Source organism: Nannobrachium achirus (assembly GCF_963921795.1).
Source record: "Nannobrachium achirus genome assembly, chromosome: 21".
In the NCBI taxonomy this organism is placed as follows: domain Eukaryota; kingdom Metazoa; phylum Chordata; class Actinopteri; order Myctophiformes; family Myctophidae; genus Nannobrachium; species Nannobrachium achirus.
Genome location: NC_137828.1, coordinates 42,948,217 through 43,020,305, shown reverse-complemented (window position 1 = coordinate 43,020,305; position 72,089 = coordinate 42,948,217). Strand labels below are relative to the sequence as shown.

Below are 72,089 nucleotides of genomic sequence, written 5' to 3'. Positions count from 1 at the left end.
TCCCGTCTACTGTTGACTGACTGATAGATAAATAACTAGAAAATATTGTTCCTTCGAAACAATTGTGGGCTCGCTTCAAGCCGGAAAACAATGGCTATAAAAGTACAAAATGTCAAGATCGCAGGCACTGCTCTCTTTGACGTTACTGACGTCAAAGATTGGTCCATTTTGTTCCAAAAATGTGTTGTGCAAAAGTTGACCCACTGGTGGCGCTATAACAGGCCAATGTGAGAAGGGTGGTATCTGTTCCTTGACCTATTGGGAATGTGCTTGCAAGATTTCACGCACATTGCAGGCTGTGTTCATGATTTGAGGTGTTTTTAGCCTTGGCCACTTTATCGCTGCTTGCAGCTATATTTATAACTAGAAAAATATTGTTCCTTCGAAACAATTGTGGGCTCGCTTCAAGCCAGAAAACAATGGCTATAAAAGCACAAAATGTCAAGATCGCAGGCAGTGCTCTCTTTGACGTTACTGACGTCAAAGATTGGTCCATTTTGTTCCAAAAATGTGTTGTGCAAAAGTTGACCCGCTGGTGGCGCTATAACAGGCCAATGTGAGAAGGTTGGTATCTGTTCCTTGACCTATTGGGAATGTGCTTGCAAGATTTCACGCACATCCCAGGCTGTGTTCATGATTTGAGGTGTTTTTGGCTTTGGACACTTTATCGCTGCTTGCAGCTATATTTATTATTATTATTTTATAATTTTTTTGTGTGCACTTCATAGGCATGTTAGATAAAGGTCCTTAGATTGCGTGTAGAATGTTTCATGCAAATTGCAAAAAAAATCCTAGAATAAAAACGGGTTTAAGCGTTTTACAAACTGCTCAAAATTATATAGCGCCCCCCTTTGGCCATTTGGGGTAAGATTGGTTTCAGTGATATTTGAACTAACCCTCTACACTATTTTGTCATGAAAATGTGACTTTGCTTGTATGTTTTAGAGGCAGAAGAATAATTTGCATAAAAATGCAATATTGTTTGAATTATTTAAAAAAGCATGTTTCAATGTTAAAGAAATCCGATCTGACAGATCTTTAGATATCGGTCCAAAGTTCACGTAAAAAAAGTTTTGTGCACGTGACGCGAAAATTCCAGAATAAAAGCGGGTTTACGCGTTTTACAAACTGCTCAAAGTGGCGGAAAATCGAAGGGCGGAGCTTACTTAACAACGACACAGATGTCTTCCGCTTGAGTCAAAGCACGCGTGTAACAAGTTGCATGTCTTCAAACGAAACGAGTCATGACTTATGCCCGTTTGAAGTTTGAATTTTCAAACGCTTCGTATAGCGCCCCCCTTTGGCCGATTGGAATAAAATTGGTTTCAGTGATACTTTGACTAACCCTCCACATCTTTGCCAAATGCCATGAACGTGTAACTTTGCATGTATGATTTAGAGGCAGAAGAATAATTTGCATAAAACCGCAATATTGATAGAATTATTAAAAAATTATATTTCACTTTAAAAGAAATCCGCCGAGATTAGTTTGACCGTATTGGTCCAAAGTTCATGTGAAAAAAGTTTTGTGCACTTGACGCGAAAATCCCAGGAGGAGATAGATTTTTACTGTTTTTCATATAATTCCGAATTGTGGGAGACCTAAAGGTCAGAGGTCAAAAGTTAGAGGGTAAAAGTTGTTAGGCATGAGGAGACGCATACGTGTATACAGGTTTCATGGCTGTACCTAAAACACAGCATGAGCTATACCTGTTCAAAGTTCGCACTTTCGAAGGCTTCCTACAGCGCCACCATTTGGCCGATTGCTATAAAAAATAATAGCACACTTCGCCACTGTAAACTGAACACATTGATGTTTTTATTTTCATTTTCTCACTAAGTATGTAGGAGTAGAAAGGAACCGAAGTTTTTTGATACTTGCACTGACTGCCTAGTATGCCTAGTATAGAAATAATGACAATATCTAAAGTGTGCTCGCCTTATAGGCGAGCCCACAACTAGAAAAATATTGTTCCTTCGAAACAATTGTGGGCTCGCTTCAAGCCAGAAAACAATGGCTATAAAAGCACAAAATGTCAAGATCGCAGGCAGTGCTCTCTTTGACGTTACTGACGTCAAAGATAGGTCCATTTTGTTCCAAAAATGTGTTGTGCAAAAGTTGACCCGCTGGTGGCGCTATAACAGGCCAATGTGAGAAGGTTGGTATCTGTTCCTTGACCTATTGGGAATGTGCTTGCAAGATTGTGTAGTGTTCATGATTTGAGGTGTTTTTGGCTTTGGACACTTTATCGCTGCTTGCAGCTATATTTATTATTATTATTTTATAATTTTTTTGTGTGCACTTCATAGGCATGTTAGATAAAGGTCCTTAGATTGCGTGTAGAATGTTTCATGCAAATTGCAAAAAAAATCCTAGAATAAAAACGGGTTTAAGCGTTTTACAAACTGCTCAAAATTATATAGCGCCCCCCTTTGGCCATTTGGGGTAAGATTGGTTTCAGTGATATTTGAACTAACCCTCTACACTATTTTGTCATGAAAATGTGACTTTGCATGTATGTTTTAGAGGCAGAAGAATAATTTGCATAAAAATGCAATATTGTTTGAATTATTTAAAAAAGCATGTTTCAATGTTAAAGAAATCCGATCTGACAGATCTTTAGATATCGGTCCAAAGTTCACGTAAAAAAAGTTTTGTGCGCGTGACGCGAAATTCCAGAATAAAAGCGGGTTTATGCGTTTTACAAACTGCTCAAAATGGCGGAAAATTGAAGGGCGGAGCTTACTTAACAACGACACAGATGTCTTCCGCTTGAGTCAAAGCACGCGTGTAACAAGTTGCATGTCTTCAAACGAAACGAGTCATGACTTATGCCCGTTTGAAGTTTGAATTTTCAGACGCTTCGTATAGCGCCCCCCTTTGGCCGATTGGAATAAAATTGGTTTCAGTGATACTTTGACTAACCCTCCACATCTTTGCCAAATGCCATGAACGTGTAACTTTGCATGTATGATTTAGAGGCCGAAGAATAATTTGCATAAAACCGCAATATTGATTAAATTATTAAAAAATTATATTTCACTTTAAAAAAAATCTGGTTGATCAATCTGACCGTATTGGTCCAAAGTTCATGTGAAAAAAGTTTTGTGCACTTGACGCGAAAATCCCAGGAGGAGATAGATTTTTACTGTTTTTCATATAATTCCGAATTGTGGGAGACCTAAAGGTCAGAGGTCAAAAGTTAGAGGGTAAAAGTTGTTCGGCATGAGGAGACGCATAAGTGTATACAGGTTTCATGGCTGTATGTATAACACAGCATGAGCTATACCTGTTCAAAGATCGCACTTTCGAAGGCTTCCTACAGCGCCACCATTTGGCCGATTGCTATAAAAAATAATAGCACACTTCGCCACTGTAAACTGAACACATTGATGTTTTTATTTTCATTTTCTCACTAAGTATGTAGGAGTAGAAAGGAACCGAAGTTTTGAGGAGAACTTGATATAGTATAGCATAGTATAGAAATAATGACAACATCTAAAGTGTGCTCGCCTTACAGGCGAGCCCACAATGACAATATCTAAAGTGTGCTCGCCTTATAGGCGAGCCCACAACTAGAAAAATATTGTTCCTTCGAAACAATTGTGGGCTCGCTTCAAGCCAGAAAACAATGGCTATAAAAGTACAAAACGTCAAGATCGCATGCAGTGCTCTCTTTGACGTTACTGACGTCAAAGATTGGTCCATTTTGTTCCAAAAATGTGTTGTGCAAAAGTTGACCCGCTGGTGGCGCTATAACAGGCCAATGTAAGAAGGGTGGTATCTGTTCCTTGACCTATTGGGAATGTGCTTGCAAGATTTCATGCACATCCCAGGCTGTGTTCATGATTTGAGGTGTTTTTGGCTTTGGCCACTTTATCGCTGCTTGCAGCTATATTTATTCATTTATTTATTTATTTTTTGTGTGTGCACTTCATAGGCATATTAGATAAAGGTCCTTAGATTGTGTGTAGAATGTTTCATGCAAATTGCTAAAAAAAATCCTAACGGGTTTAAGCGTTTCACAAACTGCTCAAAATGATATAGCGCCCCCCTTTGGTCAATTGGAGTAAGATTGGTTTTAGTGATATTTGGACTAACACTCTACATCTTTGCCAAATGCCATGAACATGTTACTTTGCATGTATGATTTAGAGGCAGAAGAATAATTTGCATAAAACTGCAATATTCATTGAATTATTAAAAAAAAGCATGTTTCAATTTTTTTTTTTATCCGATCTGACAGATCTTTAGATATTGGTCCAAAGTTCATGTAAAAAAATGTTTTGTGCACGTGACACGAAAATTCCAGAATAAAAGCGTGTTTAAGCGTTTTACAAACTGCTCCAAATGGCGGAAAATCTAAGGGCGGAGCTTACTTAACAAAGACACAGATGTCTTCCGCTCGAGTCAAAGCACGCGTGTAAGCAAGTTGCATGTCTTCAAACGAAACGAGTCGAGTCTTATGCCTGTTTGAAGTTTGAATTTTCAAACGCTTTGTATAGCGCCCCCCTTTGGCCGATTGGAATAAAATTGGTTTCAGTGATACTTTGACTAACCCTCCACATCTTTGCCAAATGCCATGAACGTCTAACTTTGCATGCATGATTTAGAGGCAGAAGAATAATTTGCATAAAACCGCAATATTTATTGAATTATTAAAAAATAATGTTTCACTTTAAAAGGAATCCGACCAGACAGTTTGACCGTATTGGTCCAAAGTTCCTGTGAAAAAAGTTTTGTGCGCGTCACGCAAAAAACCCAGGAGGAGATAGATTTTGACTGTTTTTCATATAATTCCAAATTTTGGGGGATCTAAAGGTCAGAGGTCAAAAGTCAGAGCGTAAAAGTTGTTCGGCATGAGGAGACACATACGTGTATACAGGTTTCATGGCTGTACTTATAACAGAGCATGAGCTCTACCTGTTCAAAGTTCGCACTTTTGAAGGCTTCCTACAGCGCCCCCCTTTGGCCGATTGGAATAAAATTGGTTTCAGTGATACTTTGACTAACCCTCTACATCTTTGCCAAATGCCATGAACGTGTAACTTTGCATGTATGATTTAGAGGCCGAAGAATAATTTGCATAAAACCGCACTATTGATTGAATTATTAAAAAAATATATTTCACTTTAAAAGAAATCCGACCAGACAGTTTGACCGTATTGGTCCAAAGTTCATGTGAAAAAAGTTTTGTGCACTTGACGCGAAAATCCCAGGAGGAGATAGATTTTTACTGTTTTTCATATAATTCCGAATTGTGGGAGACCTAAAGGTCAGAGGTCAAAAGTTAGAGGGTAAAAGTTGTTCGGCATGAGGAGACGCATAAGTGTATACAGGTTTCATGGCTGTATGTATAACACAGCATGAGCTATACCTGTTCAAAGATCGCACTTTCGAAGGCTTCCTACAGCGCCACCATTTGGCCGATTGCTATAAAAAATAATAGCACACTTCGCCACTGTAAACTGAACACATTGATGTTTTTATTTTCATTTTCTCACTAAGTATGTAGGAGTAGAAAGGAACCGAAGTTTTGAGGAGAACTTGATATAGTATGCCTGCCTGATAGATAAATAATGACAATATCTAAAGTGTGCTCGCCTTATAGGCGAGCCCACAATAATCTAAAAAGGAGTGCAAAAGGCAAAAAGAGCAACAGGAAAAGAAAAGAGCATCCTCAGATGTACATGTGCAAAAAGTTTGGCATATTCTATACGCCAACAGCATATTTTTCCAGTAGTTGCTACTGTACTGTACTTAAAGCTATACTGTGTAAGTTGCTCAACTTGTGGTCAGTAGCTCTATAGCAAACCTCGGTCGCGTCCGCGTCTTTCGGCCGTTTTTCGGTTCTCACACCCCCGCGTCTGCCTCCACCTCGCCGAGATCTATCTTTTGAGGGGTCCCTGGTTCCTGTGCGTTCAGCCATTCCGGAGATACACTCCTTCACCCATGCCTCCCTGTGCAACCGAGTATACAGACACACGGGAGACTACAAATATGGCCGCCCTAGCGACCCCACTCCAAGATGCGCTGTGATTGGCCGGCAGTGTATAACCCTCGCTGTGATTGGCCGGTAGTATGATGACGTCATTTTGCCGCGAAATTCTCCCCCCCTCACGGCTCATAGAAAACATATAAAGAGAAAGCTTTTGAAGCTGAAAATAACGGAGTGGGGGTTCTAAAACTTTAGCGATTTAACAGGACCATTTTAAGATTTGTTTTATAAAAAAAGTTACATGTTATAACTTTAACTTTTGTAAACATCTTCACAGAGTGTTCTATGTGCAACAGATTAATATATTCAACTTCACAGTATGCATTTATGTACAGTAGGTGCAATTCAACTTCACAAGGAGGGAATGTAAGGGGTATGTATATACAGTAGGTGCAATTCAACTTCACAAGTAGGGAACGTAAGGGGTTGGGGGCTGGGGGTGCTAGCGATTCCTTTTTCCCTGGATCTTTCTCGTTTTTGACAGTTCGTTCATGTGCCTGACTGTTCGTGGAAAGAAGCTCTTTTGCAGTCTGTTGCTGGTAGCTTTGAGGCAGCATCTTGAACAGACTGTGGTTGGGATGGTGAGAATCTTTCATGATTCCACAGGCTTTGTTAGGCTCCTGGGGTGGTTCCTCCAATCAACCTGAGAGGATAAAAGCCTGGCTTTCCACTCCAGCCCTTGGCAGTTTGTTCAGTTGCCGACCGGTAAAAGTCACTGTGCCTCTGCTCTTCAGTTTGTTTTTGACTGCGTTTTTGCGTATACTAATACCCCCTGTCTCTCTCACTCAGATCGCTCCCACTACTACACGCCTGCTGCCGGCCCGCCAGACCAGCTTTCTACAGCCAAACGCCCTAACTTGAATGACTAATTTTGATTATTGAACTACCTTGATTTTTGAACTATGTTGAATTAAAAAACACATTCAACTTGTCATTCTCTGGTTCTGAGTTCTGCTTTTGGGTCTAAGACAGACTTACCCTTACAGTAACAGCATACATTTTTGAGCGGTGGTAAACCGCTCCTATAAGTGGCTGTGCGTGTGTCTGTAGCCACTTTTCCTCAGCGTTTTGCCATAGCAATGTGTTTTCCTCAGCGTTTTGCCATAGCAATATGTGCGTAGCCATATTACATCATATTACATCATATTACAAAATCCTAGACCTATTTGTAGCCACCTTTCCTCAGTGTTTTGCCATAGCAATGTGTTTTCCTCAGCGTTTTGCCATAGCAATATGTGTGTGTGCGTAGCCATATTACATCATATTACATCACCAATTATCTGTAGCCACTTTTCCTCAGCGTTTTGCCATAGCAATGTGTTTTCCTCAGCGTTTTGCCATAGCAATATGTGTGTGTGTGTAGCCATATTACATCACCAATTACATCCTAGACCTATCTGTAGCCACTTTTCCTCAGCGTTTTGCCATAGCAATGTGTTTTCCTCAGCGTTTTGCCATAGCGATGTGCGTGTGTGTGTGTGTAGCCTGTATTACATCACCAATTACCGATTGAAGACGTTATGTAAGCACGACCACCGCTCACTTCACATTGGGTGTGATTTTTTATAATTTGGTTGAAGGTTTTGGATGAAGGTTTAAAGTGCTCATGTGGTAGCCTCGCATAGCCAGACAACAATATCACACTGTGTGGATATAGTCTGGTTCTTCTCAGCCATTCAAAAAAGTATTCCGGGGGCAGTTACAAAAACTATTCAAATGGACTCTATTCGTAATCGTTAGACCTAGAGTAGCCCAAAACACCCATGAAACAAAGTGGAACGCTACAATATAAACACAGGAACGTAACAGCAAAGGCGATACACCCTCCCCTACAACCAATCAGAGTATAGTGCAAAGGTGATACACCCACCCTACATTTGCATACTGGGCCCTGGTTGGTTCCCTAGCTAGGTGCTGAGAAAAATCACACCCGTGTGAAGTGAGCGGTGGTTGTGGAGGCTGCGCAACAGCATTACTGGGTGGGTGCAGCGGGGGTTGCAGTACTTATGGGTCAAATAAATGCATTTCAAGATTGCTCAACAGAGGCACTTGAAGGTAGGTCAGCCAGATGTTGGAAGTAAATGGTGCTGGTATAGCAGTGGGGCCAAAAGCAAGGTGAGTGTGATACAGAGACAGTAAGGTTATGGCAAACAATTGTTCTTTCATTAATATTTCAACTCAAAAGAGACTTCGGAACACAAAATAAATGCAATGATATTTATTACAAAAGGTTTACAAGTGAATAGAGTTAAACATGAAGGAATGAATGTGATTAATGCTTTGGCCCGCGCCCCATTGGAGGATGGGATCAGAAGCCTTGGATCAGACCCTGCCAGATGGAAGGCAGAGAGCTTTGGAGGCTGGCTCCTGAGCGACTTTGGTCTTGTTTTCCTTTAGAGTCTCTAGTTGCGGGTTGCTTTTATTTGGGCTTGTTTCTGAAGTGTAGTTGCTCATTTGGCCTTGCTTTCAACATTCTTTTAGAAAATAGCTAATGTAATAGAGCTCAAGTGGTGAAGTTTGGCCTTGTTTTCATAGACCTGGTCGCTTCTTTCACGCACAGAATCTGGCCCAAAAGAAAACACAGCGTGTGTGTGTGTGTGTGTCCCCTCCCTGTATGGGGCTCTACTCCCTGTGTGTGTGTGTGTGTGTGTGTGTGTGTGTGTGTGTGTGTGTGTGTGTGTGTGTGTGTGTGTGTGTGTGTGTGTGTGTGTGTGACCCCCCCCCCTCCCCGTGTGTGTGTGTGTGTGTGTGTGTGTGTGTGTGTGTGTGTGTGTGTGTGTTGCAGTTGATTTTCAGGCTAGACGCAACAGCACCCTCTTTGGTCAACCAGTGCTACTCCAGGCTACAGACCCACAGACATACATACATACATACATACATACATACATACATACATACACTGATACACACATGGCCGTGCGTGCGTGCGTGCGTGCGTGTGTGCGTGTTTGTTGCAATTGATGCTCAGGCTAGAATCAACATCAGGCTACAGACACATACACGGATACATACACCTCAGGCTACAGACACACACACACGGCCATTCTAAGGAGCGGCGTCACCACCGCTCAAAAATGACATAGCTGAGCAAGGCTAGACCCTATCTGCAGCCTTGTGTTAGCAATGGCAGATAGTCTACACTAGCTGCGCTAGGCTACTCATGTGGCCTACAGTCGCTTCTTTAGGGGACTTGTTTTCATAGACCTGCTTATTTTCTCTTGCAAAATCTGGCAACACTGTCTCTGTGGTCAATGAATCCAATATTGAACCAATTCAATCTTTGCACCAGTATTAAAGAGTTGGTGCCATCGTTTTGTACTTTTTTATTTTGTGTCTATGGAGTTAACATTACTCTAATAGACACCACAGTGGTTTATTAGAATTTTTGGTTGCTGAAAGCCTCTGAATCAAAAGGCCCAATCGAAAAACACAGATTTAATGACATCATAAAATCATCCCCTCCCCTTTTACGATTCACCCAACACTGTGGGTGTGGCTAACTTCAGCTGGGTCACCAAATAAAAACATAATTTTAACACTTTCTGTACACATTTTTTTAATCTTCCTCCTAGTATAATCATAATACCTGATCATCATGTTTTAGGGAGGAGGGGGAAATCATGGCACCCCATCTTTAACTTTCCTTCTCTATAGTCAGTCAAAGCAACTTCCAGCAGATTCTTCCGCTTCCTGCAACTTGATGAGGATCGGAGAGATTCAGGTAAAAATCAATGTCTTGGGGTGGCTGTTCCAAATAGAATCCCGGCTCCTCCTGTCAACATGTCGAAGTGTCCTTGGGCAAGACATTGAACCCCTAGTTGCTCCCGGTGAGCAGGTTGGTGCCTTGCATGGTGTCCACCGCCATCAGTGTATGAATGTGTGTGAATGGGTGAATGTAATGCACATTGTAAAGCGCCTTGGATAAAGGCAAATTATGTACATATTCTACATAACACTGTGACTGTGCTTCTTTGGAAAGAACCCACTGGATGAAAAACAAGACTGCATCTTTGGTAAGGAAGGCTTCTTCAAGACTGTATAGGCAAAGGTCTAAACCCTGTTTCCCAGAATGTTGTGACCACTCAACACAACCACATCTGTTACATATGGCATTATGTCCTTAACTAATAAATCACCAATTGTGTCGCACTGTTGTCATGCCTGCCATGTACATCCACTTGTACATACAGTATTGCAGCTGTTTGGAATTCGCACTTACTATCAAAACCTCCACCGGCTGTCTGTCCGTCCGTCCGTACGTCCGTCCGTCCGTCGGTCCGTCAGTCTGTCCGTCCGTCAGTCACACGTCACACTTTTGCCCTGCTCATATCTCCGCAACCGTTGCCCCGATCCATGCCAAATTTTGCACACACACTCCTTGCCTGCCAAACCACAACCTTCACCCATCAATTCTCACATGGCCCTCTTCTAGCGCCACCATGAGGCCGATTCTTGCAAAACACATTTTTGGACACTGCTCCTACAATTTTTGCCCTAAAATCACACAAATCGGTACACAGTATGTCTACACTCATCTCATCAACATGGATCTGTCCCATATAGCGCCACCTTCAGGCCGATTTTCTAAACCACATTTTTGGACACTACTCCTACTGATTTGGCCCCAAAATCACGCAAATCGCTACACAGTATAGCGCCACCATCAGGCCTACTTTTTCAAACACATTTTTGGACACTGCTCCTACAAATGTTGCCCTAAAATCACGCAAATCGGTACACACTTGCTCTACACTCATGTCATCAACATGGATCTGTCCCATTTAGCGCCACCTTCAGGCCGATTTTTTAAAACACATTTTTGGACACTGCTCCTACACATTTTGGCCTAAAATCACGCTGCGACCTGACGGTCGTTTACCTCCCGATTAGGGAGTCTTACTGGTTTTATAGTGTTCTACCTAAAAATGTATCTGCACACATTCACACCATCACGCATACACGCACACACACACACACACACACACACACACACACACACACACACACACACACACACACACACACACACACACACACACACACACACACACAGTATTGAAGATCATATCAGTTGACATTTTTGCCAGGTGATCCAAAATGACCGGATCACACTCAGTCTCTTCAGAGTGACAGAACAAAGTACCATCAATTGTGAGACCATTAAGTGCTACAGTATTCATTTCACATCATTAATTATTAGGGAAGTAAAGGAAAAGCTCTTGTTCAGGTCTATAGGTTTCCCAAGGTCATCTTCTATGCACATTATGTCAAGAAAAATAATGAGATATGAATCTGTATGTTTAAAGTAAAAGACACAGGGACTTGTTTAAACCCTGGATTTGGTTAAGATTTTGTTTAGAAGAACACGTAGTCCAATGTTACACTATTTAAGTAGCATAGGCCCTATCTAAGATCACCAGCAGCAGTTACTGTAGATTACTATCGCTGAACTGCATGCACAAACTAGATGTAGTGCCATGTTGAACTAAACTTGTATTTTACACAAAATGTTGCATGCTTCAAACATTTTCGCCACCCACCGTGTCATTGTTTTGACAAGTGAACACTGTGGGATGTGTTGTATCACTACCAGGGAGATGCCCTTGGCCAGATTGCTATCACAGTATACAGTGTATCATGAAATGAGATCTCATCACCACAGAAAATCAAAGTGCAACAAGAGACACTCCTGATATCAGCCAGGTTCCGTAGCTCAGTGGTTCCCAAACTTTTTAGCCGTGACCCAAAAGAGAGCTTAGACGTATGCCCGGGAATCAAACTAGTGAAAACAGCAGATATACAAGCTCAAAACACAGCGGGGGGGGGGGGGCTTGAGGGGGTTCCAAGGGGTCCCCAGCAAAACGTGTTTTTTTTTTTTTTGGGGGGGGGGGGGGGTATATATCAAGTTGGGGGTCATTGGCACAAAAAAAACGTGTTTGAGAACAACTACCCTGTAGCTCATCTCTTCCTTCCAGATCTCCCTTCAAAGTCCTCTACCTCCCTCTGTGGAGAACGAGCACAGTTTCCATTATGCCACTGGTCTCACATTAACGAGATGGAAACAGGCTGGCACCCACCTGCAATTATCCCTGCTCAACCAGCCGTGGGCTGCTGTAGGTTCTGAGTAACAGCTGGCTCTATTCGCTCTCTCTCTCTCTCTCTTTCTCTCTCTCTCTCTCTCTCTCTCCCTCAATCTCCTCTCCTCTCCCCCTCTCTCTACCACTTCACACACCAAGCACGTGTTTAAACTCTCCCCTACCTCTTGCAGCCCTCCCTCATTCCTCCTGCTCACCTGCCAACTGTCTTGATTAATAAGAGAAGCCCACCACTGAGAGACGAGAGACAAAAATAGAGAAAGCGGAAATGCTGTGTGTGTGTGTGTGTGTGTGTGCGCACATGCGTCTGTGCTTGTGTAAGGGGGGGGTGTAAAAGGAAGGGATCAATGAGAGAGAGGGAGATAAAACAGAAATAGTACAAGCGATGCAGCTGAAGACGGCCTGCATTTATTTTTAAATACCAAGATACTGATCAGTCACGCATTCCTATAAGAATGGAGAAAACATAATACTACATCATAGTGTCAGAGGGGGCTAATCATAAAATATTGCAACTGTTCAGAGTGAGCCCGGCTCCTCGTTTATCTTGGTTTTATTCCTCGGCCTCATTCCCTCTATCTGTTTGCCACAGGCCCAGCAACACTGGCATGAGCAATGGATCACTTATAAACCATAGATTCTCCTCTTCCATCCTGCTTGGTCCCTCTCACCATCACACACCCCAGTACAGACCAATATCCCACAGTGTTGATTGAACTCCGAGAGTGACCTGTAGGAGTTGAGTCAACACATAGAGCATTTTACTGTGTACACACAAAGGTCACCAGCACTTTCGCCTAAGGGTCGATCCATACCGTTATAAGGAGCCTAACTAATTTAAGACGAAATCTGCACAACCTGGCTCCCCCCTACCTCTCCGACCTCCTCGAACCATATGTCCCAACACGCTCCCTCAGGTCCAGTGAGGATGGCCTCCTTAAGGTCCCCAAGGCAAAGAAAAAAACCTGTGGTGACAAGGCCTTCTCTGTGGCCGGCCCCACCCTCTGGAATGAACTCCCCAAGCCCATCAGAGATGCCCCCTCCCTCCCTGCCTTCAAAACTGCTTTGAAAACCCACCTGTTCCAAATCGCCTTCCCCAGTTGATATTTTTTTAACTCTTGTTTTATTGTTGTATGTTTTATCTCTTTTGTATTCTTTTCTTAATTATTTTTCCTAATAAAGTTGTTGCTCTTAGTTTTCCCTCCCCCTAGCCCCCGTAGGCCCAAATGTAAAGCGTCTTTTGAGTACTCAGAAAAGCGCTATATGTCCCAGATATTATTATTATTATTATATAGAAACATACGTTTTTCAAAAAACAGTTTAGGCTATGCGTGCGTGCGTGTCTCCGTATGTGTGAAGATGAGGAACTAGCAATATGTATGTATGCCAGAGTAAATGCATGCGTGCACGTGTGTATGTCTAACATTTTTAATCGCTCAAGACATATTCTTCTCAACAGCAGCAAAAAAACTAAGAGTTTTGACATACATACAGTACATAGGCCTACACAGACAGACAGAGTTAGACAGACAGACAGACCTTTATCCTTAGGCCTATAGGAGATTCAGGTGTCATGGCAGCACGCCACTAAGTGTGAAACAAGGATACAGCATGCAGACCAAGGAGTATTATATAGAGAGTTACAGCCTCGGTACCCAGTGCTCAGGGGCGTCACAAGGGGGAGAAAAGTGGGACTGAGTTACTAGGGCCTTCATGGCAAAGATGGCAAACATGACAGCAGATTTGAGGGTACAGTAATTATGATCAAAATAAGAACATTATAATTTTGTGTAAAACAGAAAATCTCAAATTTGCTATCGACAAGGCCAAGTCTTTACCACAGACACAATTTTGTCGGTGTACAGACCGACATATTGATGCCACCAGCTGGGTACTACTGTACCCAAACAAACACGCATACCAAATGCTCGAATAAAATGCAGTGATATGCATTCAAATTTATATTTTCATGAATAAAAGAAAAACAACTCAAGTGATGAAGAGTATTATTTTTTGTCACTCAAACCCAACTTGCATAGGCCTATAATCATCTGCTTCGGAAGACGCAGATGATGCAGATGAGGGGGCAGCATGCCAGTGTTTTGTCTAACCCGACACAAGTCTCCATCTACTTTAACTGCAGTCATAAGCAATCCTGGAGATCTATGAAACTTATCCTTTTCCTACGCAAACCCCCCAACCTCCTCCAGCTGCTGAGGCAGCACCTGGATTTAAATGACTCTGCCGGTATAGAACCGCAGGATTCATTTCTGGTCAGTACGATGGAGAAGGTAATGGAAAAACAGCCCTCATAACCCCCCTCCCCCCCCAGCATTATGTGTGAACGTGGCAGGATGATGTGATTTGACAAGGCAAGGCAGTTTCATTTGTAATAGCAGCACATTTCAACAACACAGCAATTCAATGTGCTTCACACAGAACATCAAGCAAAGGAAACACAATTATACAATTATAATTATACAATTTTACAATTATACAATTAAAGGTATTTAGTTGTGTTTTAAAAGAGTGGCAGCAGACCTGTAGTTTCCTGGGATTTTGTTCCAGATTATGTGGTGCAACTAAATGCTGCTTCCCTGGGTTTATTTTGGGTTGTAGGAACAGAAAGCAGACCTTTCCCAGGTGAACCGAGAGGCTGAGATGTCTGGGTGATATTGCTCAGGATCGGATGTATTTGGCCCTAAACCATTCAAAGCTTTATAGACATAGTGATTTGAAACACAGTGTTGTTTTGAAATCAATTATTTGACACACAGTGTAAGGATTTAAGAACTGGAACGATATGCTCCACTTTCTTAGTAATAGTATGTTTAGGGACACCTGTAAAGACACCGTTACAGTAGTCAAGTATACTCGGTCAGGATGAATGCGTGGACAGGCAGAATGAAGGGCAGAGCATTCATAGGCATTCAGGTAAAATGCTGTTAACTGGATAGTTACCGCTATCTGTTTTTAGTTTAGCATTGTGCACCTAATAAACATGGATTATTTACAGTACATACAGTTTCTTATTCACTGGCAGTGGTGTAAAGCAGTGGTTCCCAAACAGTGGGGCGGGACTAGGATACATTTTAATAGCGATTCGTTACATATCACGATGCATGGTTGACGATACGATACATGGACGATATTGGTTCATTCATGGTGATACGATACGATTTGATTCAATCTTTTAAAATCGATATAGTAACTATTTAGCAAAGAAATTAAATCTGTGTGAAAGGTGTGGATAGTGCATGTTTTTAAGGTAAACACAGTGATTATTCTCATGGAAAAGTGGCATTATATTTTGTATTACATGGTTCTATTGTGAAAATAGCAGATCTAGCGCGAGGCGTTGTGAGCATGTAGATCGGCTATTTTCACAACGTCTGAAAAAAACTTTTTTTCCCCAGTTTTTTACACAGGTTTCTATGGTTTCTTGGGCTGGATATGGCAGCCTGGAACGGTTGTTCAAATGCAGCTAAACTTGCCTCTGCCATACCCAATTGACGCCCCTGATTATCTGCCAAATACATGGTCATAGTATATTGACAAACCTGCACCTTGACATGAACCCAGAGATTACACACATTTATCGATAGACCAGTGTAGCTATATGGAAAGGAAAAGTATTATATACCCCTCCTTTTCATTTTTTCTTCTTAAAAATGCTAAATATAAGTAGGTAGTATCGATACAATCGATTCTTTGCACTGCCGATTCGATATGCAATAATTGCCCCGATCTACAAATCGGGAGACAAGGACATGGCGAGCAATTATAGGCCTATTGCTATCCTTCCTGTGGTCTCTAAAATATTGGAGAAAACTGTTGCTGCGCAACTGACTAAGCATTTGGAGTCTAACAATCTGCTGCATCCGCAGCAGTTTGGATTTAGACCCAAATACTCCACAGAAATAGCCAATTGCTATTTAATTGACAGGATCAAGAGTCTACTGGTGAAGGGACATGTTGTGGGGACAGTGTTCCTGAACCTGGAGAAGGCCTTCGATACTGTCAACCACAGAGTGTTACTGACAAAACTGAAGCACTTCCACATGTCAGCAGGTGCCCTACAGTGGTTGGAGTCATACTTAGGGGGGAGACAACAGTGTGTGAGGGTAAATGGGGAGAAATCGTCACTGCTTCCCAATAGTATGGGAGTGCCTCAGGGATCGGCACTGGGGCCACTGTTGTTTACAATGTACATAAATGATCTTCCCAAAACCTGCCCAGGTGTTAGCTGTCAGATGTATGCAGATGATACAGTTATATACGTGTCTGCCAAAAAAGCCAGCATAGCAGCTGCACAATTGACAAAGGAATTAGAAAACATCTCTAAACGGCTTGAGTCATCAGAATTAACCTTAAACGTAAAGAAAACAGTGTCAATGTGTATCTCAATACGTAACAGGCCTGTTACAGATCCCTTTGAGGTAATAATCAAAAACGAAACAATCTCTGAAATGAGACAAAAATTTAAAATTTGAAAAACAGGTAAAGCACATGCAAGAAGGTCAAACCAAATTTAAACTGTTTCCGTCACATAAGAAGGGATTTATCATGTCAAACTGCACAGCTGTATATGCATGCTATGATTTTCTCACATCTGTCATACTGCATCACATCATGGTCACAAGCTTCCCAAACTGCATTAAAACCACTAACATCAATATACAAACAAGCTATAAAAATCATGGATCAGAAACCAATGAGATATCACCATTGTGGCATTATAAGAAGACACAACCTTTTTACGTTTGAACATTTTGTGAGTTTTTGTACAACCAAAGTGGTTTTTAAATGTCTACATAATCATGTCTCACCTCTGTTCTCTGGACTGATACAGAGACGTCCAAGCTCTGGCAGAGCAAGACAAGCTTCAACAAATGGTGACTGTATTGTTCCCACCTGCAGTAACTCATTTGGTGTTGAATCTGTAGTCTCGGATATTTTGAGGAAATCACGGTGTCCTTCCTTGTAGAGGGAAACGTGAGCTAAATTCTATAAGCAAAGCCACTCCCTTCTCTTGTCAGTGTAATGAACCTGACGGTTTGACTTTTGCAGATTCATTTATTCGGCTTGAATAGAAGTGGGCAATTACATTCAATAAATCATCGCCTGCAGCTCCTTGCTCAGCGAATGAATAGAAAGAAGAGTACCTAATGTTCTCCTTAGGAGGGTCAGGAGAAATGACTTTGCTTGCTCATTTAGGACACACACACACACACACACACACACACACACACACACACACACACACACACACACACACACACACACACACACACACACACACACACACACACACACACACACACACCTTTTGCTCACAAAAACGAATAACCCACTGTTATACACCTGTAAACTTCTGATTCTCACACGCACGCAATGCACACGCACACACACACACACACACACACACACACACACACACACACACACACACACACACACACACACACACTCTGCCATAGGACAGATGCCACCTAGCAGGAAAGGTTAGCAACCACGCAACTTCAAAGGCTTTTGTGAAGAAATAGAAGCTGTAGCTAATGAGTCAGTAGACACTGATATGAGAGGCCAGCCTGCCTTGGTGTCTCTCCAGAATAGCCCAGCAATTACTGGAGTGTGAACACTGAGGTCAATTCATTAGTACTGGTTTTAATGTCATGAGGAGAGATCCTCCATGTCGCTTTATCAGGCCCGGCCTTAGCTATTCTCTGCTATTCAGTAAAAACAAGGATTAGAGTCAATATGTAGAGACTGAGAGAAAAGTTTTTTCTTTCTTTTGTTTTTTAGTAAACATTACAAATTCTGACATTAATGCCTTCTAAATCAGTAGTTCTCACACTTTCAAGAATGTACATCTGCACAGATGCTTTCCGTTTTTAAATGGGGTAAAAAAAACTCGGTAGAAGATCAATGCATTCCTGGAAACAGATCTCACACTCTCCCAGAGTGTTCCATTAGTCTATGGTCATTTTTTAAAAGATGTCTCGGACTCAACATGTGGATATTAAAACAAATATCTGAGTTCTTACTTACATTTCATGCTATGACGATGCCATCCCCATTGGTCAAGAGGTAGACATCCCCATCTAGTGGACAAACTGACATAAGTATTGCAATTTGAGGGAGACTTGGAGGATGAAACATAACACCGGGAATAAAGTGTATTATTATGCTATACTTGTCATAGTTGTATGTATGAAAGTACAACAGTGAATAACATCAAAGAAAATATTATTAGTTGAGCTGCAATGTCATTGCAAAGCTATTGTATTTGTTTCACCAGCCCTGATAACAAACGTAGTCAAATTCGAGCGACAAATGGAGATACAGATTAACCCACATTAGTTGTGGGTAAATGAGTAAAGAATATTCAACATTCAAATTAGGGATGGGCCGATATGAGAATTGCGTTAACAATATTATCACTAGTAAGACGCCTCAGGGCGACGCGCTCTTGGCCATCTGGCCAGTGATTTATATCGGACCAGTTACCCATAATGGTAGTCTCTCGATTACAGACTTCTGCATTATAAGAGCGACCAAACTTTTCCTTGACGATGGCTAGCCAGATTGCCCATATGGAGATATGCTTGCTGTGAGAGCCCAAACATGCTTACTCAGTTATTCGTTATGTGAAAGTATATGACGTCTATGACATCTGACCTCATCCCTTTTCCAGTCCAGACGGACAGAGTCAGCATGTGCCATTTCACATACTAAACTGCAACCTTTGGTCACAATGATAATCACAATATCCTTAAAACTTTAAATGCCACTTTTGTTTAACCACTTGAAGCCCCAGCATCCCTATTCTGGGGGGAACGTTTGCCCAAAAGAGACGATCTACAAGCTCTTTATAGATCTGATCTTTCTGGTGAATAGATTTGTGTAGAGTGAAATACAGGTCAGTTTTATCAAGTAAAGAGGGTTTAAGTGGTACTGAATTTGCAGCTCAACAAAAGCTATACCTACGATTATTGTTTTTTTTATCACGATAAATAATATAGATTATCGTCCCATCCCTAATTCAAATAGCTTAAATTATAAACAATTTAAATTACATGGACCTTGACCAAAGAGAAACAAAGGCTACATAACTTTCAAGAAACAGTCTTGTATCATAGTCTCCACCTCTTCAACCAATGCATTGTAATCCGCTCGACAAACTGTGTGCGCCTGCCTGCCTCTTCTCTCCTCCAGGCATTTCAGCATGTGAGCGTGCATTTCTGGCCCGGATGACGCCAAAGACCCCAACCGCCTTAGCTGTTCCACCGGATCCTCCGGAACATTCTGAACCTGCAGCGCTCCGAGGACGGCCGGAGCAAATTTACCGTAGTGAGCCGTGGAGCAAATGATTACGGGGCAAGACCCGTCCTGTAACCTGTCGGCGACTACTTTAGCCACGGCCGTATGGCTGTCCATGACGTAGCCGGTCTGTGCGTGAACGCTCTGGACGGCAGCCAGGCAGTCCTCTTCAGAACACCATCCGGCCAGCACCTCCTCTTCCTCCTGCATCTTCCTGAGGAGAGGTTCCGGAGCCCTGAAGTCATAGGTATGTCACAATTATTACATAATCACCTAATGGCAATGGCAAAGAATTCTAAAATTGTGCAGTGCGACGCGTTTTGAGCTTGTAGATCTGCAACTTCCACAATTAATGTTTATTTTTAAGTATAAAGTAATTAAATAATTAATTAAATAAATACAAAATTGTCAGATCTGCCCTGCAAAAAATTGCTTATGAAGCCAAACAGAAACACAATTAAATCATCATTCGCAATTTCAATAACATAATCGTGACGGCCCTACCTGAAGTACTGCTCTCTGTCCAGCTGGGTAAACAGCTCCCTAACGAGATGGCCGTCTCCGTCCGACATGTGATAGATGAACCGCTCGAGGTTGGAGGACTTTAAGATGTCAATGGCCGGGGAGTGGGAGAGGACGAGGGGTCTCCCTCTGAGGTCATACTCGCCTGTGGTGATGAAGTCCGTGACAATGCGGTTTTGGTTGGACGCGCAAATGACCTTTCTGATCGGAACGCCCATTTGTTTGGCGTACAGGGCTGACATGGCGTTGCCAAAGTTCCCGGTGGGAATGCAAACGTCAATGGGGTCTCCGAACTTGATGACGCCGTCTCTGAACAGATCTAGGTATGCTGAAGCGTGGTACACCACCTAAAAAAGCAAGCAGTTATAAAAATAAGAGAATGATTAATTAATGTTATGCTCCAATACTATAATTATACAAAACAATGCTTAGCTATTTCTGGTGGTACAACATATTTAAGATTATACTCTAGTCTATAATAATTTGGTGATTCTTTTTTTCTCAACACAACATTTCTTTGCCAAAACTAGCTGATCTACAAGCTTAGAACACATCGCATTGCAATCCGTTGTGAGCTCTTAGATCGGCTATTCTGGGCTAATGTTCCCGCAAGAATATGGATGCTTGTGTTAAAGTGGTTAAGGTATCAAGCTTTTGCATAAAAAAATAACACTGTAACCTGTGGTAACAGCCGTGCCCAGTTGATGGAGTTTGCGGTGCTGAGGACGGTGCCGTACTCCACCGCCAGGTGCCCCGAACATCCTCTTGATGGATCTCTGGCAGAAGTCAAAGTCAGACAGCACGCTGACAGCCTTGGCGTTGCCCTCCTTGTACCCAGTCATCTGGAGCTTCTGAATCTCACTAACCCCTTCCTCTGGGAAGAACACCAGCACACCGGTCCTCTGTCTATCACTGTCACTAAGAGCGCTGAAGCCATTAAGCACCGCGCTCCCGGTGTCTCCGGACGTAGCGACCAGAATGAGGTAGTTGCACATCTGCGGAAGGCAATAGGCAAACAGCTGGGGCATCAGCTGCAGAGCCAGGTCCTTGAACGAGGCGGTGGGGCCGTGGAACAGCTCTTGGACGTACTGGTTGTGAATGAGGTGCTTCACGGGTGCAACGGCCCCGCTAGCGAAGTTCGGCCCGTACGCCTTGAAGACCATCGGTCTGAGGTCGATCGCGGGGACGTCTATTGGATGAATGCACTTTTCGAGGATAGCTATGGCTCGTTCTGGGTAGGACAGGTCGGCTAGTCTCAGCCATTCACGAGCATCAATCTTTGGGAAGCCGTTTGTGGGTACGTACAGGCCGCCATCTGGGGCTAGACCTTCCAGCACCACATCACTGAAGTAAGTTTTATTACTGGTCAATCCTTTGAAATCACTCCTGGTTGAAATGTAGGTTTCTGCTTCAGGATCTTGATATCTCCGCACAGCCTTTAGCACCTTCTCGGCGATGTCCTCGACCGTGTCGCCCGTCCCACACAAAACTCTCACATCAAGCCATTTCTCATAAAACTGCTTCCTGTAGCGCAAGATCTTCCTCATGGACACCCCCGCCTCCTGGCCCACTATCCTGTTGATCTTCATGGCGGAAAGTCTCCGTACGATGTCCTCCGTGTCCACGTCGAGGTAAACGACAAGTCCAGTCTGTTTGACGTGGTGCATGGCAGGGGCGTGAAGCGGATTGGAGCCGGTCAGAGAGACCACGCTCCCGGAGGCGGAGAAGTTACACAGGATCTTGCCTTCCTCCTCCAGAAAGCGTTCACCGCCTACCGCCGCCAGCTTGGCGGCCACCGGCATCTCCCACGTCTCCTCCAGCACGTTGTCATCGATGTCGATGACCGGTAGTCCAAGTCTTTGGCCCACTACTCTCCCCACTGACGTCTTCCCCGCTCCGGGCGGACCCATGAGCAGAATGTTTCGGTCTCCCAGCGAAGATGGAGTCTTGGTGGACAGCCATGACTTTGAGGCAGAAAAGGGACGTGGGTACTGGTAGCATCTGACAGCTTTTATTGCAAGCAGACATGCACTCAGCATTCCCATTCCCAATCCAACGATTTGTCTGCAGAATGTCAGGAATAGTCTGTAATGGGAGGGGGAAAAGTAGGTACAAGGTTATCTATTAAAGGCTGTGAGAATTACTCATCACTTCATGTCAATGGAAGCCAACATTGGATAAGTTCAAGTTGTTCACTCAGGCTTTTGGCAAATAGTTTATTTTTGTTAATGTAAAGCGTTGTTGCATTTTTGAAAGGCACTATATAATTCAAGTTATTATTATTATAAATATTATTATTACAAGTTAATATGAATTAACATAGATTTTTAAATAACAGATACAGGCCAAGTGGGCACCCAAACTGACTTGTGGGCACCTCAACATTAAATGAACATTACGTTTAACATTAGTTAACTGAGCTAAATGTAGTTGGTTTAATTATTCCCCAAAATGACTATCACAGGTTTTGTAGCAATATATACAAATCTAACATATAATAAATATTTAAAGGATGGTGCCCAGTGTTCTCAGGGGCCCACTGTCCCTACACCAGTTACAGTAGCCTGCACTTTATTTGTTGCCTCCAGGGGTCAACTCATCAATGCCCAAAAGACAAATGTGCCCATAAAGAGACTTGGTCTTGCCTTGTCCGGGGCAACTTTTAGATTGTTTATAAGTAACAGTTTGCAAATAATACATAATATTACAATGTTCTTTTTGATCATAAGACCCAAATCAAAATCGCCCAATTACTGAATGTCAGTCTCCAGGTTCTCTTCAGATGAATATGTAAGACACTGGTTTATTATGACTGACACTGTGGCACATTAGGAGTCCACGAGGTCAGTGGTTATTTTTATTTTCTTGTCAAATAGAACTTTACAAAAACGTCCACGGTCCACCACATTGACCACAGGGGCGATGACCCCATTGCCTCAAATAGTTTTTAAACTATAGTACAAATACAGTACGTCCGTGTCTGCCTAGCTGTCCGTGTTCAATAATATTTCACTCACATTAAATCGCTACCATCGATTTGAACTTAAAATCCGACTTCTTCTTTCATATTTAAGCCTCTTGGCTGAATAAACGCAGTGTTTACTTTTTAGAAATCTACGGTGCGCGTGGAGGGACAAAATTTATCTCAACAGTAAAAGCGCATTACTATAGTGACTCGTGTGGAAAAGCCTGGTGAAAGGGTGCCATGTCTTCTTATTATAAGCGAATTGGGGCTTATGTTTCTGTAAAGCCGCTTGTAAATATTTATTACAACAATTACTTTTTCCTCTTTTTCTTCTGTACAGCACTTTGTAAACTTTGGTTGTAAAATGTGCTTTAAATAAAGTGGATTGGATTGAAGTGGATTACCAATCTTATTGGTATTTTTTAGGACTTGTTTAAGTGTAGCTGCCTATTTGTTTATATTATAAACCAGTGGTTCTTAGGCGCACCACAGACATTTGCGTGAAACATCTTCTCCGTATCGTCTGAGAATGGCCACTGGGAGCGCCGTACTAATGCATTGTCAATGGAAGGTTGTTTGGTGTTTTGTCGTTGCCGTGTCTCTTGGCCAAAAGACAGGCTGTGGTTGAGCAAGAGACACGGCAACGACAAAACACCAAACAACCTTCCATTGACAATGCATTAGTACGGCGCTCCCAGTGGCCATTCTCGATGGTACGGAGAAGATGTTTCACGCATATGTGTGAGTCCAGCCTTAAACACTTTCATGGCAATCTTGGTAGGTCTAAATGTCTTGGTAAAATGTTTAAAAAAGATTCGAAATTTAGGCTACAGTTTTTTCTCTCAAGATTTGTTAGAAAATCTAGGCCTACAAGCTCACAATGCTTGTAAAGTGCTATTTTCAAATAGCCATAGCCTAGAAGTAGGCTTTAGAATGTCCTCCTAAAATTTGTGAAGGAGCCGTGATTTATGTGTGTGTGTGTGTGTGTGTGTGTGTGTGTGTGTGTGTGTGTGTGTGTGTGTGTGCGTGCGTGCGCGCGTGCGTGCGTGCGTGTGCGTGTGAGTGTGTGCTGTGTGTTTTTTAATGCAGGGTCCATGAAATGTTGTTTTCATAGACCTGGTTGCTTATTTCTCTCGAAGAATCTGGCAACACTGCTGGTGTGGTGCTGCTGGTGAGGGTATCAGAAACGATGAAACAGATACAGTGAGAGACACGTGTCAAAACAAAAGATCTAACAATGATTGAGCTGCCTTTAAGCGCTATAATATGCTGAAATAAAATAAATACAAATCTATGGTTAGGCTAATTCAATATCAGGGTGGCGTGATTATGGATCCAACTGGGAAAGATGGATGGAAACGGCATAGAGCGCTCGTTTTCACAGTTATTGTCCACGACATTGCAAGCGGCGCGAAGGCCAGGGCCTCGCGCGGCCGGCGGAGCGCCGCGCGAGTTACGAAGCCGTGGTGAATGCAATCGTTATATTTATGCCCAGGCCGTAAGGCCTGGGCAAGCGCACGATAAACGCCATGATAATTGTGTTTTGGTGCACCTCGCGCGGTCCAAGTGACTACAACGGAGCGCTCCCTACGTCCGGTTCAGCCAATCACAAGCTTCAAAAATGAGTCCGGGGCGTGGTTATCCATCTTTCCCAGTTGGATCCATAATCACGCACAGCGCGACGTGAGGCAAGCACAAACCCTGAATGAGTGGTTGCTTAGCAACTGTATCCAGAGGAACCTGATGTTGTCAAACAAGCCACTCCAACTTTAGCATAGGACGTTCAGAGTATAACTTGCTAGCTTGCTGCTGCCATTTGAGTGTCTTTCTTTTAAACCACATACAGTATCATTCATTGGCCTCCTATTATAACTTAAAGTCAGGAGGATGGAGACCACAGAGGTTATGTACAACCTTTTTCCAAAAGAAGCAGTTAAAACCGAGAAACCTCCAAGGTAGGCTACACTGTCAATGCTGGACTTATGCTACACTGCAATTTAGCTAACAGCAGTGGATGACAATACTCATGTTGTAGCCTACTCAAGTAAAAGTATCAATACCTATGTAGGCCTATAATAGTCTGGTTGGTAGGCCTATTCAAAAATGACTTGAGTGAAAGTCCAATATTGGCATAAATGTACTCAAAGTACCTAAAGTAAAAGCTCTACTCGTTGTGTAGAATGTCCTATTTCACAAGTTCAAGCATGTGTTGCATTGCTATGCATTCATTGGGAGCTTGTAGATTGGCTATTTTAGCCAATCTACAGACATGAAGTGGTTCATGTTGCATATGTTTTGAAATAATAATATTTTTATTATTGCAATATTTTGTTTTGAGATGTAGTGGAATAGAAGTAGAAGTAAATTAAGTAAAAGAAAATTGGAAATACTGAAGAAAGTTAATCACATGATGATATGTCATTTACAGTAATCAATTATTTTGTATTTTGAATGCAGTTGATGTTGTACAACTGTTGTATACTCTTGCTGTACTATTTACATTATGATTTTACCATCTTGTTGCTGCACTTTAACAATTTTAATTTGTATTTATTAATTTATATCAAACAAAAAAAAATCAAGGACCCCAATAACTCTGAGAGTGTACAATTTCCATTTGTACACTTTCAGAGTTATAGACCTCTTTGTCTGCAGGTATATGTCAAAGTTCAGGACCACAGTTGTGCAGGAGAAAAGGTCGCAACTGGATGCCATGAGGACCATGGGTCCGGCCAAAGTGGACGTGCCATCCCCGGAGAAATACCTGATTAAACACTCCAAGGAGCCCCAGCTACCTGAAAGTGAGTACAAGGTTATTACATTTTAGCATTATTCTTGTTGTGAGTTTGTGACTTTTTTTTGCTATTTTATATTATTATTATTATTAGGCCTATTATATTTTTACAAAGACTTACAAAAAGATTTAAAACGATCTATGGTTTTAGTACATTTTAGTTCATTTTATAAATACACAAAACTGTTTCAGTTAATTATCATCTTTAAGCCTGTAGTTCATTTTGTTTCTTGGTACAGGCAGACATTGTTCTGTAGTGAATATGGCTGGTATCGGATAATATCAACATTCTGTTTGTGTATTTCATTTAGATGTTCAAAAGTATTCCAGAGCGACTGATGGCACCCTAAGGAAGCCTGACATTCCCAAGAGGACAGATAACCCAGTCATGGGCATTCATACAAACAAGAACTTTGTGAAGACAAATGTTCTTGAGAACACAGCAGCCGTGGCGAGGAGGCCGCAGCCTATCTATGCAGACACCAAGAGGGGAGACAAACAGCTCCTCGAGAAGTCAGGACTTGTCCCTAAATACATCAAGAAAAAGGTATGGTTATCTGGGGCTCTTAATAAACAATGTTATTATTATGACTATTATAATTAATCAACTGTAGATAAATCCTTATATAACTTTCACTTCTACCCCGGGATTTGAACCGGTTTTCAGCACAAGTGCTGACATTTCATTTTACCATTGACTAATGGAGCTGGCCGCCTTGCTCAATCTATGTTGATCTAATGTCTCAATAAAAGAGCAGTGAGAAAAAATACAACCCTCCCAATTATTTAAGTTATATTGTACTAGTAAGACGCCTCAGGGCGACAAGTGAAAGGGGCGAGGTCGCGCCACAATGGTGTGGACATCAGGGCTGTGGACATCAGGGATGTGGACACATCATGGATCTCCAGATATGGGCATAAAAGGGATTTGTTCCCCTGGCATCACAGGGATCTCCATATCTCCATATATGGGCATAAAGGGATTTGTTCCCCCTGGCATCACAGGGATCTCTCTAACAGGGCATCATTAATATTGATGACATCAGGGAACTCCATATATGGGCATAAAAGTGATTCTGTTAGTGTGACATCACAGTGAAGCCAGAGCGTGATGTCAGAGTGGCAAACCCATAGACATGTAAAAATGTCTACACGTCTACACGGACACGGGCAAGCTGTGATGTTTCTCATAGTAAACTGCGACATTCGGTCGCAATTAACGTACCCTACCATACAGATTGTATAAGTTATTGTTGTATTAACATACTGGACCATACAGATTGGACAAAATTACATTTGTTTAACAAAAGTTAAAATAGTTACATATGTGTATACTTAATTTACTTACTGTATATAATGAATTACCGTATATATCATCTCCCCTGCCACTGCAGTGAATGTATTGTCTTATTGTTGCTTCTATGGAGGACTATGGAGAGACCCCTGAGTACCTGCAGCAGCGCAAGGAAGAGACCAAGCGAGCTCAGGAGGAGTATGATGACTATGTTAAAGAACGGATGAAGCAGGGGGCCATGAAACAGCTGTCTGATGAGGAGCGGCAGATCCTTCTCCAGGTATACTCAGCCCACATATACTGTAAAATCACAATAAAGCAATGCATTGGATTACTTACGATTTAATATCATCACTGTTGGTTGTTGTTTGCTCCTTTTGTGACTTTTAATAAATAGTTTTTAAATGAACATTTGTAACTAAAATCTTTGCTTCTGAGGGTCGCTGAAACAAAAGATCTTTGAGATGGGGGGGTCGGCAGCCAAATACATATCATTTTTGGGGTCTTTCACATGAAAACGTTTGAGCACCGTCCACTGTTACAGTATATAGCAATTTCTTTTTTCTTCTTATTATTATTATTACCCTTATTATTACCCATTATTATTTTTTATTTATTTATTTATTTTCAGAAAACTGTTTAGAATTTAGAAGACATTTGTAGAATCGGCCCCAGGTCTTAATGGGTAATTGTTTCTATTTTGCTTCCCAGGGCCTGAAGAAGAACTGGGAAGAACTGCACCATCAGTACCAGGGGCTCTCGGTCGTCATAGATACCACGCCCAAAAAGCACCGCAAGGAGCGCCTGGAGTCTGCAATGAAGCAACTGGAGAATGATATTAATCTCATCGAGAGATACAAGACCATCTACATAGCCAACAACTAAAAGACATGTTACAATGTTAAAGCAAACATTGTAAAAAATAGCTGCTCTACAAGCTCACAACAGCTAGGCACAACGTGAGGATTCAAGTGGTTTATGTAAAAATATTAAAATAACAAAAATAAAGTCCTTATCACACAAAGATTTGGCGGCCCCCATATAGTATCTCTCCCCCTGTTGAAGACCCATGACATAAAGAGAGAAAATATTCTTCATTAGATTCTAAATACTAGACAGCGAGAGTAACAAGTGACCTAACTTCCCGTCTCCTATCACATTGGATGAAATCAAAATAAATAAAAAATGTATATGTCTGTGATGAGTTTACCATAATCTTGCCATCACAAGCTTACCATCTATGCATGGCAACACTATACCTAATTTTCAGTGATGCTTTAAAGTTACTTCCTATGACATGAAAAAATCACATGCATTCAATTATACACAATTCAACGGCTGAACTGTGCCTTGCGTTAAACCATTCTTCAGAGAGCTAGGAGGATAACAACCGTTTCCTTTCACTCAAATGACTTAAGCGTGATCACTGCTGCCCATGTGGCCCACAATGTCTTGGACATCTCCCTGCTCCTGGTGTCGCTTTTCCTGAAAAGGAGTAAGTTGAATAAACTATGACATTGAAAACATTTTATGTTTCCAATCCATGGTTTGTTTCTTGGATGTTTGGATGCTTATTTGGGTGCGTTGAGGGGTTAAGAAATAATCTGTTTCTAGGTTTGGAGAGAAATGGAGAAAATGGAAATAAATGCATTCCAATACTTTTGTTTTAGTTAAATGCTTTTAAAGACACTAATATATGTTACCACGGTCTGTTTCTATGGTAGACTAGTTTGTTGTTGCTGTTTGTTTAGAGGCGGTTAGCTGATCATATTGGTCTGTTAAGAGTTAAAGCCATGATCTTTGTACAAAGAAAGGTGTGTTGATGATGAGCAATTCATGTGAGAGTAAAAAGTGTGACAACGTCTATCACTATTCCATCCTGTGCAATAAAGGTCAATCTCGGCTGGCTCACTTCTCACTCAGATCAGATCATTCTGAGTTGCTAAAGCACAGGGATGGAAAACCAAGGCATTAAACGAGGAATTGTGGTACGTTGAATATTTATGCCTATGTCACCACATCATTTCTACTTTCTGGCTGATGCTTTGGATAATGCCAGTGAACATTGCAATTCAACATCATCTGCCTGCAAACATATGCTTAAAGCGGCACTATGTAACTTTTCTTCTATGAATAAAATGTAATTTTGGTTTGATTCAGAGAGTCAGACCATAATGACATGTCTGAGGATCTGGGAGGCCTGAATTTGTTTTATAGGCAGAGCTAAACCACTGGGAAACAAATCATCAATTCTGTATTGAATAATATATTGTGTTGTTTTTCTTTTTTTGTACCAGTGACAGTGAGAACTCTGGCTGCAGAAATGAGCTGGCATGTCCAGAGGCATTAACCATCCTCACTGATTTATTACATATAACTATTTAAATATCATCTTCATAATCACTAGACAGTAGACACAGAGAAATAACTGATTTCCATGTCTAGTATAAATGATTTGGAAGGAGTTGCAGGAGGATTATATACACAGCTGTCTAGTGTAACAAGATCTCAGCTAGAACAGTTGTGGGTTCAGGTCCATTATGCTCAAGGGCAGTGTGGACGGCCTACCTAAGAGGAGGGGACAATGCTTCTTCACTTGATTTCCAGTACAGAGAATTCAATTTTCATAGTGTGCCCAGACATTCTGACAACCTCCAGTTCATAAGCTCAGTTATCTAACCGCCGCCTAAACACAATGACCCTCTTTCAAGGTATGTCGGGTGGAAACCTCATATATGTCCAAAACTGGTACTTTTCAGGATTCAAGGATTCAGGATAAGTAGCGATAAGTAGTGATCTACAAGCTCAAAACATGTTTCAAGCTAGTGGATCTGCTACTTTTGATGCTTGTGTGATGCCGTTAATTTATGAAAAAACACAAAAAGCTAGAATACAGAGATAGGAGGTTTCTTTCTCTTTTTCCTTCAAGACAGGCTGTCAACAATATATACGTATATACCGTATGTTTTATATTTGATTTGGCCTGTAATTCCTATTGCATGCACCTGTACAATTACCAATTACATAACTCCACCATGTGGTCTGTCCCAGATCAAAGATGACTGGCCAGGTTACAGCCTGGACCTGTTCACGTACCCACAACACTACCATGAAGACATCGAGAGTGTCTACATTCCACATGGGGTTATCATGGACAGGTATACACCAGCAGAGAGGAACTTAGCAATTCTGCCTATGGTGTCAACTATTTTCTTAAGTTGATGTACAGTAGATGTCACTTATCAAACAAACCTATACAGGGGTAGGCAACTTTAGGCACGGGTGCCAACATTGGCACAGGGGAGGGTGATCACTGGCACACTGGCAGAAGTGTGAGAGAGAGGATTTTTATTTTAAAATAAAATATTGTTTTAAACGTGGTCAATTAAATAAAGTCACCTAATTTGCAGCAACTTACATTCCTGCACATAATTCTACGGTCATTAAAATTCTGAACTTTGATATGGGGAGGGAGATAGTTGGACTATTGCTAAGTCTAATGATCATTATAAAAATGTCCTAACAATCAAAATATGTCAGAATTTTTTAATGGGGTGTCATTAAAATGTATGTTGACAATGGCATGGCACACTCACTATCTAGAAAATAAAAAATGGCACTTCATTTAAAAAAGGTTGCTGACCCCTGCTATACACACACCATTCCTATTCTGATTCTCAGATTCAATATTGTTTTCTCTGCAGAATCGAGCGCCTGGCCCACCACATCATGGAGGACATTGAGGACCAGAACCTGGTGGCACTGTGTGTGCTGAAGGGAGGCTACAAGTTCTGCTCTGACCTGGTGGAGTTCATCACAGTGTCTGGACGAAACTCCAACAAGTACCTGGAGACCAGGGTGGAGTTTATCCGTCTGAAGAGCTACCTGGTAGGTGAACTGGAGTGAGAAGTGCAGTAACACATACAGTACGTATATTTGAAGAGTATCATGGCAAAATGTATTACCACAATGATGTTCCTGCTGTTCTACATACTACCAATCAGGTGAGGAAATCACAGATTGAGGCTTTAACCTTTGCTTTTATATGAAATATCAGAGCATAGGGTTTTATGGAACATGCTTCTGATATTGCTATTTGACCACTTCATGTAAAATAATAAACACAAATAGCCTATTTACAAGCTCTCAATACACATACATTGTGTGTGGGCTCTGAGTTGTGAAAGCTAGTGAGTTGAGCTTGACCAGGGAAAAAAAAAAAACACGACAAGTATCTTACCCAATAGCTGCCGATGACATCATACTAGACTAGAGTATTTATAAGCCTGCCTGCTTCCCTCTCCTCAGAGCAAAATGCTTGTGGTTCAATGAGATTTTGATGCTAAGTTCTACCAATTTAGCAGCGGGGAAGCGGAGTTCGAGTCTCTGCTGGGCCACTTACCCTATTTTTTTTTTTTGTATGATTTTATTTGTATTGTTTCTTCCACTATGAGATTCCTTTCATATTTTGATGCTGGATTGTCGAAAGTTTTATGTGCAATACTTATCTTGTCCTTTACTAGAGTGAGATTACATCTCTAATAGAGAATGTATTAACCCTGATGTGTGGTGTTACTCTGCACACTTCTTATAATATACTGTACATTATAATACATCTACATGTATCAGAGTATATAGCTGCTTGCCAGTGCTTGGTATAGCAACTGAATTAAATAGTACAGCGTGCTCAAGTAGTAGGCAGAAGCGACAGAGCTGTGCTCGTTCCTCGTCTGTCCAGACTCCAGTGAGCTGAACAAGTCAACCAGGAAACAAGTTGCTCCAAAAGCTCCTCCTACCCGAGCTGTAGGTGACATCATAACTAATAGAGTCTTTATAAGCCTCTCTGTCTTCCCTTTTCTCTGCATAGCCATGTAGCTCAATGAGATTTCAGTACTGTTCACCCACCGGTGAACTGAGTTTGAATCTCAGAGGGCACAAAATACCCCTTTTTGGGGGAGGTCTTCGCCGTGTCACATTGTTTTATATTACAATTATAATATTAGATTTAGATAACCCTCCAGATTTAAATGTGTTCCAGTTTTTGTCAAATATCCTGATTGAAGTGTGTTTCTATGTTTCAGTTTTCTGCTTTGTTGTTGTGATTCAGGAAATACCCATCATTTATCATTTGTAACTTGTAAGTTGTCATACATTCACTATTGACTATTGATTATTTAATCATATGATAATGCACTTCTCATCTGGTTCACTAAAATTACCCTCTTGTTTTCTTTCTGCTATACACTTTAATCTTGTCTCTTTTTAATGTATCATAGAAGGTCTCTGCTAGTATTAAGTGCCCAGACTAAGTTATTAAAAGACAATCATAGAATTGCAGAAAGATTTGAAAAGAAAACATAAATTGTCCAAGTGAGAAAAAAAAGTGCGTGTATGTTTGTGTGAAAAGCCCCCACCTGTTGCACAGAACCACACAGCAATGTAGTAACTATGTGGTAAAGTATCAGAGCTTTGCCAGTTTCTTGTCTCTCTGTTGAGTTGAGTTTAACATGGCTCCTCCTCCTGAGCTGCAGATTTCATCATACCTACTAGGGTTTATCCACCTGTTTCCGCGGGAGTTTACTGGAGATTATTTGGACCACACTTCCGGTTTAACAGCAGACATACTGTACAAGCTCACGTCGCGTCGCAGATGCAGCCCGTTGTGAGCTTGTAAATCACACTCGGACTCGGCTGCGGCGTCTACGCAATGCACGTTGGAAACCCGTGGATAAGCGCTTCTGCCTTCCTCTCCATTCAGCATTTAGCTTGTGGCTCAATGAGATCTCGATACTAAGTTCAACCCACCGGGGAGCGGAGTTCGAGTCTCTGCTTGCCACATTCTCCTCTTGGTTTTTTGTGATGTTTTCTTCTCTGAGATATCTTTTGAATTTTGATGGCAAAGGTTTGAATATTTCACGTGGAATGCTTACACTGTCTTTAAAGTATAGATTTCCTGAACTTTCAGTATATTGGTGGAAACTAAAGTAAAATAAAATAAAATAAAATAAAATAATATTTTAGGTTAGTTATGAGTCATACTTGAGTTGTGCCTAGATGAAAGTGAGTATTCTGCCAAATGACAAACCAAAAATTGTGCATAAAAACCTTTGAAGAAATAAACGAGGGTAATGAAGTGACCCTATGAGATTCGATCCCACATCAACTCAAAGTTGAGTGCAGTGTCTTCATCTCACTGAGCCATCGTCAGTGTGCAGATGAAGACCACACATCTGGGTTAATAAACTCCCATTCTGAATCTTCTCTGATGTTGTGTCTCTGTCTCTCCCAGAATGACCAGTCGACAGAGGACTTACACATCATAGGGAGCCGAGATCTATCCTTCCTGCGTGGGAAGGTATATAATTATGTACTGTATATGAGTAGGAGCCAAGCTAACATGTTACTGGTATTGAGTATGTTATGATTGGAGGTGTTTAGGATTCAGCTAGACCTTTCACGAGAATGAGAATCAGTTGAGCTCTTCAGCTATAGACATGGACAAATTGTGTACATGTACATGCATGCACACACACGCATGTTTGTACACACATGAACCCACGGTCCCACACCATACAAATATACTGTGAATAATAATTCATTCTCTGGTTTGCCTCAAAACAAGGCAGATGGACTGGGTATCAATAGTGATAACATACAGTGGACTTCACTCCACACACTTCATCTAAACACAGCTTCTATATGCAAACAGGGGCAAATCCGAAACATGTAACATGATGTGAATTACAGTTAGGCTCTACTGTATGCAACCAATCTAAGGTTAAAATTAGGATATAATTCTGACAAGTTCTTATTTTATTTTTTTTACCAAACTGGATGAATTGTCTGCATATTGTGCTTAAGAGGACTGAAGATGTGGAATACACTAATGCAATAGTTACAGCAGTTAACAAATGTGTTTTTTCTTTTTCTTTTTTTTATGCTCTTATGAAGAATGTACTGATTGTTGAGGTAAGCATGCACATCATGCACATTGAACATTGTTTTCTTTCACGTGATGGACACATTTCATCATGGAATAAAACGTATAAGTCATAAGTGATTCGCAAAACAAGCTGTACCCCACACTCTCCTTCACAGAACAATCCTCTTCTCGTTTTTGCTTAAATCTGCTGTTCTCCTCCCAAAGGCTATAATTGACACAGGAAAGACCATGAAGACTCTCCTAAAGCATGTAGAGACCTTTCAGCCTAAGATGGTCAAAGCCGCCGGGTGAGTCACTTTTTTTAGAAGACAACACTCAGAAGACAACATGACAATTATGCTGCACTATTAATAAGCATCCCTGCTTATCCCCTTCAAATGAATGAATGGATTTATTTTCATGTCTAGTCATTTTGTGACCCATCCTCCATGCGATTAATAGATGCTGTTTGAAATAATATTTTCCATTGTTCTAATCTAAATAATGTGTTAGATTAATGTTGGTTTTGTGATCTGTGTTTCAGCCTGCTAGTGAAGAGGGTTCCTAACTTGGCAGAAGGTTTAACAGATTGTAAGTGCCTCTTGATGCTGTGAAGTCACCCATTACTGTCCTACTTAATCCATTAAGACCTGAGGCAGATTTTAAAAAGCCTTCTAAATTCTGTCTTTAACTTTTCTCAAAAACTTAAATAAAATATATGTTGCTATATCATCTCTGTTGGGTGGGTGGAAACCTCATATGTCCAAAACTGTTACTTTTCAGGATTCAAATGTATCAGATCTACAAGCTCAAAACGTGTCACTTCGCGCTGCATTTTGAGCTTGTCGATCTACTACTTTTGATACTTTTTTTTAGTGTGACGCTGTATCAATTAGGGTGTGTACTTGACATCACTCTCATTCCCTGTACCATGTGTTTGGTCTTTGACAGATGTTGGATTTGAAATCCCCAACCGCTTTGTGGTTGGTTATGCCTTGGACTACAACGAGTATTTCCGTGACCTGAATGTAAGTCCAGAGTCCAGCACTGCTGCTCTCTGCTGCTGCTACGCAAAGTCACCTGTAAATGATCATGTTGCAGGGCAAAAGCATTGGGCTTGACAGTAAACACAGTAAAGGAGACACATTCTTCTCACCTCAACTTACATAATGAATATACACTGATCAGAATCATTTACAGGCTTTCCAATGTAAATAATTCATTTAAATTCATATAAATACTTGAATGATTTTATTATCAAGCATGATGTTACTTGTTACTGTAGATGGCCAAACATGCAACAGATGCACAATCTCTCCATAATATTGTGCTGGATGTTGAAATACCTCTGGCTGGCTTTTTTCCATAAAATGTACTTATCTATCTATGTATGTACTTTTTTTCCTATTAATAATTAATAATTTACCATGATGACACTGACTTCTCCCTTCCCTTTCTTTCCTTTCCTGTCTCCCTCCCTCCCATCTCCAATCTATCCCTCGATCCTTCTACTGCTTTCCTTCCTTCCTTCCTTCCTCCCTCCCTCCCTCTCCTCTTTTTAGCATATCTGTGTTATCAGCGACACTGGAAAGATGAAGTACAAGATTTGATTTCACCTTGAAGGACAAACATCCTATCTCCCCTTTGTCTTGAGGTTTATTCATTTGTTTTACTGGACAAGCAAGCACACTCATCAAATGGTCTCAGTCCCAAAATGCCCCAAAGTGGAAGTCACTTTACTGTGCAAATCATTTCTGTTTACAATATTGAACCATGCAAGCTTATGGGTTGCCATATAAAAAGACGTGCATGTGTGAGCTCAATATTTGTGTGATGTTAATTGAAATTGTACTATTTAAGAGATATTATACATTTTTCACCCTGGTTTCACAACAAAGCGTCATCTGAAGGCCCTATTTGGGGATTCTAATTTAATTATTTTATTTTATTATAAAATACAATTGTCAGACAATTCTTCGGGATCAACAGCGTGGTACTGGTCGGGGAAAAAACCCATGAAAGAGTGGGTACATCGATGTAAAATTGGTATACATGAACATGATTGAACATTTGACAATTAGGTCTAATAATATTTCTACATTAGCTACACATGGTCATTTTGGACATAAACAAGATAAGTTGACGGGTAGATTTAAGTCTGATGTACCGTGCATGTTTCAATCATGGATAATTTACGCTATGGTGACCACTCTTCCTTAGTGTCCACTGTTCTTGTATCTTATCATCTCAACAGGTGGTTCAACGTGTGAATCTCTACTTAATTAAAACAAGATATTTTGCCAAACTTTTTTGAGCAGTTGCAGTTACAGAGGGATAAAAATGTTGGATCTGAAAGCAGTGGTGGAAAAGTAACTAAGTACATGTACTTTAATACTGTAAGTTTTGAGGTATTTGTACTTTACTTTCCAATTTCCAACAATAGGCCTACTTTTACTTCTACTCCACTACATATCAGATCCAAATATTGTCCTTTTACTCCACTACATTTATTTGCAAACTTTAGTTACTTTGTAGATTTAGATTTACAAATATATATATATATATATATTTCCGACATTTCTGCATAATTTAGTTATTTTACTCAAGTACATTTTGAATTCTGGACTATTAGGTCTACATAACAGAGTAATTCTACATAGCAGTATGATACTTTTGCTTAAGTAAAACATGTACTTTTTCCACCACTGTCTGAAAAAATACAATGAGAGCCAACCATCATAGACTGTAAAAAAAGAAGAGGAGGCAACCGGGCTCAGAGAAGACCACGTGAGAGCATGAGAGAGACAGGAGGACCCGGATGGTGTTTGGTGCAGCTGCGGGAGCTTTAAACAAGGCGGCGAGACTCACAGCTGAGATTAATCAAAGTGTTGGTGGGGTAAGATTGACGGTTGGCAAACTATTTTAGCAGGGCGGATACTTGATGCGGGAGCATCAGGTAATCCGACAATGACTCGACAAGGCAGCCGCAGAGATAGTTGGAAGGAAAGAAGGAGGCTGGGTGCAAATCCCTATGAAATGGGAGATTCAGAAATGGATGATCAAGATGAGGGAGAGTGGAAAGAAGTGACAAAAGGGAAAAAGAAGGCAAGAAAGATTTCTGATATAAGTCAAAGTGACAGTGGGGAAGAAAGGCAGAATGAGGCGAAAAAAGCAAGGAAGAAAGAGGAAGAAGTGTGGAAAGTGATTGTGGAGTTTGGAGAGGGCTCAAGTAGCAAGTTACATCCAGTAACACTGTCAAAAGCTATCAGGAGAGAAATTGGTCCTACCAAACAGGCGAGGTTTTTGAGCAGGGGAAAGATGTTGATTGAAACGGTTAACAAGGCCCAGCAAGAGAAGATACTGAAAATGAAAACCCTGAGTGAAGTGCAAATCAAAAGTTATATCCCTGGGATAAACAAGAAGATACGGGGGGTAATTACAGGGGTACCAACAGATATAAGTCTGGATGAGATCAGCAAAGAAATCAAGGGCGGAGGCAGAGTGAAGGTGGAAAAAAGACTATCCACAAGATACCAAGGAAAACTAGTTGACAGTCTGTCTGTGCTTCTCCAGTTTGAAGGAGCCATAATGGAAAAAGTGGTGATTGGATGCCTGAGTTACCCGGTCAGGGAATATGTTCCCAGGCCATTGAGGTGCTATAAATGCCAAAGATTCGGGCATATAGCAGGACAATGTAGGGCGAAGCCCAGATGTGCCAGATGTGCAGGTGAACATGAATTTGGAAATTGCGAGGAAGAGGCTAAAGTTAAATGCTGTAATTGTGGGGGAGAACACAGTGCGGCTTATCGAGGATGTGAAGCGCAGATTAAAGCGAAAGAAGTGCAAGATTATAAAGTGCTAAACAAAGTATCATATACAGAGGCAATTAAGCGAGCAAACAGACCACAAGGTGGTGCCATTGCACAAGTGATCGCTGCTGAACCTCCCCCACAACCAGTGGCAGTGTGCTCGCATAGGTGTGCTGTGAGCAAGAACACATTAGTAGTGGACAAGGCTAACTTTGTACTATTCATAGCAAAAGTTATAAATGTAGTTATGCAGCAGGCAACAAGAACGGAAAGAATAAAAACGATAGTGGATACAGCAGCAGAGTTCCTAAACATAAAAGACCTAAGTGCAGATATGGTGAATGAAGAGCTCACGAAGAGTATACCTGTTCATGTTGCTTAATATTATAGTCATGGTGTTTCTTATCCTTCAGTGGAATGCCAGAAGTTTGATTGCAAACGGACAAGAATTTAAGAAGTATATAGAAGAGCTAGAAGTTAAGCCAGAAATTATTTGTGTACAAGAAACGTGGCTGAAACCAAAATTAGATTTTAGAATTGTGGGATATAACTCAGTTAGACAGGATAGGAGTGAACAGAGGGCAGGGGGATGTGCAACATTTATTAAAGAAGGGATATCATTTGAAAGAGTAGGCCTACCAGTGAATGATGAAACCTTAGAGATCATTATTATTGAGGTCTGGGTTAATAAGAGGAAGATGATAATAATAAATGTGTACAATCCATGCAAGAAGATTAAATTGGAGGAATTGGAGAGAGTGGGACAAGGACGTAACACTATATGGTGTGGTGATTTTAATGCCCACAGCACGCTATGGGGAGGGAGGGAAACGGATGATAATGGGAAGGTTATTGAGGAGTTAATGGAAAATAAAGGAATAGTGTGTTTAAATAATGGGGTGGGAACAAGAATAAACGTCAGCAACGGAGTAGAGTCAGCATTAGATCTTACATTAGTAACAGAGTCCTTGGCAGGGGTATGTACATGGGAAGTAAGGAAAGAGACAACTGTTGGAAGTGATCACTATCCCATAATCACTGAAGTAGGGTTGACAATGGAAAAGTATGAGACAGATGGAATAAGGAATTGGGCGTTTAATAACGCAGATTGGGAAGAGTTTAAGAAAATAAGTGAGAAAGAAATGGAGGAAATTGATATAAAGGAGGAAGTTAACCAGCTAAATATGTCTGTGTGCAGAGCGATGGTAGAGGCAGCAGAGAAAGCAATCACGAGGAAAGAAGGGAAAAACAAAAAAAGGATGGTACCTTGGTGGAACAAAGAGTGTGGTGAGGCAATTAAGGCTAGAAATAAAGCATTCAGAATGTTAAAAAGAAATCATAGTCTTGAGAACCTTATTGAATATAAGAGAAGCCAAGCAAGTGTTAGAAGAAGTATCAAAAATGCAAGGAGAGCATGTTGGAGGATTTTTTGTAATTCTGTGGGAAGGGAAACAGAAGTAGGACAGATTTGGAGCATGATTAAACGAATGAATGGTATTAAGAGAGAATATGGGTATCCAGTTTTGAAGGAGGGGGAAATAATGGCAGTGAAGGAGGAAGAAAAGGGGGAGATGCTGGCAAAGGCTTTTGTTAAAGTACATAGTTCAGGAAATATTAGTGAGGAAGGGAAAAGAGGAAGGGAAGTGACATTAGCAGAAAATGAAGGTTTAATGCAGGAGGAGGAAGACAGCGAAGATTTACTTAATAAAATGTTCACAATGACAGAAATGAATCGTGCCTTAAGGAAAACAAAGATGACAGCACCAGGGAAGGATCAGATTTGCTATGTAATGATAAATAATTTAAGTGAAGCATCGAAGGAAACATTGTTGGAACTATACAATAGAGTTTGGAGGGAAGGGAAATTACCAGAGAGTTGGAAGGAGGCAGTTATTGTACCAATACCCAAACCAGGGAAAGATAAGTCAAACCCAGAGAATTATAGGCCTATTGCATTAACGTCTAACATATGTAAAATAATGGAGAAAATGATAAATGAAAGACTAACATATTATATGGAGAGTAAAGGATACCTATCAACATATCAAAGTGGATTTAGGAAAGGAAGGAACACAATGGATCCAACCTTATGTCTGGAACATGAAATTCAGAAGGCACAGATAAACAAAGAAAGTGTAGTAGCAGTATTTTTTGACATTGAGAAAGCATATGACATGATGTGGGTAGAAGGATTACTGATTAGACTAAGGAAACTAGAGGTAAAGGGGAGAATATATAGATGGATTAAAGATTTTTTAATAGGGAGGTCTATACAGGTGAGAGTGGGAAAGAGCTTATCAGGTAAATTTAAAATAGAAAATGGGACCCCACAAGGAAGTATAATTAGTCCACTATTATTTTCGATTATGATAAACGATGTGTTTAAAGGAATAGAGAGGGGTATGGGCTTCTCATTGTTTGCAGATGATGGGGCAATTTGGAAGAGGGGAAGAAATGTCCAATTTATAGTAAAGAAGTTACAGGAAGCGATTAATAAAGTTGAAGAGTGGTCATATAGATGGGGTTTTAAGTTTTCAGTAGGAAAGACAAAAACAATGTTCTTTACTAGGAAAAGAATTGGAGATGAGGTTAAATTAAAAATATACAAACAAGAACTGGAAAGAGTCAAGCAGTTTAAGTTATTAGGAATATGGTTTGAAGAAAGATTAACATGGAACATACACATCAAGAAAGTTGAGGAAAAGTGTAAAAAGGTTCTAAATATAATGAGGTGCCTAGTTGGAAAGGAATGGGGGGCAGATAGAATGGCGTTAAAGGCCATTTATAATGGATTAATTAGGGCCATAATAGATTATGGGAGTGTTGTGTATGGTGCAGCAGCAGATACACACCTGAAGAAATTAGATAATATTCAATATCAGGCATTGAGACTATGTACAGGAGCCTTTAAATCGACACCCACAGCAGCGTTACAGGTGGAGATGGGGGTCATGCCCATAGATTTGAGAAGATTGCAGTTGACAATCAATTATTGGGTAAATGTAAAGGGTCATAAGGAGGACCATCCGGCAAAAGAGATATTAAAGCCTAGCTGGGAAAAGGAAAAAAAGGAAATAAATAACTTTGGATGGACAGCAAGGAAAAGAGCAGAAGAAATAGGAATTGAGAAACTGGAGTTTAGTCCAACAGTGCCAATGCCAGCAGTGCCACCCTGGATTTTACCAGATGCAACAGTTGACTTAGGTATATTGGAAAGGAGAAGGAAGGAAAAGGAATTCGTATGTAATGCGCAGAGTGTCCAAGAGCATATGGAGAAATATTATAGCTATGTCAAGATCTACACAGATGGGTCAAAAAGTATAGATGGGAAGGTAGGGGTAGCATTTTGGGTTCCAGAATTTCAGGTGAGGGTGGGTAAAAGGATTAGTGATGAGGTGTCAGTGTATACAGCTGAAATGGTAGCAATTTTACTAGCAATACAGTGGATAGAGGAGATTAGACCTCTAAGTGCGGTAATATGCTCAGACTCAAGTTCAGCTTTACAGAGTATGCAGCATAATAAATCTGAAAGTAGACCGGATATACTAATAGAAATTCAACAGGGATTATACCGAATAATGATGATGGGCATAACGGTGGTGTTGGTATGGGTGCCAGCGCACATTGGAGTAAGAGGGAATGAGGAGGCAGATAAAATAGCAAAGGAGGCCACACAGTGTGTAGACGTAACAATGAAAGTTAATATTAGCAAGATGGAGGGTAAGAATATTGTAAAAAGAAGGATGAAAGAAAGATGGCAAAAGAGGTGGGAGGAGGAAAGGAAGGGAAGATGGTTTTATAACATTCAGAGGGGAGTAGGAGAAGTGAAGGGAGCAGGAAGGAACAGAAGAGAGGAGAGGATAATAACACGGTTAAGACTAGGACACACAGGTTTAAATGGAAATTTACACATGATAGGGAAACATGACACAGGACAATGTGATCATTGTGGAGAAGAGGAAACAGTGGAGCATGTGATGATGGAGTGCAGGGAATACGTAGTGGAAAGAAGTCAGTTAATAGAGAAATTAGCAGAAATTAAAGAGAGATATGAATTAGTAGATATATTAAGGAAGAATTCAGGAAATAAGTGTTATAAGTATATATTAGAGTATCTTAGGGAAACAAATTTAATTGGGAAAATCTGATTTTTCTTTTTTTTGTTTGTTTGATTTTTTTTTTTTTTTTTTTTTTTGTTTGTTGTATTACAGTAATATAAGTATCATATGGGTGACTCAGGACTCCAATCACACGTAGGGAAAAGTAAAGAGGAAATAAAGAGTTAAGTAGGTGGCGGTAATGCACGAGTATGTTTGCCAACCGCCAATAAACCCGAATAGAAGAAGAAGAAGAGGAGGCAACCACTAGACCTCGGAACTATATGTTGCATTCTGCCTGGTACCCGGACGAACACTTTAGTACACCGCCGGAAGAGGAAAGCAAAGATACACGACATTGGCGCGAATAAACAATAACAGAGCGACTTGTATCGCAAAACATGTGATAATCAACTATAGTAGCCTATTTTATATTGTAGTTAATTTGCGTTCTCGTTACTTTGAATAGCAGCCGTATGTTTACGATAATATGCGTGTCTTTAATGTCTGTCTGTGTTTTAAAGCTGACAAGGAGCGCGAGGCTCGAGCCTTTTAAATGTTACATTGGTTAGCAGCAGCTAGCCTGTCAAACCACACACTGTCTGTTTTATTTTATCTTATATTAACCAATGACTACGTGTGTTCTGGTGGTATTTATATAGCAACATTACTTCATGAGTGACTGGAGTTGTCATTCATTGACTGTCTTGAAAACACTGGCTTTAAAGTTCAGCTTCTGAAGGTAAGTGACAAGATAAATATCAGTCCTGCTCTTATTTATACTACAGCAGTATTGTCAAATCACTTATTAATTACAACCCACGGCACGTATTGTGCTTATTTTACTTATTTTAATAAAGAAAGATTGTCCAAATTGACATGTAATGGAAATTTACCTTTGGCACACTGGCAACCAGTCCACTACACAAACAATAAAAACGTTGCTAATACATAGAATACGCAAATGCAATAAAATAAAATTGATTCCCATAATAATGGCTGACAAAGAAAGCCTGTCAATAAACTGTGCATCCATGATTCTTTATAAATGTATGTTTTGGGGAGTGCTTGTTTTATATTGACTGACCCACTCAAAGTCCTGCATATTATGTGCAATTTCAAACTAGATGAAACACAGTACACACTGGAGGGCATTGAGTGATTCAAAACAAACCCATTATAGACCTCAGGCCGACTCTACAAATGCCTTCTACAAAACAGTGGTTCTTTCAAAAGATTTTTTGAAAATGTTCAAAAATGGCAGATCTACAAGCTGTGTGAGCTTGTTTATCTGAAATATTTGAATAGCCAACGCAAAAATTTAACATGACACCGATGCTTTACTGGTTTTAATGGGTTAAAACAAGAGTTCCCCCAACACGAACACATCGAAAGAATCATGGCTACACAAAGTTTATTGATTTGACAGACCTGCTTATAACTTGAGAATGGTGGATTTATTTATTATTAAATCACATATTTCATTTGTACAAAGCTGTCCATAGACAGAGTTTATTGTCATTTAATTCAATCAGAAAGGAATTTTGTGTTTCATGAATAGGGCTGTCAATCTAGGTTATTGGAAATTAGAGGTTGGACAGCCTCTAAGTAGTGTGCACCTGGGTTTGATTTGATGTGTGTTCTGCCCTATACAGTGCAAACCAGAGCAGACTCAACATGTCTGAGAAAGACGTCAAAGGAGGTTTACTTGTGAAGTTTGTCGGACAGAAGACGGAGTCTGCCGTTAAGGCTTATGAGGTAAGACTCTGCTTAGTCAACACAGGCTAGAATACATGTACCAATACCATTCTTTCCTTCCTGATACCGATTCCGATACCCATAACTTAACGATCCGATACTAGTGTCTATGTTTAATTAATGAAAACAATTATCTTGGAAAGTGGTTCTCAAAAAGTTTGATCCAGGCCAGGGACCCCCAAGGTTCATTGAGGGGGTTCCAAATGGACCCTTACAGGTCTGTAACTCTGAGAGTTATGGGGGTCCTTGAAATTAAAAGGTTTGAGAACGACTGATCTAGGAGTAAATACAAAATCCATTAACTGTTGGAATGGAACTACAAGTTACTAAAATAATAATACATTAAGTAGAGTATAAAACAGTCGTGCATCATCAACTGAAGCATTCAAAATATGACAATTTGTAAATTAAATATCATGTGATTAATGACATTGTATGGGAAAGGCATAGACTGACTTATTTGCCGATACCTTCATTTTAGGCAGTATCGGCAGCTTTTTCCGATACTGGTATCGGTATGTTAGTATTTAGTGAACAGCAGAGACTAATAACGTGCTGTTGTCTGTTGTAATGTTTTGCTTTGAGAACAGGCCGTCTTGGAGCTGCAGTCTAAGGAGTACGTGAAGAACATCGACGAGGACGCTGCTTTACAGCTGAGCCAAAAAGACAAGTCTCTGTTCGTCTTCAGCGACTTCACCACGCCGGCCTTTCACCACTGCTTGAAGGTCTGAGCAGGCCTGTCACAACAATCACCACCAATTATCGTATCGCAGAGTTTTTAATTTATTGTGAAATTGCTGAACATGTGGCATTTTAAGTTTTAAGCATATTTTGATTAATTAATCGCAAGTATTTTTGCCACAATAATCGTGACATGACATTTTTATATCGTCCCATTACTAGATTACAATTACTACATAATCGCCTAATACCCTGTGCTACTTCAAAAGCCTAAAAGCAGCAACAGAAATGTAAATATTTGTTCCTACAGTACAGTATGTTCCAGTGTTCAACGACAACAGAAATCACAATCATTTGAGTGACAATTGTCATATAAAATGTCATAATTGTGACAGCCCTACTTGTCTAAAGTTCGATGCTGCCCATAAGGTGATATATGTTTTTGCCGTATAGTGTGTGGTCATTCATTGCCTTTGGTTTGTCTGGTCTCTCTTTCTCTGTGCAGCTTGGCTACAGAATAGTGAGCCCACTGGTGGTTCTGTATTGCCTCCAACAAGAGATAGTTGTTCCCAAAGCAGAGAAGCCAGTCTATAACATGGCTATGGCTGACCTTGCTATATCCTGCACCAGCCTGGACAAGACAGTACGGGTTAGTACACAGCAGCAATGCTGTCGCTATTATTGCAGATTTGAATTGGTATGGGGCTGTTAAGTATGACATCATTTTGTAGGCAGAGGAGAATTTCTGCCCCAGTTTCCGTGAATCTTTTTACTATTTTTACTATTTACACATTTTTCTTCTCTTTGTTGTTGAAAGGAAAGTTGCCAGTTTTAATGGGTTAAGTTTGGAGAAAGGCAATCCAATGTATTAGAATATCTCCATGACAATGTATGTGCATTTATAGGCAGAAGTTACAGAGCTGGTAAAGCTGATGGGTGGAAGGGTCTATCTTGACCTTGGCGTGTGTGTCACTCACCTGATAGCCGGGGAGGTCGGCAGCAAGAAATACCTGGTAGCTGCGAGCCTCGGCAAACCTATCCTGCTGCCCTCATGGGTCCGAGCATGCTGGGAGAAATCACAAGACAGGTATCTACGCGTGAAATGTCTCCATCTTTAGAAATACAGCATCACAACTCATTTTTGTGTTGAGACTTATTCATTTATATTGTGATTCTGACAACTGGTCATGGTTCCAGATATGAAATCGAGATTTTTGTAAATGAGGTATCAAGCTTTCAAAAAGGTAAAATGTTTACTCTTTCAAATGTATTGAAAAATTACATTGTAATTAAAATGATGACGAATACAAGCTGTGATTCATTGTGAGCTTGCAGATCGGCTATTGCTATTTTAAGAGTATTTGAACTGGAGTGGTCAAACTAGCGTAGAATAGAATAGATTAAAAAGTGTGTACTATTTAGTTTTATTTCATGAAAGCAAAGGTTGAACCTCAATCTCATCTGCAATTTCTTCAACTTGTCTGTATGAAAACAACGGAAACATCGGTTTAGAGTGATAACGCATAACATCTCTAGTGTGGGGAGACTCCTTTCATGCTGTTTCACAAAATAGCAGATTACAATTCTCCCACCTCTGTCCCTCAGTCTCTTCAGGTACACAGACCTGCCCGTGGAGGAGCACCTGTGTCCAGTGCTGCGCGGCTGCACCATCTGTGTGACGGGCCTCTCCTCCGTGGACCGCAAAGAGGTGGAGCGGCTCTGTCAGCAGCACGGAGCCAACTACAGTGGTCAGCTTAAGATGAACGAGTGCACACACCTCATCGTCAGTGAAGCGACAGGCAAGTCGTGTACTACATACATCCATACACACGTATACAATGTATACATATCGTTCGTCTCTGTCAGGTGGAAACCTAGTATGTCCAAAACTGTTACGTTTCAGGATTCAATTTCAAAAACGGCAAAAGTAGCAGATCTACAAGTTCAAAACGCATCGCTTCGCGTCACGTTTACAGCTTGAATGCTGATCTGTTACTTTTGATTCTTCAGTTAGTTTTTCTCCTTCTTCTGTGAAGCACATTATAGGTATATATTGTTTTGTCACTGTTGATATCCTGACTTGCGTACATTCACAGGTCAGAAGTACGAGTGCGCCCGGAAGTGGAAAGTGTACTGTGTGTCTCTGTACTGGCTGTTTGACAGCATAGAGAAGGGCTTCTGTCAAGACGAGAGCCGCTACAGAGTGGAGCCCACGGCCGCCAAGGACAGCCGGCCGCAGACCTCCACCCCCACCGGTAGCAGCAGAAAGGACGGTGAGCCACGCTATTAATCACTTTTTATCAGTGATTATTACACAGCTTGGTCGAATGCTTGATTTTTTGGATTGGTGAATCACTGAATACAGCGGTTTGATATTTTTGAATAATGACCACTGAACTCAATAATGGAGTCAGAGCACCTGCCTATCAACCTGCTTTGCTTGATTTGAAGTGTATCCAGTATGACAGAAATAAACCCCTTCAGGGTGATTAAACCCCTCCGCTATCGAGTTTTCTAAAGTCTCACTTCACCCTAGTATGACTTTAGAAAACTACACCGTGGTGAACTGCTCTCCACCTTCTCTGGAGTACAAATGAGCCTTTAATCACTCTGTCTGGGTTTATCTCTCTATAATGACCTGCTTCCCATTGATTAAGGCACAACTTAGAACAAGAAATAAACCAGACATCAGCATGATAACACTAATCCCAAAATAGCAGAACTTGATGAGTGAAACTAATTGCTTTATGCTTCTTTAAAGCATGAAGAAATTAGTTTCATTTATTTTATAATTGAGTTGAAACTATGAGGTCATTTTTCCAAAATAGTTTTGACATTAACATTGTTTCATCCCATCATTGTAATCTCTAAATTGCACTCACTGTATTCGGTATTCTAATGTTGGAATGTTTAAGTCAGTCCGCAACTTTACACCTGTTAGAATTTTGAGAGTTTGTATTTTTGAACTCCCACAAACAGCTATGTCGCTTTTGAGCTTGAGCAACATCTCGGTGAACACCAGCGTGACGGTAAATGACACAGCCGTCACCACCAACACCACTGCCAGCTGCCTGGACACACCAGACCCCATAGATCGCCTGGACTTCTCCGCCTGTGCTGCTGATGATGTGCTAGATGGCTGTAAGGTAAACGAGAGACGTTTACCACTGCACCACCAACAGGAACTGATCCAACTTAAAGTAGCATCTTAGTCTCTTTTAGGGTCAGTGGAATTTGTAAGTTTGGTTGGTCATCCCTAGTAGCAGATTTCAGATAAGACTGGGACAGTCTATAGTATACTATTTGTTACACCTTTTAAAACCGGGAAAGCGTCTGTGTCATTTTAGATGTTTGCTTATGTATATAGCAATAGGAATTTATTGTGTGTTAAATATAAAATAAATAGGATTTTCTGAAAATGTAGGTTAGGCCTTAGAAGACGTTTTTAAAATCGGCCTCAGGTCTAACTCTTGTGCTAATTGTAAATAATGTCTCTGTCGGGTGGACATATGTCCAAAACATTTACTTTTCAGGATTCAAATTCAAAAACGGCAGTAACGTGTCGCTTTCGAGCTTGTGGACCTGTTATGTTTGATACTGTAATGCTGTAGTATGATCACGACACGTAGGGCATTCATTTGCAAGAAAACGAAAAGTTAGAATATGGAGATAAAGAGGTTTCTGCCCAACAGCAACGCTATGTTGTTCAGAATCGGATCACATCTTGCTTAAAGTTGTGGAGGACCAGTTCAGAGCTTATCTTTAAGCATGTTAACTGTCTGTACAGCTCTATCTGTGTGGCCTGCCTGTGAAGAAGCTGGAGAAGCTGCGACGCCTGGTAAACGCTGCAGGTGGCCTTCGCTTCAACCAGCCCAGTGAGGAGCTCACTCATGTGGTCATGGGAGAACCTGACCCCGACCTCAAGAACTTCCTATCCAAGGCCACTCATAGGTTTGGGGGAACTACTGACATGTTGTTGGGATTGTTTTGTTTGTGCATTGATTTCCCTGTTACCGTTACAGTTAATGATCCTAAATAGTCTGGTTTTGTTTGTAAGCCTCGTTTGTTAGCTTGGTTTCGGCTACATCCCTGTGCAATCACTTAGATTTGGGGCTGGACGTTAAACACAGTAAAAGGAAAGAACTTCACATATTATGTGCAGTAAGCAAAGACATACCATGAACCGCGGAGAGAGCAGAGAACATGGACATGAGATTTGGGGTAAGGGATGGCGAGATCATGTGTATCAGGTTTAGAGTGATGAATGAGAGCTTCTGTATGTAGGCTCACAAACTAAGGCAGTCCATTAAAAAACAATATTGTCATCGTTGACTTTCGTCCACAAAAGTAGGTTGAAATTAATTGTGTAGGTTTTATTTAATTGTATTATTATACTAGTAAGACGCCCTAAGGGCGAGGTCGTCATCTCCATATATGGGCATAAAATCTCCATACTGTATAGGCCCACGTCACGGCAACCACACTGGTTATCATGAGACTGACACAATATGTCCAGTTACAATTTAGGCATTTACCTGACGCTCTTATCCAGAGCGATGTACGAGTGCTTGATGGTAAAAATAAGCAGAGTGAGCATAAACTCTAGTAAAACTAGACCAGGTCAACCTGGTTGTGCCAGACCCCTTGTCTGTCATCGTCATTTATGACATCATGCCTTTTGTAGGCATGTCATCATCATGTCATCATCATATATACCCTTTATATAGAAAACCAGGACAGACAGACAGACCGACATTTGCTTATGTAGGCCTACCCATTTCATGGGTCTGGCAACTAGACCAGGTCAACCTGGTTGTGCCAGACCCCCTGTCTGTCATCATCATTTATGACATCATGCCTTTTGTAGGCATGTCATCATCATGTCATCATCATATATACCCTTTATATAGAAAACCCGGACAGACCGACATTTGCTTATGTAGGCCTACCCATTTCATGGGTCTGGCAAAAACAATGAGGTAATAGTCACATAATATAGAGTGCTGACAGAACAATGTAGAAAGAAACTAGGATACCAGGACATGACATAATGTCTTATGCACATTATTCTCTCCCCAGACCCCATGTAGTGACAGTCCAGTGGCTCATAGACTGCTATTCCAGAGGCTGCCTGCTAGCGGAGGACGACTACCTCCACCCTGACTGTCTACCTCCAGCCTCGGCTGCTGTGGCTGCCATACCTGCTCCCAAAGCCCCTGCCTACCGAGCCAGCATGTCCATTGCAGGTCCCGCCTATGCCAGCCCCAGCACTCCCAGACACAAGAAGACAGAGGACGATATGTTGTCTCAGTACATGGATGATGACCCTACAGTAGGTAAGCATCCATCCAACCCCCACACCATTGTATTCTGAATCACTGAAGGAATCCGTTCTTGTCTTTGTTTGACAACTTCAAGAAGATCGTGTCATCAGGAAGAGCCACCACAAAATCTTGAGTGTCACCATCCATCAGTGAAGTACAGCCAGAGAATTGTGAAAACGTAATTAATGTGATGAAACAGACTTCCCCAAAACATTATTACTGCGGTATATAGCTACTTAAGTTGTTAGTAGTAATCCCAATAGTTACCGCCAATGTTTATTGGCGGTATAGCCAAAGGAGCACATTTAGAACAGATTGAGGGTAACCCAGGGGTGAAGCACTCGCCCCGATTGAGCAGAACTCTCTTCCCAAGCGGCAGACCACTCGCCCTGTCGGTGCGGAACTGCAGGACACTCGTCTGTGACAAAATATTTTATGATAATGTTACATTCTATAAAAGCAAAATGTATTCAATTCCATTCCTCATTAATACTTCTCTCCTCCAGTGGAAAATCCCACCATACCAGCAGATTGCAGCCGCAGCAGGTGGTCCAGCAGTACGATAGACCCCCAGCCTGCAGAGCCCTCCTCCTCCTCCTGGGCTCCAGACCAAACCGGTGGCCCCCCAGAGTCAGACTCCACCATGCAGGAGGAGGCCAGTCAGAGCCAGGTGGGCCTGGGCCTGTTCGCCGGGAAACGCTTCCTCCTGGTGGGCTTCGGCAGCGAGGCAGAGGCACAGCTGGCTCTGCTGGTGACGGAGAACGGCGGCAAGCTGCTGGTGGGACGCACGCGAGCCGTGGCCGACTACGCCGTCGTCCCGCTGCTGGGCTGCGACGTGGATGCCACCGTGGATGAGGTCGTCACCGATACGTGGCTGGTAAGATTCAAATCAATCGGTTTTATTTATAAAGCACAGTTACAGTAACAACCAAAGGCCAACCAAAGTGATGCACAGTATGGAAATAATAACGCACAAAACATCAAATACAGAGCACACAAATCCAAACAGGAAGACAAGGTTAAAGGTGATACACCATGAAATTTCACTTTTCCTATTTTAAAACCTTTTTTTGGGGTCCCACTAGCACCTTCTATCCTCACAAAGTCCCATTTCTGACCATTGTGTCTTTCTCTGGTTTTGGGAAGGCGGAGGTTAAAAGCATCCCACGGGGTCTCAAAACAGGCTCTATTCAGGAGTGGTAATTTAGCCTCAAACCTTTTGAAAAACGTTTTTGGGACATAAACAATATGACAAATACTTTTTAAATGCATGGTGTATCACCTTTAAAAAACGTGGGAGCCAAATACAAGGCATTTTTAGGGGTCCTCCTTGACATGAAAAAGTTTGAGAACTACTGCCTTAGGTACAGCTGAGCATATTGAGCCCCCCATGTATCATGATGTGAAGCTAACATACGGTACTACCATGTTGTACAGTTATTGACCAAGGTGTTCCCGGTTCATGTTCTCTTTCAGGCCATGTGTGTGGAGAGGGAGTGTGTCCTGCAGCTGTCTTCCAACCCTCTGTTCACGCCTGTGGCTGTGATGGAGGGCCGCTTTCCTCTCACAGCCTGTGTCCTCTCTGTGAGTCAGTTCACTGGAGCAGAGAGAGAGTCCCTGGTGGAGCTGGCCAAGTACCTCGGAGCCAAGTATGCATATCTTTACAGTGTGATTGATTGTGGCCATGGGTACAATCAATTTAGCTTGAAGACTACATGGTATAGAGCAGTGCTTCTCAACCTGTGGGTCGGGACCTCCAGGGGGTCCCCACTCCCCACATGATTTTTGGGGGTCCCCAGATGACAGTGAAGTGACTATTTAAGGACTTTTAGACCTTTTTAACATATTTACTGCCTAAACCGACTAAAGTTGCGTTATCAAATCGTTGACTAACTCGACTTAAGTCGGGTAACGTTTCTTATATTAAACCGTAGCCGTGACATCCGTACTGATGCAAAAACTCAAATTCCCATAATCCATTGGGAGATGACGTCCCCACAAAAAAATATATTTAAAAAATCCTCTGTGAACACAGCCCCATAGTCGCTGACGTAAGGCAGGTACAACTGGCTTTGACATTTGGAGTAACACTTCCCCTCCTCCTCTACCCCCAGTGTCCAGGACTACTTTGTACGCATGGCCAACCAGAAGAAGGGCATGCTGGCCAGCACCCATTTGGTAGTGCAGACGCCGGAGGGTACCAAGTACAACGCAGCAAAGAAATGGGGTCTGCCAGCTGTCACCCTGCATTGGATACTGGAGTCTGCCAGGAGGGGCCAGAAGGCAGATGAAGGACGTTTCCTAGTCGATCTACCTCCTTCACCAGGTCAGTGCAGTTAGCGGTTAAATGATTAATCAAATGATCAGTTCATAAATTGACTTTTAATTGACACGCAAACGTACTCTTAATATCCCAATCCACCCTGATCCACTGATCTATATCACGATTTCCCACCATAGACTGTAAAAAGAATGGACAAAGCCATCCCCATTGGGTTCTACAGAATATTTGAACTTCCTGACTGTCTCGAAATGCTATCGGAAACTAGCAAAGCGTTTATGAAAAGGTTTACTAAGGTAATAAAATCAAGTATAAAGTCCACCCAAAACCTCATTCATAGGAACTGCATGCTGTAAGAGAACCCGGAAGAGAGCTTCAATTCCAGTGCCGATTCCTTGGGTCTCGTTTCCCACACAGTCCTGTCAATTGACTCTTCATTGTCGTCCCCCCAGAGAAGGACGACGAGAGCTTTGTCGGCGGTTCCCAGCGGGCGATGATGCCTCCTCCCGCTCCGCTGCCTCGTGCGGCAGCGCGGCGCACCTCCCCGGAGATCCCTCTGCTGGGCATCCAGAGCGGCAAGGCCGTGACCCCTCTGGACGTGGGGCGCTTCCGGAGCAAGGTGTTCCGCTCGGTGGTGGACCAGATGAAGCCCAAGGAGAACCCCAGCACGCCTCTGGGGGCGCAGAGGAACCCCCTCCAGAAGGAGCCCTCCATGCAGCTGGACACGCCCTCCCGTTTCCTCAGCAGAGACCAGCTGTTCAGGCCCACTTTCAATGTCAAGGTCAGACTCCACTGAGCTTCCGGAGTTCAGTAATAAAATACTAGGACTCGTACAGTTGCAAATTTAAGTTGACGATTAATTGTCACCCAAATAATTGCGATTAGCGAATTAATTGTTTAAATTTGACATTTAACATTGGAACATATGAATAAAACTTTAATTTCTGTTTGTCTTCGTAGTCAGAAATGGCACAGGGCAGATAATAACTTACATATAGAAAGAAATTAACACATTTAATACTTTAGTACTTATACTTATAAAATATATATTTTTTAAATTGCCGAAATAGCTGATCTACAAGCTTACAACAAACTTGTAAGCTTGTAGATCTGCTATTTTTGGAAAATGTCATAACACGTTTTTCAACACGGAAACGATGACAATTCTGCAAAATAATTGCGATTAGGCGATTGTGTAATAATTGTGACAGGCCTAGGTCAGACTCATTGAGCCTCAGGATTTCAGTAATCAAATACGGGGGTGTTGATGCGGAGACTAGTGCTGCTGTGACCGTGATACTGAAGTGTATAAATTATACAGGCAGTATATAACCAGCTCAGTGGCCTTGTGATGTTACTGCATGCTTTGTGCGCCAGACAGTGAAAACTGTGTCTCTAGTGATTGAATATACTTTTAATAGATAGGATGTCCCCTTTTCTTCCAGGACGCGTTGGGGTTGTTGGACACTCCAGGGGGAGCGTCTAAGCCGGGGGGGAAGGTGGAGACTCCGCTGACCGACTTGGTCAACAGAAAGATGCAGGTGGCCCTGGCCAACAGCTCCCGTAGCCACGCTGCAGACATACAGGCTCTGAGTGCCAGTCCCCAGTTCAACAAGATTACACAGCCAGAGGTACAGTACACACACTCACTCTTGCTCTCCAAAGTGGCCTATGTCATCCTATGCGTTAGCGCAGTGTTCTTCTAACTTTTCAGACCGCTATAGTATATAATATAGTTTGTTCATTACTTTTGATGCAGTAATGGTCTTATTTTTCTCTTTTGTTTATTTTTCGAGGTATATTTAAAAAGGGCTTAAATTGTAATTGTAACTACCCTGTGTACACTTATACTGTATGTTCATGGGTTCGTCACTAGGTCCAAGAAAAGGAAGCGGGCCCCCTGGCTGGCGTGGTGATCTGTGTGGGTAAGAAGCTGGTCAAGATGCAGAGTGAGCTGAACGCCACTGCTGCCTCTCTAGGAGCCGACTTCAGGTACCCTCAACATACCACACCAAATACTCTTTAACCCATTCAGGCCGGGTACACATTTTAGTGTATGGGAGGGGCTTACAGTACATGTACAGTATGTAGCAACATATTTGTTTTTGTAGACTGATTTCTGATTTAGGCCTAACTATAGGTTACAAGTTTGTAACCCTAACCCTAAATGGGTTAATAGACTGTCTTGTATATTAGTATTTTCTTACACCATATTTCATGCTCTGAGTTATATGATTAGAATCAGTCAGTCACAGATAAAATGAATGTAAAAAATAAATAAACAATGTAAAAGGTTTAGCTGTGAGTTATTTTGTGGTTGTTCTTCAGGTGGTCTTGTGACGATACGGTGACTCACTACATCTACCAGGGCCGTGTGGGGGACAACACGCGTGAATACAGAGGAGTGAAGGAGAGAGGACTGCATGTGGTGTCTCAACACTGGCTACAGGCTGTATGTTGGCTCCCTTAAAGAGGCACTATGTCACTTTTAAAAAATATATATAACTTTTTATTTTGCCCAATCTGAGTATTTTAATACAATTTATTATACGGCTTGGTTGAATAACACACCTCTGTCTAATCAAATGCTCAGAGCACCTGACTGCTTCAGTGCCGCTGCTTGAATTGTATGCTGTATCCAAAATGACAGCCATGTAAACAAACACACTATGTCATTTACAACTAAACGTTGCTCTCAAGAATGTTTTTGAAAACATTTGAAGCGAGAAATAGACGATGCTGTAACTGAAAATGTATTCTATTTGATCAACACTTCCTTGTTTTCTGAGGCGACCGTGTTGCGCTTGGCGGACGGGGAACGTATCTTTCATTACCATAAGCAAGGAAATACTTCCTTTTGTTGTTACTTTTTGTCAATTTATTAATGTATTTATTAAGTAGCTGTGAAATGAGCAGGATAATTACCTCCACGCAGGTTGTTGTTTAAAATGAACCCTCTTCAGGATGATTAAACACTTTGACTTTGTCTCGTATTTCACTTTGACTTTGTCTCGTGTTAAATCATCCTGTCGAGGGTTATTTTTCAACAACAGCCTGCGCAGAGGTAATTATCCCTTGCATAACTTATACAATTGGGGTGGTTGTATTTTGTCTTCCTGCTCTTCTTTTCGGACATTTAGATCGTGTCATGTCTCACCCAGACACAGGATCTGACACACATTTTGACCTGATGGTCAAGATTCACTTTATCCCCTGAGAGAGTATAGGCACGCTCTTATCAGCTCAATGGTACACATTTCAGCACTTGCGGCGGAAACCGGGTTCAAATCCAGGGTAGAAGAGGAAAGTTACAGCTTTAACCACATGAACCATTGTTATCTGCCAAGCCGTTCCTAAAGTCCTCTTCTAGGATTAACTTTTCGAGTGACAAAAAGCCTCCTTCTCCCGACCAAACACAGCAAAATAAGTGTGATTATCTGTTTTCATATAACGGCAGAATTTTAGGCTCCATGTACCAATTAACTCATTCATATGTTCACACCGCCACGCCTGAGTTTCCCGAGTTTTGGGCCGTTTTTGCAAAAAAAACCTTCTAATAGGCTTGATCGCGATCGCGAAATTGCATGTTTGACCCCCATACCAACCCCATCTTTCAAACATGGCAGCCATGTTTGTTTACATTTGAAGTACGTACTAATATGTAGCCTTCTACTCTGTCCTTTCCAGTTAGTATTCATTAACAAGCAGTTACCCAGGGACAACAAGATATAGTAGTGACCGAAAATAACATTTGTGCCTGTCTTTGTCTTCTGCAGTGCGCTGAGGAGCAGAAGCATGTCTCTGAGTCTCTGTATCCCTTTACCTACAACCCCAAGATGAGCCTGAACCTCAGCCAGATGCCAGAGAGCTCCCAGAGGTCCACACGCAGAAGTCCAGCACTTAAAGATGTCACTGAGCTCCATGACAACAAGGTAAATGGTCACACAGCAAATATCAAGGAATTGACACCAGCCAGCCGGCTGAAACAGTTTGTTGGTATTGGCTACTCTATTGGCCACTTGGACATGTAACCACCCATCATCCAAGCTCCTAATTTAAGGCTAGAAATCAAGTTGGCTGGTGATATATTGAAGATGACTGGCGAGTTTGAGCTGGTGGGCCAGAGTCAATCCAAGTCTGAGGAAGATGTTGTATCATTGCTTACGTTTGGCTGAGGCGTGTAGTAGAGACTCTTTCTTCTCTATAAACTAATGCTATTTGTTTGAAAACTGTCATCTCTGCCATTTAAAAAGCTAAACTGTACTTAATATTATTGCCTAAGTAAAGTTTATTTATTTATATAGTGTAAGTTTTGTTACTTGCTTATTTATATAGCATTAAATCAGGATAAATGAAGTCGGCCATGGCTGCTGAGCCACTATATTGCACGGGCAGCCCTATCAAAGAGTTGGCCTTACTGTCCCAGTTATAACACTTTTAGTTTGTCTCGTTTCTACCACAGTCTGAGGACAACCTCACAAAGGAGGCGTCACGTCTACATGATGGAGAGGCGGATCAACGCCAGGAACAGGATGCTGCAGAGGAGAGAGGTAGAATTATAATCATTCGTTCCACGCCGCGAGCTTGTACATCTGCTATTTTTGAGAACCACAGTTCTAAATCGTAAGGGTTTTCTGAAAAACGTAATAATGTTGCTATATATATTGCTAAAATCTAAACTGGCACTGTCCCGGGTTTTAATGGGCTTAACCTTTGTTTTTCCTCTCAGATTTCACTGAGACTCAGGAGATGAGAGACACCCTGCAGAAGCAGCTCCAGGAGATCATGTCTGCTACCAATCTGACCGCAGGCCGGCGGTCTTCGGTCCGCCTCAACAGGCTGGGCTCCGCAGGGCCGGACTCCACTCCCTGCACACCTGACGGCCAAGGGCCCCGCTTTGGACGCCACGGGAGCAGAGGGCGCACACTGGAGGCCCTGAGGTTAGAGAGCTGTCAGCATCATGACATTTTACTTCACCGTTAAGGCCTGAAGCCATTCTCGAAATGTCTTCTAAATCCTAACAATTTTCTGAAAATACTTAAGTTAATATGCAAGTGGTGCTCGAACCTTTTCATGTCAAGGACCCCCAATGTATGTATTTGGTTGCGGAGCCCCATCTGAAAATACTTTGTTCCAGGGATCCCCCGAAGCAAAGATTTTAAATTACATATCATCATGTGACGCACACATTGTGTGGTATGGGAATGCCAAAGACTGGCATACTCACCGATACCAGCATTTTAGGCAGTATAGGCAGCTTTTCCAATCGGAACAACAATTAACTACCAGCCTGTGTCTTGTTTGCTACTGGTGTCCAGGGTGTCCAGGGAAGCGGCCATGGATCTGAACTCGGAGCCGTCTCAGAGCGAGCAGATTGTGTGGGACGACCCCACGGCCAGGGAGGAGAGAGCCAAGCTGGCAGACAACCTCCAGTGGCCTGGCAGCCCCTCGCAGCACTCGGAGCCACTGCCACCCCCCACCACCACCACTCAGCAGGACAATGGCACGTCGTCATCATCGCACAGGGACTCCATGACTGACTCAGAGCTGGTGGAGATGGGTGAGCACTTAAACCTACGATGGTTGATTTACGGGGCACGGTGGTGCAGTCGGTAGTGCTGTCGCCTCACAGCTAGAAGGTCCTGGGTTCGAATCCTGCGCTGGGGGCTTGTTCTCTCCTCTGCGTCATCAGTGCCCATACCCTAGGTTGGGTTGGCAAAAGGGCCTTTCTGTGTGATTTGCATGTTCTCCCCGTGTCTCCTAGGGTAGGTACCCTCACAAAAAACAGTAATCCTTGTCTCTGTATACTGCCTCCCCCTGGCCAGCCGGGGCGCCTGATGGAGGGGAAAGGAACTGGTTGGAATAACGTGTTCCTTCCATGCGCTACGTCCAACCGGGGGAACACAAAAGAAGCAACTTGGACTCCTCATGCATAGAAAGAAGCATGAGGTCAGTCCGTTGTCTCCCCAGGTTGGCAGAGGGAGCGTAACGCCCAGGATTACATTAGATAATTGACACTGGGTGAAAAATGGGTTACAAAATCGTGGGATAAAAAAAAAGAAAGATGGTTGATTTACAAAGACCATCGCTTTTGTATTTTCAGGGGTCCCGACCCTGACAACATGGTCATAACTTACCACTTGCCCTGTAATTTCAATGCTCCCCTCTAAAGTATGTTTTCTTCCTCCGCCCGTAAGCTGTCTGTGATGTCATCGGCCAGCAGATGGGTCTGAGGGTCATGACCCCTCCTGTAGAGGAGATGGAAGATGACTCACTCCTCACTCCTAAAGCCCCCAGCATAGCCTTCCCCCTCGCCAACCCGCCTGTGCCACCCGAGCCACAGGTAAACACACGCACGTTGTAGTAAATCTCTCTGTGGTGTAAAGTAACTAAGTATATTTACTTAAGTACTGTACTTAAGTACAATTGTGAGGTACAGTAATCTACAAATATTGTACTTTTACTCCACTACATTTATTTGAAAGCATTAGTTACTAGTTACTTTGTAGATTTTGATTATTATCACACCATATACATTAACCACTTCAGCCCTATATACAATTAGACCATTTGAAAATAGCCAATCTCCAATCTCACAATGCGTCGCGATGTGAGCTTGTAGATCTGCTATTTTCAAACGTTTTTTATGCATTTGAAATCTCTGGGACATTCTGCAATAATGAGTACTTTTACTTTTGGTACTTTAAGTACATTTTGATGCTGATACTTTTGTACCTTTTACTCAAGTACATTTTGAATTGCGGACTTTTACCCAGGGGGTCACATACTTGAAAACAAAGTATTTTCACATCGCAGTATTCATATACTTTTACTTAAGTACACCATTTGAGTACGTTTTCCACCACTTGCTCTGTATGAATATAAGCTCTCCTTGCATTGCTCCAGGAGACTGAGGTGAAGAAGGAGCCACCAAGGTTCCAGCTGTCCTCTCTCACCCCACAGGAACGCATCGATTACAGTCACCTCATTGAGGAGCTGGGTAAATATGGCTTTACATTTTATTCCTATTACAAAAGTTAACAGGAGTACACACATCACTTCCTTTTTGGGGTGCTGGGTTAAGAGAAGAAGAATGGAACCTGACGTTGAGCCCAGGCTTGAAATGGCATTAAATAATTAAAGCAAACATTTTTAACTCAAATCTGGGCGGGGGGGGGGGGATCCCTGGAACTAAATATTTTGAGATGCACCACAGATAAAGAAACACGTTTTTCAGAAAACCATTAGGATTTAGAAGACATTTTTAGGTATTTTTGAGGTTAATATTGGATTATCTTAATTTCTTTTGAAATGCCTTTGACTGCCTTTCTATGCCTGAGGAAATGATTGCCACTGTGTATGAAATGTCATTATATGAATAAACTTGCCGTGCCTCAGCGCACATGATACCTGGGACTGGCCTTGAATGTCTGTTTCCCTTTTAGTCGGGGGCCTAAGGGAGATGACATGGTAATCTCGCGCTAATTAGTCTAAAAGCGTGAAATTTTGCACAGATGTAGCCCAGGGTATGCTCTAATGATTTAGCTAGGGCGCCCGAGTCGGCGACCTTCGGGGTCGCCACAGCGGCCAAATCAAGTTGGGCTCCCATCGACTTTCTATACAGGAGGAAAATACCCAGAAAAACACTTTTTTTCTGGGTATTTAAGTTGGATGTGAGGGGTCTAACTAGGGGTTTGTAATGATGCTGAATCCATTGCAAGCATTTGTTTTGCACAAAAAACATTCCTTGGGCTACAAATGGCCTCAGAAAACGATAGTTTAGTGATGAAAAGTGATGAGTCATCACTTTTCAGAGTTTTTTTGGGTGTTTTCTGGAGCTGTGGCGACCCCGAAGGTCGCCGACTCGGGCGCCCTAGCTAAATCATTAGAGCATGCCCTGGGCTACATCTGTGCAAAATTTGGCGCTTTTAGACTGATTAGCACGAGAAAAAAAACCCTAAGGCCTCCGACTAACATGAATGCTCACCCATACATGCATCGTTTTCTGATGCCATTTCTAGCCCAAGGAATGTTTTTTGTGCAAAACAAATGCTTGCAATGGATTCAGCATGATGACAAACCCCTAGTTAGACCCCTCAGATCCTACTTAAATACCCAGAAAAAAAATTTTTTTCTGGGTATTTTCCTCCTGTATAGAAAGTCAATGGGAGCCCAACTTGATTTGGCCGCTGTGGCGACCCCGAAGGTCGCCGACTCGGGCGCCCTAGCTAAATCATTAGAGCATGCCCTGAGCTACATCTGTGCAAAATTTCGCGCTTTTAGACTGATTAGCGCGAGATATCCTTACGGCCCCCGACTATCTCCCTCTTGCCTTGTCTAGGAGGCCTGGCCCTGGACGGCCAGTCGTTTGACCGCAGCTGCTCTCACATGATCGTGGGGAACCCACTGCGTAATGAGAAGTACCTGGCGGCCATGGCGGCCGGCAAGTGGATCCTGCATCGTTCCTACCTGGACGCTTGTCGCTCTATTGGCCACTTCATCCAGGTCAGGATCACTGCAGACCCAGTCTACAAAATGCTTTCTAAAGGACAAAAACGATATACTGTATATTTGGCTGTGGATCCCCCCCCAGGGACCCCCCCAGGGACCCCCAGAAGAGAGGATTTGTGTTTATATATAGTATTTACAGTATATACACTGTATATCATTTTTAAAGACTAAAGAAGTTTCTAAAATGTTAAAAAAATGGCAGATCTACAATCTCACAGCGCTGAACAAAGTGACGAGCTGTGAGCTTGTAGATCTGCTATTTTGGAATAGCCAACGTATAAAATATGGATATAGTGGTTAAAATGATTGCTGGGGACCCCCTGGAAACCCACCCAAGGATCCCTGGGGGGCCCCCGGAGCCCACTTTGAGAACCACTGTTCTGATAAACGTATGTTGCTATATACTGTGTATAATAAAATCTCAAATTAAACGGGTGCTTTCCAGTTTTAATGGGATAACATATAGGGGCAGGGTTCACTTTTTTCTTTTTTTTCGCCCCATGTGTATCTGTTCCAGGAGGAGGACTATGAGTGGGGCAGCAGTTCTATCCTGGATGCCTTGCCCTCCATTGCCTCCATGCAGAAGAAACTGGCGATTGCAGCCATGCGCTGGAGGAAGGCCCTGCAAGGACATCCAGACAGAGAGGTACATTTAAACTGAATAGGAAGAGCGGGTAGCCAATAAGGTCGCCGGATTTGTGGGTCCGACCGTTCCGAGGGCGCCGCATTTGACTGGGGCGAGTGGACTTTCGTGGCCAGACATAATGTGGGTCCGACCGTTCCGACATCCACGGATTTGACCGGGGCAAGCGTGTTTTGGGGTGACCGTTCTTGTATTTGACATAAGTAGGTTCTTGTGCTGCTTTTCAGGAACAACGATAAAACGCTACAATAAAGTATGTTATCCTCTGCATTTAGCCATAAAATGTGTACATATCAAGCAGCGTTAATGATCTTGCTTCTAGGGTGCCCTTTCTAACAATGTTCGAAATGAGGCTTGCAACCTAGGTTTCATGTTACACACTGAGCTGGCATTCAGGTGACTAAAGACTATTTTGCCCAACTGAGTCAGCTAGCAAAGGTGCACCTTATTCAAGTATCAGCAAGGGAAACATACACAGCCTGCAACTGATACACAACACTGCTACCAGGCCTTTAACGCATACTAAGAAGTGAGCAATATCACACCAATGCGTTTTAGAATTGGCTTTATGATTTTAATCCGACAATGGAATAAAAAGTTGTATTCCCATTAAGATGTTTTAATTGCATTTGAAGACACGTGTGCAGGAGTTTTTTCTTTCTCTTTTTATTTGGTATGAGTAATAAACATTTACTCTCTATAAATGTTATATGAATGTTTGTTTTCTTGTTACAGGGAGCGTTCAGTGGTTGGACAGTTATCCTGAACATGGACCCAAACAGAGAGGCAGGATTCAAGCGCTTACTGCAGTCTGGAGGAGCCAAGGTTGGTATCTGTTTCCCAGCTGTGGCATAAATTAAAAAAAAAAATCAAACCTCGGTTCGAAGTGAAGCGGTGACTTTTTATTCTATGTGTTCTAGAGCTTTGAAATCTGTGTTCTAGATCTATACATTCTGTGTTCTAGATCTATACTTTCTATGTGCTTTAGTTCTATACTTTTATGAATTCTGAATGAATGAATGATTTTGTCTGGAGGGCCAAATTGTCATGTGAAGCTTGACCAATCCTCAATTCTGCATGCACGGGACATGTACGGGACAGACATTCTCACTCCTTGAGGATCTATGGGAATCCTAAAAAAAACAGTTACGGGACAAAGCCACTCCTTGGAAGCGGCTTTCACCGCTTAAAAAAAAAAAAGAACAATCCTCAAGACTCATGTCTTCTCTCTAGCTTTTAATGTTGTCTTTGATGTCTTTTATCCTGTTTCATAATTTTGTTGTTTTTTTGCATGTCCTGTGACTATGTTGTTGCACAGGACTGTTCTGTTGATGCCTTCTGTATACAGCACAATTTTGATTGTTTCTACAAGTACAGCGTGTGATGAAGACCCCCGCACTATCACGCCAGGGTCTAATCACCCTGTCTGTGTTTATTTCTCAACAATGACCGTCTCTACGTTAATTATCCGTAGTCACGATTTCTCTTCTCACCTTACTTGGCTTCTCTCAGGTCCTCCCTGGTCCCTCCCCATCTCTGTACAAAGAGGCCACTCACCTGTTTGCAAACCCCGCCTGGCTGAAACCTGAGGATGTCCGAGTGGACATGGCCGAGGCCGCCGCCCAGGGGGTCACATGCTTGAAGCCAGAATACATTGCAGATTATCTCATGCAGGTCAGTGTCTGTAGAACCAGCCACACAGACATGAGCTGTCTTGGCCATATAAGGATTCTGTTAGTGTGGTATGTGGCCGATGTGGCCTCCATATATGGGCATTCCCATATGAAGTCCTTTTAGATATGGGCTTAATATTGATGACATCAGGGATCTCCATGTATGGGCATAAAAGGGATTCTGTTAGTGGGATACCCCTGACATCACAGTGAAGTCAGAGGGTGCCCGTTGGCTAGATCTTTATGCCCATATATGGTGTTCCATGTTGGAGTGCCCGTTGGGCAGATCTTTATGCCCATACATGGTGTTCCGTGTCCAGGCCAGTCTGTGATGTCAGCACTATGATGTCAGAGTATGATGTGATGTCAGCATGCAGACAGACGGTTACCATGGCGGCGAAACTGTAGTATCAGTGATGTCAGCATGCAGATTTTCAGACAGACATTCGCTAAATTAATTAGATGATTAGTTTGATTATTGAATTAATCAAAGTTTAATTAAATTTCACCTCTGGAATGTATGTCAGAGTAGAATTATCATGCTACAAATTGCTGAAGAGTAGTTCACTAAATTATATACAGTAATTGAGTGTGGCTGTTAACCTTTGTTATATTGTTGTTGCAATTTATGTCTGTCCGTGAGTCGCTAATACCCATAGTGTGCATGCCATGTCGCTAGGTGGTGGTGACGCACTATCAGGCAGAATGCAGCAGCAAGCAACTAGCACTAACGTGTTGGGTGAAATCATCCGGCAAGGGCTTCTGCCAAAAATATAGGGTGGGAAGCCTCCTTCCCCTCCCCTACTGTGCGGGGCTTCTGGCGAGGTTTCTTTCTTTTTACAGGGGTTGGGCGTTGTCCTATTCCAATACAGACCGAATGCCACATCTCAGCACCGGCCTCAGTGGCTTGGCTCGCTGATCATTAGACTCCCAATCCACAACTACCGGGTTCGCATCCCGCTTGTGCCACTATTTTTCCGCCAGCCGCAGACAATTTTATTTTATTTTTATTTTATTTTTGCCGATACAATACTGTACAGTTATTGACCATGATGGAGGCGCGCCGTCTCAAGCGACCTTTAGACACTGCCGAGCCAGCTAAAGCGAGCAAGTCGCCATGTTGAGTGTTGCGAAGGTCGCTTGAGCCGACCGAGTTGTAAACCAGGCGGCCAGAATAGTAAATGTTGTTGTGGGGACTACTTTTGCGACCGACTGCCACACAAAGGGACTAGTGGATTGGGCTGGATTTATTTATTTATTTTTCTGTATCTATTCATGTTTTTGGGGACTTCGAATGGAAAGTAGCATTTGCTATATCCGGCATTTTTACACTTATTCATGTGCATGTATTACACCACGTCTCAGTGTTCAATAATATGCATTGTCCTGACCAGAAGTATTGCATTGGTCGTGTCACGCGCGTACACGCCGACCCAAATCTTTTTCAGCAGGAGCATGTGCAATGGTTGTAAAACAACCATTAAGTTCACACCTCAACAACTTACAAAAACAATTTACAAAAACTGTAGTGTCACAGCAGGGTGATTTTCACATAGGAACGAACCCGAATGCATAGCAATAGACCATTGTCTGACCTGTTAACTCCTGTAGAGTAGGTGTTAAGCAATGCGTATGACATCATTAAATGAGTAAATACTGTATAAACACATTTTCTGTAGGATCCAACGCCACCCATAGAGCTGTACTACCTAGAGGAGAACCAGAGCACTCCCTCCCGCAAACGCAAAGCATCAACAGACACCTCCAAGCTGAAAAAGACCCGTCTGAAATGATCAGCCTTCAGTACCGATTTGTTGTCACTGTCCATGTTATTTCCTACATCCTAATGCAGTTCTACATGTTATGTAAATAAATTATATAATAAATTAAATGCAATGCTGTAAAGTTGTATGCCATGGCGTTTATATGAGTTGTTTATCTTTGCCTTCAGAGAAATAGTTGGGATCCACAGTCAGATTTTAACGATTCCTGTTCATTAAGGATTCCCTCTTAATGGTCTCATTCCTTAAATGTTCCCATAGCATACGGCAGGGGTAGACAACCTTAGGCACGGGTGCCAACATTGGCACAGGGGAGGGTGATCACTGGCACACTGGCAGAAGTGTGAGAGAGTTTTCTTTTATCAAATATTGTTTTAAATGTGGTCAATTCAATTTAGTCACCTAATTTGCAGCAAATTACATCCTGCATATAATTCTACATTCATTAAAATTCTGAACTTTGACTGGGGAGGGAGTCAGAGAGATAGTTGGGGTATTGCTCTGTGTCTAATGATCTTTATAAAAATGTCCTGACTATCAAAATATGTCAGAAATCTTTGATGGGGTGTCATTGAAATGTATTGGCACACTGACTATCTAGAAAATAAAAACATGGCACTTCATTTCAAAAAGGTTGCTGACCCCTGGCATAGGGGGTTCCAGTGTACAAATGGAACCAAATGGATCCGTAAGAGTTATGGTGGTCCTTGACATTAAAAAGTAAGAACCACCATGAAGTCTGCATAACTAGCTCTGTTAGTGAGATGAAAATGGTTCCGGAAACGGTTCCAAATGTGATGGAACCGATTCCGGTTCTTCAATGTTGGATCCAGTTCCTCCGGTTCAGGATCCCAACCCTACAGAGAAACCATAATGTTACAGTAACAGAAAATTAACTTTACTTTTTGCAAACAGCTGCACTGACATATTCTAGCCTGTAGGGGGCAATGCTTGTTCATTAGCTAAACTTTCCTGTGCTTTGCACATTCCTCTTGGCATCATACTGTGTATGCTCCTCCTCAGTGTCACTCCTTAGAACCAGGGTATGAGGCACAGCAAGTAGAATCAATAATTGTGTAATATAATATTGCATAAATAAAGTGTATAAAATCCTGTCTGCTATCACTGCATCTAAAGTTCTAGATGTTTACTGTAATTTAATTCTTGTTTCATCAACATGTGGCTTCTGCTGTACTAATACATGGCTGTGCAAATAAGTCATCCCACCTACCCCTCTCTCAAAGTACCTGATCATGATTAATCACTATGATTATGGCATCGTCATGCTGCAATCTGCATACTGTGAGTTTTGACACCCTGAATCATATATTCATTACAAATTTAAAATGTTGTGGCTAAAGGTGAAACTGTTCCAAGCAGTGAGCCTCTTTGCCAGCTGCTTTGTCCATTATTTGGTATGTATATGGGTCAGTGACGTGACGCCCCAAAAAATGTGTTTTTAAAAAAACTTTAAATTGCAGGCATAAAAGTTATTTACTTTTGTTCTACTCACTCTCAACCTTATGGAAATACATTTTGTTTTTAGATATTTTATTGGAATCAGACTTTATTCAGCAGTTTGTTGTACTTGTGCCTAAAATCGTCATATGGTGTGACATGAAAATAATTGTTCATAAAATGAAAATGGAGTACATCTTTCTTAAGTTACTCACTTTATCAAAGTCCTTTATCATAACTAACCAGTGATCCACTATAGTTTTTTGAAAATTAATTATATCTGTATATTTTTTTCATAATCGACACTCTGTGTGAGGCCCATGTTCATGATCTTACAACATATTTTAAATGTATTCTGTCAAAACTTTCTCTAAAATTACACAAATATTTGTGACTCTTCCTGATAATATTCTCTATGTAATCCATAAACATTTTTTTGGTTTAATCATTAATAAAGGTATGATTTCTCACTATTTGGAATGTCACACCAAATGATTTAGTGTCACACCGTATGATCATATCTTCATGTGTCAAAGCAAACTGTGTTTTAACCTACCTATTAGTGAGTACTGAACTTTACTGATTGATTAAATAATTACCCAGGATAACATGGCCTTAATATTTCTGAACAGGATATTATTGTAGGGCTTTAACATGGGATAAGAAAGAATTGTAGTAGTAGATGGATGATGAGGATGTGCACAGGAATGCTACGCACACCTAAGTCTTCTGCCGGCCCACGGCAGAAGGATCCTAAAGGGACAATAAGGCGCATAGCCACACTTGGAGCCAAGGCATTGAAGGCAACATTTTATTAACACCAATTAGTGGAAACAGAACTCAGCATTCAGGTAAATTGCTTTTTTCCGAAGTCTCCTGAACTTGAACACAGCATTTTGTGTTGAACAAATGTAATTAGGAATCATGACATTACACCACATCTCCACTAGCTAAAGAGTGCTGGGTTGCGCAACTCCGAAAATAGCTGATCTACAAGCTCTCGCAGCACAACGTGTTGATAGCTTGTAGATCAGCTATTTTCGCTAGTTTTGTCTCGGGTCCTACCTTAACACTGTCCACTGTCCAGTCCAGTGAGTGAAAGTACAAAAGTATTAGATCAGATTAGATTATACATTTAGACTGTATTGTACATCAGCCAGTCGTATTTGGTGAGGGTAGCAAACCGGCTGCTTGTTGCGGTTCTGCTATGCCACAGACAACCTCCTGCTCTTCGTAGAAAATGCAGTCTCGCCCCTTTGGCTCCTCTCTCCTTGCTGGGTCATTGTTTAGTTTCTCCCTGTACTTTCTCGTTCTCTCAGCACTTGTCATTTTCCAGCTGACAAAAGAAAATGGAATGTATAGTTTAAGACAAAGAGAAAATATTGTTTAGATTGAAACAATATGTTAAGGTTTCTGTGAAGGGGTTTCTGCTCCTTCTGATGAATTTGAAGTATCACTGAATGAAGCTAAATTACATTTTATGTAAAAATGTTTAAAACAAATGTTTAAATGTACAAAAGAAACATGGAACTTTGTTATTTGTTGTTATATCTGTAGTTAAATACAGTATAAATCATATGGTGTGACAGTCAAGTCATATGGTGTGACAAGCAGACATGTCACACCATATGATTAAGTGTCACACCATATTACTGTTTTCTCCATTTAGGTTTACCTTGAGGCTACTATGTACACATTAGCATGCTAACAGCATGCTAGCTATAACAAAGCAGCCTAGATCTACATGGAAATATGACCAAAACTTCAAATAACTTAAGCTTTTTTAAAGAAAAGGTGTCACACCAAAAGACATCCAGAATGGTGAGTTTGTCAACGTTTCAACAAGATGGCATTTCATGAAAATGTTAAAATCATAACTCACCTCAGACACCTGTCTTGCAGTTGTGCTGGGAGTGCTGAATAGCCTTACAGAAGAAGGACCTCTCTAGCCAATAGGTGTCCAAATAATTGCCTGTTTAATTTTTCCAAACTATTGTCACACCAAATGATTTTGGGTTGGGGGACAAAATGTTTTTGATCAGAAATGACTGAAAACATTATGCTTTGACTTTGAAAAGATATAGGCTCAAAATAGACATTTTTTTTAGCCTAAATTCATTTTCAAATGATTTTTAGCAATTCTTTTTCTTAGTTTTATTCAAGTTCCCACTTTGAGAAACAAGGTCAGGACAGTCACACCATATGAGTTTTGCCATGTTTGGTTGAAGATTCTGAAGAAATGAGGAATGAAATGTTTTAATCTTGAGTAAGTTCACATAAAGCTTAATGTCCTGCACAATATTCAGAAGGTTTTTGACAAATATATTTTTTATTTATACATGTTTGACACCGAGGACAGCGAAAACGTTACGTCACGTCACCCACCCATATATATATATATATCTTTTTTGAACATACTGTCAAATGTTCATTTTGTAAATCGTCTGTTGGGTGGAAACGTCAACTTACTTTTCAGGATTAAAATTCAAAAACAGCATACGTAGCGGATCCACAAGCTCAAAACGCTTTGCGCCACCTTTAGAGCTTGCAGATCTGCTACTTTTGATGCTTTTGTGTGACGCGGTAGTATGATCAAGTAGGGCATTAATACATAAAAATTGAGATAGTTGGTTTTTCCCCAACAACAAAATGTCCCTGCATGTGAAAGATATGACGACCTGACTCAGCCTGGGTGTGTTCTATCCTGCCCAGTGATTATGAACCACTTGTGTTAGTGATAGTCCCCAATACAGTAAACACAGAGAGTTGTGTTGTGTTGATTTAGATCTCTGGCATCACCCACTGCATGGTTTCATGATGCCAGGATGCCGGATGAGAGGGGGTACAAATTCCAGTACACACCCATATGGACAGTTAAGTGGTTTAACCTCATCATGGCTAATCCATCAGTCTGCTTGCCTGCCTGCCTTCAGAATGCGGGTTGAACTGCTGTTTGAATGGTACTGTAACCAACTGGTTCCCAAGCACTGGGTCGGGACTCATTTGTGGGTCGCAGACACATTTTTATTGGTTCCCTTAATTTTTGGATTCCTACACTTGTTTTTAATTATTATTTCAAAACATTTTCAAAAGACATTACCAAAAAAGCAAAGATTTTGAATTATGAATGAATTAAAAAAAAAACGCATTCAATGATTTTCACGAAGCGTTGTGAGCTTGTAGATCTGATGTTTTCACTAGTTTGTGTCCCGGGCAAATGTCTAATTTCTCTTTTGGGTCTCCGGCTAAAAAGTTTGGGAACCACTGCTGTATACGTATGTAGGACTATATGTGATTACAGGCAAGGGCTGTGAATGGATGGGGAGAATATGGCTAGTGGTGGTGGTGGGGCATTATTGTGCTTCTCTGCTGCCTGTGACAAGGAATGCTGAGGTAGGCTAGTGTTCCTGAGGGACATGGCACTGTGCTGCAGGAGCAACGGCAAAATACAAGTCTAACAACCATTTTCTCTTCGATCGAACCGGATTAGGGGGTTTTCTGCAGAGTCAGAGACTGCACTGCTAGAACCTAACCCCATCCCCTTAATTATAACACCTAACTTAACCCCATCCCCTACCTAACAGTCATTATAACACCACTAACCCCATCCTTTAATTAGACTATAATACCTAACTCTAAAGCTGGAAAGTGCAGTTATCTGGCTGTGCAGGGACCCAGTATTGACTGATAATAGTATTATGGTGGTAAGGCATGCCTGTATACAACCATTTTAGTTGGTGGTGGGGGGATGTCCCCCACATCCACAACGGGACTGTACCTATGTTCCCCAGGTTCTATGTTCCCCATTTACCCCCTCAAAAAAGGTTATATGTTCCCCACTTACCCAAAAAAGGTCCTTTGTTCCCCAGGTTCTATGTTCCCCACTTACCCCTACAAAAAAGGTTCTATGTTCCCCACTCAACTTAAAAAAGGTTCTATGTTCCCCACTCATCCAAAAATGCATGGGAAACATTCATTTCTAATTATTAATAACAACTCAAAACACACAATGGGGAGAAATTACGAATACTAGTGGGACAGGGGGCACTAGGGACTTCTGGACACCATACTTTTGATATGATTGGGCATCTGGCGAGTGTGCACCTGGACATCTGGGGCCTGGTGGGAGTCTCTCTCCATTCCGACATGTCGCCACTCCGAAATTGACTTCTTATTGTCGGAGTGGCGACACTCCCACAGGGGTTAAGTTTAGGGTTAGGGTTAGAGATAGGGTTAGTGTCGGAATGGAGACATGTCGGAGTCTGGATCCGACATGTCTCCTTTCCGACATGTCTCCATTCCGACACTAACCCTAGCGCTAAACCTAACCTCTATGGAAGTGCTGCCACTCCGACAATAAGTCACTGTGGGAGTGGAGACATGTCGGAATGGAGAGCAGTGGGACATGTGGGCATAAGTCACTGTCGGAGTGGAGACATGTCGGAATGGAGAGCATAGGGACATGTGGGCATTTGGACGAATGGGCACTTAGGGGTGGAGACATCTGGGTACCTGGGCAACTAAATTAGGATTGCCCCCATTTCCTGCATTTGAGTTGGGATCTTGGGAACATACTTTTTTTCCTTTTTTATTTTGGTGGGGAACATACAGTAGATCCTTTTTTTTTGGTTGAGCGGGGAACATAGAACCTTTTTGTGGGGAGGGTGGGTGGGGAACATAGAACCTGGGGAACATAGAACCTTTTTGGGGGGGAAGTGGGGAACATAGAACCTGGGGAACATAGAACCTTTTTGGGGGGGAAGTGGGGAACATAGAACCTGGGGAACATAGAATCTGGGGAACATAGGGTGGACCCCTCCACGACCACTGCAGGGACAGATGCCCCCAGAAACTTTGTGTCCTCAAAATATCACATGATCACTGCTGTCACCACCACACAGTTGACCAAGACAGAAGCAGAACCACAGACTTCGATCAGGATGGAAACTCTGCATGCTGTTGCAGCAGCAGCAGCAGTCTCCTCATTAACATTCCGTGGCCGTACATTCGCCACGAAAAATCCCACAGTCCTCCTCCTCCTCCCTCGTGGGTGGGTAGAGGCAGGGTGGGTGGGTGGCACCGCGACGTACTGCGCACCAGTCAGACCACGCATTTATTAATCTGTAGATTAAGATTAGGCAGGCTGTACCCGGCTTTGGTCACACTCACACAGTGTCAGTCACTCAGTCACACTGACACACAGCAGCACATTGCCGTTAATAAACCAAACACGGTAGTTTGTACTGTAGCCGGTGTCATCATCATCTATTCACAGCATCCATAAGAGAGAGGAAAGGTGGACAGTCAGACGTCCAGTGACGGAATAGGGGTGTTGCCCAGCCGGACAAACTGCAGGTTCCCCAGAGGGAATCTCTCCTCTCTCACACGCACGCACGTGCACTACAGTTAGTTGAAGGTGGTCTCGGTGGGACCGAGAGCCTGGTGGCAACATGTGCGCTCCTCCTCGGCTCCTATGAAGTGACACAGCGGCTTTTTCGGCGGTCGTTTCTCACGGATCATACGCGGAGGACTGACTGGAGTAGCCCGACGTAACATCAGCAGCGCACCTTGGGTAAGTTAGTCCCGTCCGTTTTATAGCCTATGTCACCTATAGCCTATACTTTTAGGTGTTTTTGATGTCGCCCAATTGATACATTTTGGTGGTGCATTAAAGATCCTTAGGCGGTTCAAAACGACTCGTTGTGACTGTACAGGACATACCGCATCTATAAGCTGTTTCGTCAAATATACGCATTGAATGGCATGGCTGTTGATACGGCTGTCATGTGAATATATATTGCAGCTCTTTAAGAGACGCACACTATTGTACCTGCAATATATATTCACATGACAACGGCTACGGGGTTTTTTGGGGGGGCTGTTGTCATCAGCATCGGTGACTTGTTTTTCATAATGGAATGATTAGGCAGGCTATATGCATCATGTCAAGTTTTGTCAATGAAACGCCATTGAAATGATGTTAGGTGTCGATCATTAGCCGGCGACGAGGGAGCCATAACCTGATCGATTTCCCAGATGACATGGTGTTAATATTGATAAGCGATACAATTTAGGCTACACAATCCTCTTCGCGGATGCTCTGTAGCACTGTAGCAGTGGTGGAAAAAGTAGGCCTACTCAAATGTTTTACTTAAGTAA

The 72,089-nt window shown here is 41.9% G+C and overlaps 5 protein-coding genes across 5 annotated transcripts in view; 4 read left to right on the top strand and 1 right to left on the bottom strand.

Annotated features, from left to right (window-relative positions):
* Window positions 1–17,732: 17,732 nt before the first annotated feature.
* On the bottom strand, window positions 17,733–23,067 carry thnsl1 (threonine synthase like 1). The gene is given in 5 exon segments (XM_080752232.1): window positions 17,733–19,652; window positions 19,922–20,286; window positions 20,619–20,687; window positions 20,689–22,024; window positions 22,957–23,067. Coding segments are annotated over 4 exon segments (2,181 nt in total). The 5' UTR covers window positions 21,985–22,024; window positions 22,957–23,067; the 3' UTR covers window positions 17,733–19,201.
* Window positions 23,068–25,617: 2,550 nt separating this feature from the next.
* enkur (enkurin, TRPC channel interacting protein) lies at window positions 25,618–27,877 on the top strand (the record flags this gene model as incomplete). The annotated part of the gene is made up of 4 exons (XM_080751788.1): window positions 25,618–25,705; window positions 26,010–26,245; window positions 27,126–27,272; window positions 27,704–27,877. 4 exons carry the CDS (start codon window positions 25,618–25,620, stop codon window positions 27,875–27,877), a joined length of 645 nt encoding a protein of 214 aa, XP_080607914.1.
* A 1,070-nt stretch (window positions 27,878–28,947) lies between these two features.
* prtfdc1a (phosphoribosyl transferase domain containing 1a) lies at window positions 28,948–35,553 on the top strand (the record flags this gene model as incomplete). Its single annotated transcript, XM_080751626.1, has 8 exons — window positions 28,948–28,980; window positions 30,044–30,150; window positions 30,697–30,880; window positions 33,282–33,347; window positions 34,122–34,222; window positions 34,459–34,505; window positions 34,866–34,942; window positions 35,477–35,553. The coding sequence occupies 8 exons, from the start codon at window positions 28,948–28,950 to the stop codon at window positions 35,522–35,524; spliced, it is 663 nt and encodes a 220-aa protein (XP_080607752.1). The 3' UTR covers window positions 35,525–35,553.
* Window positions 35,554–42,447: 6,894 nt separating this feature from the next.
* On the top strand, window positions 42,448–64,484 carry topbp1 (DNA topoisomerase II binding protein 1; the record flags this gene model as incomplete). Its single annotated transcript, XM_080751917.1, has 28 exons — window positions 42,448–42,562; window positions 43,476–43,578; window positions 44,169–44,303; window positions 44,765–44,908; window positions 45,165–45,346; window positions 45,865–46,067; window positions 46,356–46,532; window positions 47,239–47,405; window positions 48,047–48,210; window positions 49,339–49,595; window positions 50,090–50,460; window positions 51,060–51,232; window positions 51,698–51,909; window positions 52,317–52,645; window positions 53,310–53,495; window positions 53,741–53,856; window positions 54,193–54,316; window positions 55,641–55,796; window positions 56,327–56,414; window positions 56,594–56,804; window positions 57,183–57,424; window positions 58,062–58,207; window positions 58,771–58,864; window positions 60,206–60,369; window positions 60,893–61,021; window positions 61,754–61,843; window positions 62,531–62,692; window positions 64,371–64,484. The coding sequence occupies exons 2-28, from the start codon at window positions 43,498–43,500 to the stop codon at window positions 64,482–64,484; spliced, it is 4,617 nt and encodes a 1,538-aa protein (XP_080608043.1). The 5' UTR covers window positions 42,448–42,562; window positions 43,476–43,497.
* Window positions 64,485–71,232: 6,748 nt separating this feature from the next.
* tmem108 (transmembrane protein 108) overlaps window positions 71,233–72,089 on the top strand; it is a 93,869-nt gene continuing 93,012 nt past the window's right edge. The window contains exon 1 of the mRNA XM_080752233.1: window positions 71,233–71,502. The gene's annotated coding sequence lies outside the window, so the exon portion shown is untranslated. The remainder of the gene's footprint in view (window positions 71,503–72,089) is intronic.